At 41.4% G+C, this 72,089-nt stretch overlaps 3 protein-coding genes across 3 annotated transcripts; 1 reads left to right on the top strand and 2 right to left on the bottom strand.

Moving 5' to 3' along the window:
- Positions 1-5,191: 5,191 nt before the first annotated feature.
- On the bottom strand, positions 5,192-8,031 carry LOC106590089 (protein phosphatase 1 regulatory subunit 3G-like). Its single transcript, XM_014180638.2, has one exon. The coding sequence runs from the start codon at positions 7,934-7,936 to the stop codon at positions 7,094-7,096; it is 843 nt and encodes a 280-aa protein (XP_014036113.1). The 5' UTR covers positions 7,937-8,031; the 3' UTR covers positions 5,192-7,093.
- Positions 8,032-16,460: 8,429 nt separating this feature from the next.
- On the bottom strand, positions 16,461-28,154 carry cyb5a (cytochrome b5 type A (microsomal)). The gene is made up of 5 exons (XM_014180637.2): positions 27,829-28,154; positions 22,860-22,988; positions 19,060-19,089; positions 18,753-18,787; positions 16,461-17,477 (listed from the first exon to the last, which is right to left on the bottom strand). The coding sequence occupies exons 1-5, from the start codon at positions 27,961-27,963 to the stop codon at positions 17,393-17,395; spliced, it is 414 nt and encodes a 137-aa protein (XP_014036112.1). The 5' UTR covers positions 27,964-28,154; the 3' UTR covers positions 16,461-17,392.
- Positions 28,155-28,724: 570 nt separating this feature from the next.
- On the top strand, positions 28,725-68,277 carry cssa29h18orf63 (chromosome ssa29 C18orf63 homolog). The gene is made up of 14 exons (XM_014180635.2): positions 28,725-29,009; positions 37,595-37,726; positions 38,032-38,110; positions 40,216-40,272; positions 40,663-40,774; positions 42,513-42,554; positions 44,712-44,788; positions 45,169-45,275; positions 50,648-50,744; positions 52,693-52,778; positions 56,657-56,843; positions 64,983-65,684; positions 66,361-66,444; positions 67,596-68,277. Exons 2-14 carry the CDS (start codon positions 37,599-37,601, stop codon positions 67,716-67,718), a joined length of 1,881 nt encoding a protein of 626 aa, XP_014036110.1. The 5' UTR covers positions 28,725-29,009; positions 37,595-37,598; the 3' UTR covers positions 67,719-68,277.
- Positions 68,278-72,089: the final 3,812 nt, after the last annotated feature.

Below are 72,089 nucleotides of genomic sequence, written 5' to 3'. Positions count from 1 at the left end.
TGCTGCCACCGTGGAGGGGCTGAAGGACGAGGGCATGCCCGCCCGACTGCCTGTCTGCCTGGCTGCAGTTTATCTGTGGGAACACAGGTGCCCCCCTGGGGTGCCTGCCATCCCTATGCCCTGCTGATGTCAGGGAAAAAGACATCTGCATTGCCACTCCACATTGGCCCCAGGGCAATTAGCACTGCAGGACTGGCACACTGTTAAAGGGCATGAGGTTGAAACACTGTAGGGATGGCACAGGGCAAGGGTAAGAGCATAGAGGGTAGACTTGGCAAGTCTGAGTCTGAAATCTCACACTATTCCCTATAAAAGGTCCTGGTCAAAAGTATATAAGGAATAGGTTGGTGATTGCCCCTCCTCTAGTATGAGAATTCGCTATGCCATGAACCAATTGTACTCTGTCCATATGATTAGCATAACAGTGGTCCGCTTTCGGGTGTGTTCTCACTATTCAATGCCCACATTGGAGAGAAGCACAGCAAACGACAGTGAGGAGAACCAGGCATGTGTAGACTTGTGCGGAATAATGCAAGTGTGACAGAGTGCAAGAGAGAGAGATGCAGAGTGCTGGGTGAATGGAGAAAAAGACACGTTTTTTTTTCTTGTCATCTGCCCGAGCAGTCAGTCATAAATAATACACTGAGCAACACAGCACATACCAGATGAACGTAGAGTTTTATCACACACAGCAAAGCCTGTCCTGTTTTGGTTAAAACATAATATTGAACTGGCGTTCAATATGCAATCAAGAATGGGTTCTTATACCGGTCCCATACTACAAAATGGCAAAAATGGAGCACAGAATACAATCCTAACCAGGACCCAGGCCTTTATACAGTTGAACAAGTAGTGTTGAAGTCTTTCCTCAATATTTTCATGTCCAGGGAAAGACCTCCAAAATAACACCAAGGTCCTTGGTGAATTGTGAATAAGCCACTCTGGTGGGGGAGGGGAACACTGCAGTATTCCCTGCTCTTTTTTTTTTCAGATGCCAGCTATATTAACCGACGCAAACTGTAGCACACAGCAACGGGGGGGGGGCAGGTTCCTCTTGCAAAGGCTTGGTAGGTTTATGAACAGGCACAGTACTGAAGCTCTACTCTTTTTAAAACCGTCCATTTAAGCAGGTGCAAACTGTAATATACAGTTACAAGGCTGGTTGGTTTATATGTCAACATACTGTAGATGGCTGTGCTCCCTGTTCTGGCTGTGGCTCTTTTTAAAGGCAGCCGTAGGGGGTTCTGACGGATGGCCCATGTTAACAGGACACGGGACATATTTACACAGGGGCGGGGGCTCGGCGAAATGGATCTTAATGCTCCTCTTTGCTGAGCCATCTCTTTGAGAAATGATTGGGCGCAGCCTTAGCTGACCTTGCATCTTTTGACCGTCGCTCTCCCTCTCTCTCTCGCTTCTGCTTTTTCCCTTTTCCCGTGGGGGCAACAATTTGCCGCACTTTACAAGCCAGGCTTTTAACCAATGGCTTCCTTGACTCACTTTGAGGTGTCTTTAATGCCAAAGCCATATGTTAGGTTTAGCCCCGGTGTCAGTCAAGAAACTGTTTGCAATGGGGGAGAGATGGATGGGCTGCTTTGGTTCTGTCGATACAGCAGTTTTTTTGCGTGTGTGTGTGTGTGTGTGTGTGTGTGTGTGTGTGTGTGTGTGTGTGTGTGTGTGTGTGTGTGTGTACCGTATGTGTACTGAGTGCTGATAAGAGTTAAAAGCTGTGAACAACTTAACACCAGTGAAATGTGATTCAAAGGCTATGTGTGTGTAGGATAGACAATGATAGTTGAATCTTGATATTTGCAATAGCTGGTGACTGTCATGAATCTGTGCATTATATGCAAGTGCAAAAAATGCATTTGAATCTGAACTGTTGAACTGGCAGCACATTTAAACAGATTGAACATTTATCTAATGTGCACTCATGAGGAGTCTGGACTGTCTATTTCAATTTCACAGCGGACTGTCAGAACAGGTCACCAGATATTGATACTGTAGGTCACTGTTGTAACTTGTAGTATGGGTGAACTGAACTTTGCACCAAGGGTTACAGTTCAATATTGATTTGTTACACATAGTCTCCCCACAGTATTCATCTGAATGACTGAAATGTTGTGGGAAAATTAAGTCTTAGTTGTCTGACAACCTCACCAGCCAAGCATTTACAGTATTTTGGGCACACAAATGCTCCCTATAAAGTGACGTGAATTTACAAAATCAACCATAACAAATCTCAATGTGAAGAACGACATATCAAATTGCGGACTTTTTGTTTCTCTCCATATAGGTAAGATGTACCTGACCCAGAAGACTATCGTTGAGGGGTAGGGGTCAAAGAGGAACCTCTGATGGGCATTGGGGCAGTGATGGACTGCCTTCAGGGGCGAAAATCTGATATCAACTTTGGAGGGGACAATTACATTAAATTTTCTCAAGAGCAATTCCTGAGGGGGACACCAAAAGTAGTGCTGTAACACATAGCCTACATTGTAATATGGTAAATGTATATTGAGGAACCCAAAAAATAAGGTGTTTGCTGTACTCCTAACTACCGGTACCCAAAACTACACAACTAATCACAACAGCAATACCATTGCCTTTAACAAATCTTAGTTCAGTCACCAGTTTAAGTTGAAAGTGGGGGTATCCATGGCATTTTCCAATTATGTTCCTATTTTACAAGTCAAAAAAATTGAGAACCTTTCATAATGTTGCCAAACAAAGACTCAACAAACTTACCTGAGACTCCCTGTCTCTGCCAGTCTGTCCCTGCATATCTGTCCCCAACTCTGCTGTCTGTGTGCCATCTGTTGCCTGCTCTGCCTAATGACATCATTGTGAAACATTTCCATTAGAATTTAATTTCTTTCTTATGAACATTTTATCAACTAGTCTTTGAGATATTAGCCTACTAGGGTTCTTACTTTGCGTTTTGGTGTACTGAAAAATACTCTGATGTCCGTCTTTTATTTTTCTGACATTTTTCTACCTGGCTGGCTGGCTACACACACACACACACAGTGTGTAGGTTATTTACAGCAGGAGATGGGCTTCTATCATCTTATCTTTTATCATTCAATTTGGGCTTCGATCTAAAAGGTAGCTAGCAAATGTGAAACGGATTAAAATGACAAGAGTTGACAGCTGTATGAGTTCACCATTTACACAACATATGCTGCAACCTTTTGTAATTTTAATAGTTTGTTTCATATTGGCTGGCTTCCAACAATAGCTGAATTTGCAAAGCTAGCGAGCACCAATTCCGTTTCAGTGGTGTTTGCTATAATCTTTTCTACCCGGGTTTAATAAAGGTGAAATAAAATAAATAAATAAAAGTTCCCTTGCGACAATTTAGCTTTTGCAACGAGACCATTAAATATATTTAAGACAATGGTAGAAGAGAGTGTAGTTCTGTTCAGTTTGGACTTCAGTTTATCGCTAACCTTATCACAGGGACTTTGAAGCACTAACTTACATCATCTGCATGCTGATCTTGGAATAAATTGACGATAGCAAAGATTCCATCTTTGACGAGGCCACATAAATGGAATAGGTACTAGCTAGCTTAATAGTTAATATTTGCCCGCTAGCTCTGCATATTCAGCTAGTGTGTGTGCGCGATTGACTGGATTAACCTCACGTCAGTTACGTTCATTGAGTGCCTTTCAGACAGTGGATACGACCCCTCTGTTACCTTGCCAAATAAGGAACTGGCAGTGGATCAAACCATTGTGAGGCAAAGGGTGGGGGGGTCGCAATCTTTTGAAACTTAAAAACGCGCTATTAAGTGTCTATAATCAGCACAATTGCTTTCATTGCATATTATTAATATTATTTAAATGACATAGGGGGGGACAAATCATATTTTTCCCAGGATAGGGGGGTCGTGTCCCCCCCCGTCCCCCCCCGGGATTTCCGCCCCTGAGTTTGCCTTAAAACGACAGGAAACGGTGTCTAAGAAACCATGGCAGACGGAGCACTGAACCTCAACCTAACTTCACTTTCCACACAGAAGCTTAATTTCCCACAACCTTTGGATGGATATGGGGGAAAGCATTGTGGGAGGCACCTAGATTCAAAGTATAATACAGATCTACGAGGTGGGAATATGGAAGATGTGAGGGGTTGGTTGATTTCCGACTGGGCAACTGTCCTGCGTCGATTACTATTGTTCTTGGTCACTATATACCCTCTCTTCACCATAGTATATTCCGCTTTTCACGTTTCTTTTGTGAGCCGTAATGGTGCAACAGACAGTGTACAGACAGCCTTGATTCCTTTGTTATATTTTTGCCAGTCTTTTAATTGTGTATTGTGTATATGATTTGTTGTCATGTAAGATGGTGTATAAATGGATTAAAGATATGCATATCTGAATTGAATTACTGTCTTGCTATTCTTTAGTCGTGACTCAGTCAGTAGAGCATGGCACTTGCAACGCCAGGGGTCGCTGGTTCGATTCCTGCTGGGGCCACCCATACGTAACATGTATGCAGGCATAAAAGCAACTGTTAAATGGCATATATTATTATTCTACCATAAGTGTTATAATGCATTAAATCTGCATCACAATGCATTATACCGGCAGAATAATAATATGCAATGGCCAATAATAATGGAAATGGATGTTATTGTCGATATTTGAAATTCACGTTGGGTAAGAGGGTGAATGTATCCCACAAGGCCACCTGTTCTAAAAACAAAATAGACCCTTTTTGTTTGTTTTGGATGAGCAGTGACCTAGTAGTAGATTGAGACGGGTGTAAAGATCATATTACTCAACAAATAAGAGTCAAAGTTTAAAGCTCCCCCAGACGTCCTCTCTAAATATATTTTCTGCTTCTGATCAGCGTTTTAGGGTGATCAACAAAGGCCGATTTGAAGTACATGAACATCAAGGGGAGGAGATCTGAGTTCAAATACTGTTTGAAATACTTTATACTTTATCCAATAGAACAGTTCCAAATGGCAAACCTCGACCATCTAGTACTCCAGGCAGGCTAGCGCGAACACTCAAAACTATTTGAAAGATTTTAAATAGTATTTGAACCCAGGAGGTATCACTGTAAGACAACTTGGACTGATGGCATTTGAAAAATATGAAAGGATACTTGATAAGGACAGTTTATAATCATTTTCAATATGTCATGTACTGTTGGAAAAAAAAGAAGAGGATTCTGCGTTTGAAAATGTGGTCTATTTTATTGGTTGATATTCAATAGCCCAGTTGATGTCATGTACAGTGCATGAATCCTAAGGTTAAAATGTCACCATATCATGTTACTGTTACATCAACGTACATGCATGTACCATTTAAGATTGAGATTAACTTTGCATTTTCACATTGTCTATAGTCTATTTTTACATTCAGTTCAGTAACCCAAGATTCTGAGACCGACTGAACAGTTACATGAACGAGTACACGTTCCATCAGCATGGATGTTGTCCGGACGCCAGACCTGGGTTCTAGAACTATTCTAAATGATTTCAAATAGTATTTGAACCCAGGTCCGTGTGGATCTTGCCTGGTGAGATCACTGCAGAGCTGAAGCCTAGAAACTAGCCACTCTCTGTTGACAGAATAAACAGCTCCACGTGATTTGCTGATTTGCCTCTTGAACTTTGGTCAGGGGACAGGTATGGGACAACAACCTGACAGCCACCATGTAGTATTTTATTAAAGGGTACATGACAGGCCAAACAAGGGAAGTAACATCACTGGCATCAGTCATGTGCTGCTCACATACCCATCAACAGATTTACAAACGCCCTCTGAATGTTCTGATTGTAGAGAAAGCAGTGGAGGAGTTTTGGTAAGGTGATATACAGATCCTATATAATTGTATGGATGTCATAATGCCAACAGATATGTTTTACATTAAACAACTGTATTACAGAATATTGTAATGGGCCTATTGTATGACTTTATAGCTCCCTAGATGTGTAATGTATGCTTTTAAATATACAGTTGTTGACAACTATTAGGACCCCCAAACATAACATGTAGAATAGATATAATGCAGTCATAGCTGTAATTGGGACAGAAATGCTGTTAACAACACTGGGAAACCAATGCTCTACAGAGCAGTAAATACGTTTTGTGCATCATGTTCCACGAACCTGCTGCATCAGACCATTTGATCAAGCTGTTCACTGAGTAGCCATGCACACTAATATGACAGACAGATTGCTCGTTAATCATTCCTCTGTGCCCAGGGGAGTATAAACAGGAAATCATATATTTCATGGCAGAGAACTCTTTGACAGATTTTGCTTCCCATGATGGCATTATAACTTGGATAAATCACACATGTTCATACTCTGCACTATTCTGGGCCCTGAATCAAAGGCAATGTTTGAAATGGTACACTATTCCCTTTAAAGTATACTACTTTTGACCAGCCATTCCCTTTAGTCAAAAGTAGTGCTATCTATAGGAAATAGTGTGCCACAAGTTTAGCAAAATCATGAAACTGAATAACACAACACAATTCCTATAAATGACTGAACTGAATCCACAACTCAGCACAGTAGGATAGCTCTCCTGAGTCGATGACATGATAGGCAAATGTGATGTAGAACAGGTGAAGTCCTCTTCGATATGAGATGTACTGTGTATCATGTATCCTAAAATGCCTAATTTAAAGTATTTTAGTATAGTCCCGTGTCTGTGTAGATCCCATTGGCAGTGTAGCTGAGAAATGTTCATCAGTCCATCCATGGGTCCTGATTTGTTAACTTCCTCAATTCAGAAAATTAGATCTAACTGCAAATCAGTCCAACGACTATTATTGTAAATTCTTGTGTTATTAAATGTCATTGCAGAACAGAAGACACAATTGGACAGAGGCAAACTTGTCAACTCCATGTTTTACTTTAAAGAAGGATGATACAGTCAGCCTAACATCATAACAATCATGATGAACTCATGAACACCTTGATAACAAAACGGTGGGCTCAGAGAGCAAGAAGAAAATACATTCACTTCACTGAAAAGTATATATCAATCCACGTGATGGAGAACAACTTCATAAGAGACCTGGTTGAGCGACATCATCTTTACGCACGTGCGTAACGTCGGATTTCAGGTGGCATGGAATGCTGCGCTCTCGTAAGTCGGCATACCTGCACAGTGATACTTCAAGGTATAGTTTTGTCCATGGTTGTTATCCCAAAACTCGCCCTGGTCATTCCTGATGTACACGGCGAAGTGCACAGAGGAAGATGGGTCTAGGAACGGAGGTGTGTACATGGTAAATGTGTAGCGCTCACCGACAGTATTCTCATCAAAAGGCATGGGTGTCGCCTGCGCGTTCACGAAAGACAGCCACTCGTTGAATGTGTACCTCACACCAACTTCCCTCTTGCAACAGTTTTGAGTATTCGATCGAATCTGCCCACGGATGTCAAACTGAGTGATGGTCACCTTCTCCAGGTGGACGTGCCGCTCTAATACCTTGGTTTCAAAATCATCAGACTCAACTGGCATCTTGAAAGTTGGGATGAGACGGTCCATGGTCAAGGTAGATTTAAAGTTTACGCACAGGTCCGCAATTGTATACTCTCGGTCCTGTGGTTGAGGGAGAAAGCTCTGCAATCTCGACAATACCTTGGAAGGGATTTTCGGGTCTTCTGCTGTGCTGAAGTGCTTCACGCTTGCTAAATCAAGCCCCATGGAGTCTGCGAACTTCACCCGTTTTCGGCCGTTACTGGCTATTTCTTCAAAAAGCATAGCCTGCTCCGGATATGCGGGCAGAGATTTCGCCCTTCGCCTGTCTTTCTTATACATTTCTGGTGGTTCGATTAAGCCATCTTCCAAGTCCTCATCACTATTCTCCGTTGGCTCATCTTCACTCCCTGATAGCATGGTTCCCCCTGAATTTGGAGAACACTGCTTGGAATCACGCAGGAGGGCTGAATCGGACATATCGGTAATGTGTGCGTTATGGATATGCACCAGAACAGTTCCGGGAGTTTAGATTCTCGATGGAACTTTTCACTTAGTGTGATACGCCCACTTAAAAGCTCATCATACAACTAACTGCCTGTTGCTGTATTCAGCGTCATTGTAATACGTCATTGCAACGTAGGCCTAATTCAAATGTACAAACAACAACTCACCTGCCCAGCGCGCAGGAGCGAGTGCCAAAGACGCACGTTATTAGGCTACAAAATCATCGAATTATTCATAATAAACAAATGACTGTTTTATGCCAACATCTAGGATACATATAGTTTGGTGAATAAATCATTTAGCAGACGCTCTTATCCAGAGCAACTTACAGTAGTGAATACATACATTTCATACCATTTCATGCATTTTTTTTTTGTACTGGCCCCCCGTGGGAATCGAACCCACAACCCTGGCGTTGCACACACCATGCTGGCGTTGCAAACACCATGCTCTACCAACTGAGCCACAGGGAAGACTAACTTTTTGTTAACACTACATTTTAGAGGGTCCTTATTACAGTGTAAAAACATAATTAATTACAGTAATTAACTATAATAATGCATAGTTACTGTATTAACAACATGTAACTGGTAGTAATTGTAGTCTGTAATAACAATGATTGCTTATTACCGTGCTTGTTACAAATGTAAACATTTTATTCGATAGAATCCAGATGCACCATATTTCAGCCTGCACAAACCACGTGATAAGTGTAAATCAGTTGAAAACCGACCACCTCATTGACACAACTATGCAATAGGCCCAATGTCCCAATGGCAAAAACGGGTTCACAACGAATCCCGGTTTCATCTGTACCAGGCAGATGGCAGACAGCTGTATGGCATCGTGTGGTTGTGCGGTTTGCTGATGTCAATGTTTTGAACAGAGTGCCTTATAGTGGCAGCGGGGTTATGGTATGGTCAGTCTTAAGCTACGGACAATGAACACAATTGCTTTTTATCGATGGCAATTTGAATGCTCAGAGATACCATGACGAGATCCTGAGGCCCATTGTCATGCCATTAATCCGCCGCCATCACCTCATGTTTCAGCATGATAATGCACGGCCCCATGTCGCAAGGATCTATACACAATTCCTGGAAGCTGAAAATGCCAGAGTTCTTCCATGGCCTGTATACTCACCAGACATGTCAACTATTGAGCATGTTTGTGATGCTCTGGATTGACGTGTACGACAGCGTTTTCCAGTTCCTGCCTATATCCAACAACTTTGCACAGCCATTGAAGAGGAGTGGGACCACATTCCACAGCCTGATCAACTCTATGCGAAGAAGGTGTGTCACGCTACATGAGGCAAAAGTGTGGTCGCACCATATACTGACTCGTTTTCTGATCCACGCCCCTTCCTTTTTTTTAAGGTATCCGTGACCAACAGGCATATTTGTATTCCCAGTCATGTGAAATCCATAGATTAGGGCATAATGAATTTATTTCAATTGACTGATTTCGTTATTTGAACTGTAGCTTAGTAAAAATCTTTGAAATTGTTGCATGTTGCGTTTATATTTTTGTGGCAAATAGGCTATGGTCTCTACTCGCTAGCTAACGTTAGCTGGGCTATATGGTCTTATCTTCCCTGAACCTAGTTCTCAGGCTATCCATACCCAAAGGGTATTACGTGAGACACTCAGCATGTTAACTAGCTAGCTGGCTACTTGTGTCAACACAAGCACTATTATTGCTAGATGGATAACACAACAACTAGTTAGGCCTAGCTAGCTATATGCCTAAACTATAGAAATCACAATGATGATAACTAAGGGTAATGTATAGTGTCTATGCTAAGTTGTCATACATTCTTCTTCTCTACCACAGATTCCCACAAGGTCTCAGAGTCCAGGAAGGGAAAATGCTTACAAGAAACATTTGAAGACAGAGACAGAGTTGTCGATTTCCATTGTTACTTGTAATGTTAAAAAGGGAAGAAAAAGACAATCCCATTTAGCCAGCTATCTAGGCTACTCACCATGCTATAGGCTACAGATTTGAGTCATCACTAGAATAGTTATTCTTATGTTATTGAGTAGGCCTATATACAGTGCATTCGGAAAGCCTCCTTCACTCATGCTGCCAAACATACCCTCGTAAAACTGACTATCCTGCCGATCATTGACTTCGGCGATCTCATTTACAAAATAGCCCCCAACACTCTAGTCAGCAAATTGGCTGCAGTCTGTCACAGTGCCATCCGTTTTGTCACCAAAGCCCCATATACTACCCACCATTGCGACCTGTATGCTCTTGTTGGCTGGTCCTCGCTACATATTCGTCGCCAAACCCACTGGCTCTAGGTCATCTGTAAGTCTTTGCTAGGTAAAGCCCCGCCTTACTCAGCTCAATGGTCATCATAGCAACACCCACCCGTAGCACGCGCTCCAGCAGGTATATTTCACTGGTCATCCCCAAAGCCAACACCTGCTTTGGCCACCTTTCCTTCCAGTTCTCTGCTGCCAATGACTGGAACGAATTGCAAAAATCACTGAAGTTGGAGACATATCTCCCTCACTAACTTCAAGCATCGGCTGTCAGAGAAGCTTACCGATCGCTGCAGCTGTACACAGCCCATCTGTAAATAGCCCATCCAACCAACTACCTACCTCATCCCCATATTACATTTTTTTTCTGCTCTTTTGCACACCAGTATTTATACCAGTATTTATACGTACACATCCTCATCTGCACATCTATCACTCCAGTGTTAATTGCTAAATTGTAATTACTTTGCCACTATGGCCTATTTATTGTCTTACCTCCTTACTTAATTTGCACACACTGTATACAGATTTTCTATTGTGTTATTGACTGTATGTTTGTTTATCCCATGTGTAACTCTGTGTTGTTTTTGTCGCACTGCTTTGCTTTATCTTGGCCAGGTCGCAGTTGTAAATGAGAACTTGTTCTCAACTGGCCTACCTGGTTAAATAAAGGTGTGTCACAAAAAGAGCCGTGTTGAATAGACCAAACTGCAGCGGGAATATGGATGCTCATGTTTTAATTCAAAAAAAGGAGTAAAGCATCCACTGGAAAAACAATACACACGACAGGACCAGTCTTACAGGCATACAAAAACGCAGTGCAAGAACAACTACCCACAACCCCAAAGAAAAACACACACACCTATATAGGACTTCCAATCAAAGGCAACTCAACACACCTGCCTTCAATTGGAAGTCCCAATCACCAACACAAACATTCACACACACAAAACTGCCACGTCCTGACCCCAAAACTAATACAATAGCTCCATCTGCTGGTCAGGACGTGACAAGGTGAAATATACACTGCTCAAAAAATAAAGGGAACACTAAAATAACACATCCTAGATCTGAATGAATGAAATAATCTTATTAAATACTTTTATCTTTACATAGTTGAATGTGCTGACAACAAAATCACACAAAAATAATCAATGGAAATCCAATTTATCAACCCATGGAGGTCTGGATTTGGAGTCACACTCAAAATTAAAGTGGAAAACCACACTACAGGCTGATCCAACTTTGATGTAATGTCCTTAAAACAAGTCAAAATGAGGCTCAGTAGTGTGTGTGGCCTCCACGTGCCTGTATGACCTCCCTACAACGCCTGGGCATGCTCCTGATGAGGTGGCGGATGGTCTCCTGAGGGATCTCCTCCCAGACCTGGACTAAAGCATCCGCCAACTCCTGGACAGTCTGTGGTGCAACGTGGCGTTGGTGGATGGAGCGAGACATGATGTCCCAGATGTGCTCAATTGGATTCAGGTCTGGGGAACGGGCGGGCCAGTCCATAGCATCAATGCCTTCCTCTTGCAGGAACTGCTGACACACTCCAGCCACATGAGGTCTAGCATTGTCTTGCATTAGGAGGAACCCAGGGCCATCTGCACCAGCATATGGTCTCACAAGGGGTCTGAGGATCTCATCTCGGTACCTAATGGCAGTCAGGCTACCTCTGGCGAGCACATGGAGGGCTGTGCGGCCCCCCAAAGAAATGCCACCCCACACCATGACTGACCCACCGCCAAACCGGTCATGCTGGAGGATGTTGCAGGCAGCAGAACGTTCTCCACGGCGTCTCCAGACTGTCACGTCTGTCACATGTGCTCAGTGTGAACCTGCTTTCATCTGTGAAGAGCACAGGGCGCCAGTGGCGAATTTGCAAATCTTGGTGTTCTCTGGCAAATGCCAAACGTCCTGCACGGTGTTGGGCTGTAAGCACAACCCCCACCTGTGGACGTCGGGCCCTCATACCATCCTCATGGAGTCTGTTTCTGACCGTTTGAGCAGACACATGCACATTTGTGGCCTGCCGGAGGTCATTTTGCAGGGCTCTGGCAGTGCTCCTCCTTGCACAAAGGCGGAGGTAGCGGTCCTGCTGCTGGGTTGTTGCCCTCCTACGGCCTCCTCCACGTCTCCTGATGTACTGGCCTGTCTCCTGGTAGCGCCTCCATGCTCTGGACACTACGCTGACAGACACAGCAAACCTTCTTGCCATAGCTCGCATTGATGTGCCATCCTGGATGAGCTGCACTACCTGAGCCACTTGTGTGGGTTGTAGACTCCGTCTCATGCTACCACTAGAGTGAAAGCACCGCCAGCATTCAAAAGTGACCAAAACATCAGCCAGGAAGCATAGGAACTGAGAAGTGGTCTGTGGTTACCACCTGCAGAACCACTCCTTTATTGGGGGTGTCTTGCTAATTGCGTATAATTTCCACCTGTTGTCTATTCCATTTGCACCACAGCATGTGACATTTTTTGTCAATCAGTGTCGCTTCCTAAGTGGACAGTTTGATTTCACAGAAGTGTGATTGACTTGGAGTTACATTGTGTTGTTTAAGTGTTCCCTTTATTTTTTTGAGCAGTATATATATATTTTTATGTATTCGGACCCCTTGACTTTTTCCACTTTGTTACGTTACAGCCTTATTCTTGATTAAATAGATTTGTCTACACATCAATCTACACACAATACCCCATAATGACAAAGCAAAAACAGTTTTTTAAACATTTTTGCAAATGTATAAAAATATTCAACTGAAATATGACATTTACATAAATATTCAGACCCTTTACTCAGTACTTTGTTGAAGTGCCTTTGGCAGCGATTACAGCCTCGAGTCTTCTTGGGTATGACACTACAAGCTTGGCACACCTGTATTTGGGGAGTTTCTTCCATTCTCTCTGCAGATCCTCTCAAGCTCTGTCAAGTTAGATGGGGAGCGTCGCTGCACAGCTATTTTCAGGTCTCTCCAGAGATCGGGTTCAAGTCCGGACATTCAGAGACTTGTCCCGAAGCCACTCCTGCGTAGCCTTGGCTTTGTGATTAGGATCGTTGTCCGGTTGAAAGGTGAACCTTCGCCCCAGTCTGAGGTTCTGAGCATTTTGGAGCAGGTTTTCATCAAGGATCTCTCGGTACTTTGCTACGTACATTTTCCCTCTATCCTGACTAGTCTCCCAGTCCATGCCGCTGAAAAATATCTCCACAGCCTGATACTGCCTCCACCATGCTTCTTGGTCACCTCCCTGACCAAGACCCTTCTCCCCCAATTGCTCAGTTTGGCTGGGCGCCAGCTCTAGGAATAGTCTTGGTTGTTCCAAACTTCTTCCATTTAAGAATGATGGAAACCACTGTGTTCTTGGGGACATTCAATACTGCAGAAATGTTTTGGTACCCTTCCCCAGATCTGTGCCTCGACACAATCCTGTCTCGGAGCTCTACGGACAATTCCTTTCACCTCATGACTTGGTTTTTGCTCTGACATGCACTGTCAAATGTGGGACCTTATATAGACAGGTGTGTGCCTTTCCAAATCATGTACAATCAATAGAATTTACCACAGGTGGACTCCAATCAAGTTGTAGAAACATCTCAAGGATGATCAATGCAAACAGGATGCACCTGAGCTCAATTTTAAGTCTCATAGCAAAGGGTCTGAATGTTTATGTGAATAAGGTATTTCTGTTTTTATTTTGAATAAATTAGCAAAAAAAAATTGCTTCGTCATTATGGGGTATAGTTTGTAGATTGATGAGGAAAAACAATTATTTAACCCATTTTTGAACGCTGTAATGTAACAAAGTGTGGAAAAATTCAATTGGTCTGAATAGTTTCCGAATGCACTGTATCTTTGTTTAATCTAATTAATCAAATTATGAATTTAACAATAAAAATCCTTATTATTTCATAAGAAATGTAAGGTCTGTTTACATGTTGCAATAAAGTTGACTTTATCATCTTTTGTTTGTAGGTCTTTTCACTTAGTAATGAGTAATAAGTAATTATATAGAAATTGGTCATAGGTAACTATAAAGTTACACTTCACTTTAAATAGCTAAATCCTGTGTAAGAACTAGCGACAACTTTGTACTTATGCAGATATTACAGATATGTACTCTGTGGTGTATTAGTGCGTTTTTTTCTCACTTGGATCGCGCTTTCAGAAGCTGACGATGAGATTGTCAGAATGGGTAAAGTACTTTGTAGGTACACAATAATCACAAGTAAGTACACCTCAAGCAGTGGAGGCTCCTCAGAAAAGGACCATCCTCCTCAGTGAATTTAATAAAAATAAAAATTGTGAAACACTTAAAAGGTTATCCTTTTGAGGTAAAAATAGATTAAATATTGGCGACACTCATGTCACCAAATAATTGATTAAAACACACTGTTTTGCAATGAAGGTCTACAGCAGCCCTCTGTAGGGTAGCACCATGGTGTAGCCGAAGGAAAGCTACTTTCTGTCCTCCTCCGAGTACATTGACTTCAATACAAACCTAGGAGGCTCATGGTTCTCACCCCCTTCCATAGACTTACACAGTAATTATGACAACTTCCGGAGGAAGTCCTCCAACCTATCAGAGTTCTTGCAGCATGAACTGACATGTTGTCCAACCAATCAAAAGATCAGAGAATAAAGCTACAGCTAGCTAGCACTGCAATGCATAAAATGTGGTGAGTAGTTGACTCAGAGAGAGAAAGACAATATTTGAACAGTTTTGAACCAATACATTTCTTCCAAAATTAAGAAGTAGCAAAAGAGAGAGAGTTAGCTATATTTGGTTGTATTTTTTTTTAAACTTTCACTTAGCTAGTGAATGCAGCTATTGTTAGCTAGTTTAGCCTAAACAGCTGATGTGACAGCTGATGTGTTGTGCACTGAAATCCACAAGCGAAGGGAAAAGATGAGGAGGAGAGCACATAGATATTTGCGAGGAATTATATATATACAACGAGCAAAGTGATCACACTGTTTTTATGTGGCTGCTATGAAAGTGACCTGTTTGCGTGTGATCAGGGGTGTATTAATTCCACCTATTCTGTTGAAAAATGTTTCTTAAACGGAAGCACATGGAACGAAACAGGGATAATCTTACATGAATCTGTCTGGGGATCCAATTAGAGCCTATTGAGCATCCAATCTTTGCAATCTCGGATACCCAGCCCATCAGTCCACAAGAGTGAATCAGATGCAGCTTAGTATAAACAAAAATTTATGAATTTAGTGGAAATGTGCCCATTTGTAACAAGAACATCTCTGTAATTACAGACTGCAATTACAACCAGTTACCTGTTGTTATTACAGTGTGAATATGAGTTACAGTTAACTACAATACTTGTTAGTGTAATTACATATGTAATTACACTGTAATAAGTACCCCTTAAAATTAAGTGTTACCAATTTTTTTAATTCTGATAAAATGATCATGGCTGTTATTTAAGCCAACAAAACAATTGCATAAGTGATAGCCTACTGTAGTTCCAGTTGCGTCACAGTAGACAAAACCGCTAACAAAATCAATAGAGGTCAGCTGCACGCACATCATACCTACGACATTTGGTTAACTTTTTGTTAGAATTTTCACCATATTTGTTCAAGCTAGTGAGGATATCTGTTAACATCAACAGCATCTAGTACGTACTGTTATTTTCATATCTGCTGACTCGCATGTCATCAAATGGCCTATTTTGTGTCTCTGTGTAGATTATATCAAGTGTATCAATGTTTGTCAGTACTTCTTAGGTTAATGTTTCATCCAGACTATGAAAGTGAAAAGTTGTCTGTCCCTCTCTCTCGGTCTCCCCCTTATTCAAATCTAGGCCTATCACTATCTCCATAAAGCAAAAAATATATATAAAAAACATTTTAAAAAGCTGTATTAGCTAATCGGTTAGAACTACTGACACAAGTGAGATTGCGTGAACAACCAACGATTTCCTGATGACAAGCAAAATCCTAGGTGTTGGCTCTATAATAAAACCTTTCTTAGCACAGCAACTTTTTGTCCAGTAGATGGTGCTCTATCACTATCTACAAGTACAAACTTAACAGTATAAAGAGCCTGCACAGAGGTAGGTTTTACAAAAAGAATACCTAATCAAAGTGTGATAATAAAGTAAGGCATGTGACAAATTAGCATACTTTTGATGGTTTAATACCCACCGTGTACCACTGCATAATTGTTTATATTTATGGTAAAATTAGACAACTGTAACACTTCTATGAATTATTTTATTGAAAAAACTAAAATGGCCGCTGTACAATTACATTTGATTGACTGTCGATTAGAACATTCAGTGGTGAACTTCTTACACACATTAGCAGCAAGTAGGGAAAAACACATTGTACGGTTCAAGGGAAGTCACATGGAGTCAACTTAATCCCCACTTAGTTGTTGCACAATGCAAGCTTTTGGCCTACTTGGTCTATGGAATGTTGATACCAATGGCACCAGAAATGTGGGACCATTGGGTCTACAGTTTTGCATATTGATGTTAAATGAACTCATTCACTCTTTATAGCATATATTATGCACACAGTACTCTACTGACATACATTGTGCAATTTAAAGCATGTCTCTTGCTATATGCATATTGATTTAAAAAAAGACAGCTAATGCAAAACATTATGTAACCTGAGCCTTTATGATTTGAAATGGCAGTGGGTTGAGCTGCAGACTCATTAGTTCCGTTCCAAAATGAAGGTAAATTCAGTCTAGCTATGCACAGGTAAGATGTCATAGCCTGCTCTTTTAAGCTAAACTGCAATTTTCAGTTTCAATCGAAGGGTTACAGTATGTTCGAGTAATAGTGAATCGTAACATATTACAATAACATAATAACAATTTTACATTCTCAATTCATTCTTGTTAATAATCTGTCTGAAATATCAATATGTAAATCAGGAGAGGAAAAATAAGATTAACAAAATAACAAAAGTATATGCCTTCATTAACATGATGCCGAGTAATTGGGTGAAAAACATTAAATGAATCATGGATATTGCAGTACTGCATATGAGCTGTGCAAATCCCCAAAACTAGCAGTGGTTTCTCAGGGGTCAAATGTAGGCTCTGTAGCGGTCATTTTGTAGCCAGTGATTGTGATTTACATTTGATTGGCAAAGGTGACAGACCAATGGCACGGTCACTGCTCCACGGACGTGTACATGCGGTACATAACCGTGATAACTGCCGCAGCCAAACCGGGGATCAACCAGTTTGTCCACCAACTGTTGAGGGCAGAGGAAGAACAAGATACAGTAAGTACATCAGTAAAACGGACAGCTGAAACAGCACAAAAATGATAAACACTAACGTCATAGAATAGCAAACAATAGTTCTGCCAGATTGCAGGACTAACCTGCACTTGAAAAATCATCCCATAGAATTTTTGAATCAGTCAAAAGTTTGGCCACACCTACTCATTCAATGTATTCTACATTGTAGAATAATAGTGAAGACATCAAAACTATGAAATTACACATATGCAATCATGTAGTGACCCAAAAATAAGTGTTCAACAAATCAAAATATGTTTTGAATTTTAGATTCTTCAAAGTAGCATTCTCTCAACCAGCTTCATAAGAAATGCTTTTCCAACAGTCTTGAAGTTCTCACATTTGGACTCATCAGACCAAAGGACAGATTTCCACGGTCTAATGTCCATTGCTCGTGTTTCTTGGCCTAAGCAAGTCTATTCTTCTTATTGGTGTCCTTTTGTAGTGGTTTCTTTGCAGCAATTTGACCATGAAGGCCTGATTCACACAGTCTCCTCTGAACAGTTGATGTTGACATGTGTCTGTTACTTGAACTCAGTGAAGCATTTATTTGGGCTGCAATTTCTGAGGCTGGAAACTCTAATGAACTTATCCTCTGCAGCAAAGGTAACTATGGGTCTTCCTTTCCTGTGGCGGTCCTCATGAGAGCCAGTTTCATCATAGCGCTTGATGGTTCATGTGACTGCACTTAAAGAAACTTTCAATGTTCTTTTCATTTTCCGGATTGACTGACCTTCATGTATTAAAGTATTGATGGACTGTCGTTTCTCTTGCTTATTTGAGCTGTTCTTGCCATAATATGGACTTGGTATTTTACCAAATAGGGTTATATTTTGTATACCACCCCAACACAACTGATTGGCTCAAACGCATAAAACCCACAAATTAACTTTTAACAAGGCACACCTGTTAATTGAAATGCATTCCAGGTGACTACCTCATGAAGCTTGGTTGAGAGAATGACAAGAGTGTGCAAAGCTGTCGTCAAGGCAAAGGGTGGCTACTTTGAAGAATCTAAAATCTTGTTTAACACTTTTTTGGTTACTACATTATTCCATATGTGTTATTTCATAGTTTTGATGTCTTCACTATTATTCTACAATGTAGAAAATATCCATAGCTCATGCAAATGCAAACTTGCCATAATAAATTCTAATTTTAATCAGTTTTGTTTCAACCTGGTTCAAAACCAAGAATATGAAAATGGCATCAGGGGTGCCTACATACCTTGAGGTTTCCTCGATTGTGGTGGCAAGTGACTCCTGTTAGAAAAGGAAAGTCTGTAAGACCTCACAAATCTTTACATGGATATCTCTATCTTTGAGTAGACCTATCTTTATGATTAATTGTATTGTTTTATATGTACTGTACATGTGAACTACAGTTTTCAAAATAAACCTTGATGAAGGCAGCTTACCATCGAAATGTCAGTGACTTATTATCGTCGGAGCAAAAACATATGGTTACACCTTACTATGTGTGCTGAAATTTGAGTAGCGTAACTTTTCACATTTGAGATCGTTGTTTTACTTACTGAAGGTTTGGCCATCTTTGGCCGATCATCCTACACAAGAGAGAGGAAGGAAGAGAGGGAGAGGTTGTTTATTATGCTAGGAGTTGGCAGGCATAAAAAAAAAATAAGACCAGGCCTTCCTTCCCCTTTAGATTACACTAGATGTGGATGAAGGCTAGGGTTGCACATTTTGGGGAATATTCAGAGGTGGAAATTTTATGTGGGAATATATGGGAATTAATGGGAATATATGCAAATTAATATTAACACCATTTAAATGTTGATTTTTTTTGCATTGGATATATTTACCATATCATATGGAGACAGAAACATAAACCTTTTACCTTATCATAAGTAGACATAATTGCAAATAATTAAATCCTTCCAATAGAAATAAAAAACAAAACAATTTAGTTAGGAATTTAACTTTAATTAAATGAGTTGACTCTTCACATGGAATGACTTCACTGAAGAACAAAAGAAAGGGAATATTGAATGATCCCCAATCATCCATCGCATCTCCCAAAAACATTTTCAACATACATCTGTAAAATGATAGTCTAGAAACTAAAGCTTTGGTTGTCTTCCTCTCAGGTTTCCATGTCTTCTCCCTGGACCTCCTCAATGTCCACCTCTTGAACATCAGACTCTGAGGCCTCATCTTCACTGTCACTTTCCAACCTTGTTGAGGATGGCTCGTTGTCAGGCTCAATAAGCCTCAAGTTTGCCCAGATGGCCACCAATTTTTCAACCCTTGTATTGGTCAGCCTGTTGGGTGCTTTGGTGTGTGTGTGTTCCAAAACAAGGACCAGTTGCATTCTGAGGCGGCTGATGTTGGTGGGATTTGGAGGATGATGGAGGCAACAGGGGAAAGAGCCTGAGATCCACAAAGTCCCTTCCACCAGGTGGCTGATGAGATATGTTGGCACGACTGCCATATTGCATCTCCATCCCAAAGACTGCCAAGAACCTCGCCCTCATCCAGGCCAAGGTGGCAAGACACGGTAGTGATGACACCATAGGCCTTGTTGATCTCCGCACCAGACAGGATGCTCTTGCCAGCATACTTGGGGTCCAACATGTACGCTGCGGTGTGTTTGGGCTTCAGACAGAGGTCTTCATGCTTTTTGATGTATTTCAGAAATGCAGTTTCCTCTGCTTGGAGCAACAGTGAAGTGGGTAGGGCAGTATGGATTTCTTCTCTTACATCTGCAAGCAGAGTCTGAACATCAGACAGGATGGCATTGTCTCCCTCAATCCGTGCAATGGCTACTGTTATAGGTTTCAGGAGTTTCAGGCTGCTTACCACTCTCTCCCAAAATACATCATCCGGGAGGGTCCTCTTGATGGGGCTGTCCATATCGGGAGACTGTGATATGGCCATTTCTTGGAGAGACTCCTTCCCCTCCAGGAGACTGTCAAACATGATGACAACACCACCCCAACGGGTGTTGTTGGGCAGCTTCAATGTGGTGCTCTTATTCTTCTCACTTTGCTTGGTGAGGTAGATTGCTGCCCAACTTGATGACTCTTCACATACCTAACCATTTCCTTGGCTCTCTGGAGCAGAGTGTATCCATTGTTTTCAGTGCCATGATGTCTTTCTGGAGCAGATTCAATGCATGAGCAGCACAGCCAATCGGTGTGATGTGAGGGTAGGACTCCTCCACTTTAGACCAAGCAGCCTTCATGTTCGCAGCAGTCTGTCACCAGTGCAAATCCTTCTGTGGTCCAAGGTCATTGACTGCCTTCAGCTCATCTGCAATGTAGAGACCGGTGTGTCTGTTGTCCCTTGTGTTTGTGCTCTTGTAAAATACTGGTTGATAGGTGGAGATGATGTAGTTAATTATTCCTTGCCCACGAACATTCGGCCACCCATCAGAGATGATTGCAATACAGTCTGCTTTCTCTATGATTTGCTTAACCTTCACTTGAACTCTGTTGAACTCTGCATCCAGCAAATGAGTAGATAAAGCATGTCTGGTTAGAGGGGTGTATGCTGGGTGAAGAACATTCAGAAATCTCTTCCAATGCACATTGACTGTGAGCATCAGAGGTGAACCAGACATTCATTAGCATTTCTCTGACTACATTCCTCCATTGAGACAAAAAAACTTCTGATTCCAGGAGGACCATGAGCTGTTGCTATCGATAAGGTGTCTGATTCATCATTTTCACCTCGAATAGAAGTTGAGGTTGCTTGTTGTGAGCGCTGAGGGAACTTTATGCACTTGGCCAGATGATTCTGCATCTTTGTTGAATTCTTCACATATGATTTGGCACAGTATTTGCAAATGTACACAGCTTTTCCTTCTACATTAGCTGCAGTGAAATGTCTCCACACATCAGATAGGAAACTGCCACAGGCACTGTAAAGATTATAAGAAAAAAATATATAGTCAAGAGTAAAAAGATATATAGTATAGAGTCAAAAAGAAATATATACAATTCCATGTACAGATAGTTAAGCAGTTAGATTAAACAAATCCTTTGTAAGATAAATGTTTTTTTTTAAATGAAACATGTATGGAAACAGGTGAATTAACACTCATCAGTTAGCAGGCTCAAGCAAGCTAAAAACCACATGGTAGCGAAAACTAGCTAACAGAAATTGTTAACAAGTTAGAAATTATTTAAACACACTTTGCTGTAGGCCACTATTTACTAGTTAACAAAAAATCATGCATGTCATATAGATAATATCCACCCCACCCAGTATTGTAATCAAAACTTACCAGAAAACATGTAGTCTTTGGCTCACACAGTGTAGTAATGTGGGCTCAATAGCATCTCATTAGTGTGCAAGATCTTGAGAATCAGCTGTACATGTGATGGAAGAATGCACTGTGCATGCAGAGGTTTGCAATTCCATTGAATTGGGGATTGTTTAACCAAAATATGCCACAAGACCTAGAATTGCCTTATGTGTATCCCACAAAAAAGGTTCACGGTTATAAGCTAACTTTTTTTCATGAATTTAAGCAAAATTCCCGGTCTTAACTTGCCAAGGGAAATTTGCAGAAAAATTCAGGAAATGTACAGAAAAGTTCAGACCCTTTGCAACCATAATGAAGGTTGAGAACTAAATTATTTCTATACTCTGCAGCAAAGCAGTTCACTAAAACAGACAAAATGTAGAGCTATTGAGTGTCACATCAGCCAACTGAAACCAGAATGATTCATTACTCAACAAATATACCCAATGAAAATTAAGAGGTCTCTTCCATATCATTGCCATAGCAGGACTATGGGACCACTGAAACGTCCTACACAACATCTTGGTCATATGCCTTCAATCAAGATGACAAAAAGAGAATGGAAGGGTAGCCAATGTCAGTATGCTTACATTCAATGAACACAACAGGGCGGACAACACAACCACAATACCATATTGTATTCTAACAATCCAGTCTCATGCCTCAAAAGAGAGAAGAATTTGCCTGCTAACTCTGAAACCTATACAACTTAATTTTATGGTAAAGAAGATGACGGGTACTTACTTAGAAACAATAACAACCTATGAATTACTTTTGGAATTCATTAAGACAAACACTACCAGTTGAATAATAGTGCAACCAGTACCGCAAGTGCTACAAAGAGTTTTGTATACAGGTTGTTAGTATACTGTAGTAATGTAAAATTAGAGCATTTACACTGTAGTACCCTAAACATACCTCTCTTCCCCATGACCAAATAACACCATATTATTGGGTTTTGGGATACTGCAATAACACTCGGTAGAACCCCTGTTTCTTATTGCCAGAGACAAAAGTTAGGTAAAGCTTTTTAAAAGGCATATTTGAAACATGAAGAGTGCTTACTGGATGCAGTTCTCCAATGATCATGTTGGCAGCCATCTCCTTGGCATCTGATGAGTGCCCGACATCTTCAAAGCTCTCTGTGGCATCACCGCCTGCCTGTTCCCTCAAGACCTCCTCTCCACCTGGGTGCTGTAATATACTGTACATGTCAGAGTAGTTCTTTTCAAGCAATTTAGGCTTGTTGATGGCATACTAACAAGTGTCCATTACCACTCTTTAATTCTCAACCATGCTAATGTTAAACTGTAACTAAATGGCCAATTGGGCAAGGAGAGAACTGGAAGAAATAATGTAACATAGTATTTTTTGCATAATATTACAGAAACATAAAAAGTCTAGAACACACACCTACATTTGGAGACTGTACAACAGGTTCAAATATTTAATAATGGAACAGTAAGATTTGTCATGCTTGACCTATTGACTGCGTGTTATTGGCCTAAATAAGGATTCCCCAAATTCCACTATAAACTTGTTTTTAAGATACCTTTTTAAAACCCTACTGAAAAAATGAACAACTTTACAGAGTAGAATAGAACTTTATGGAATAGTACTTTATTGCCCATCTTGTGAAGGGAATTTGTCTTTTGCTCCTAAGCCCAACCCCCTAGACACACCCACACACACACACACACACACACACACACACACACACACACACACACACACACACACACACACGGTCTACCACAGTGCAGCTCCCCTGGAGAAGTTAAGGGTTAAAAAGGTACAATATGCAGAAATCACTCAGCCATTTCCTGGTTGCTAAAATTCAAATAGTTCGCCTAACTTCAGTTTATGTGAGAATCATCGTACCATCTAAAAAGCTGTGAAATATATTTGCAATAATCAAACATTTTCGTATTTTCAGATGTTTTAAGCTGACATACAAAACCAGAAGTAAAAGATGCAAAAACAACCTAAGAACGGGAAGCCTAGAAATAGCATACATACTGTAGAAGAGATCTACTGCTTCTTCTTTCAATAAGAATGACAGATCTATAACTCACATTTCTATGTGAATTTGGTCAGGTCGCCCAAAAAGTTATATATTGCAGCTTTGAGTGTCTTGCTCAAGGATGGATATGGACATCTTCGCTGACCATCAATGTACGACTCCCATTGAGAAAGCATTGGAAATCACGGATATGGATAAAATCAATGGGCCAGTCTGGCATTGCCTTAAATGCCAATTTTTTTAACTATTTTATCTGGCATTATTTCATCTTGTCATTCATTTCTCTAGGGTAGGGGGCAGTATTTTGCCGTCCGGATGAAAGGAGTGCCCAAATTAAACTGCCTGCTACTCAGGCTCAGAAGGTAGGATATGCATATTATTAGTAGATTTGGATAGAAAACACTGAAGTTTCTAAAACTGTTTGAATGATGTCTGTGAGTATAACAGAACTCATATGGCAGGCAAAAACCTAAGAAAAATCCAACCAGGAAGTGTGGAAATCTGAGGTTTGTAGTTTCAAGTGATTCCCTATCCAGTATACAGTGACTTAGGGTTAATTTTGCACTTCCTAAGGCTTCCACTAGATGTCAACCGTCTTTAGAACGTTGTTTCATGCTTCTACTGTGAATATGGAGTGAACAAGAGGGCCTGGAAGTTGATGAGTGAGAAAATGACATGAGCTCAGAGGCGCGCACTCACGTGAGAGTTAGCTGTGTTCCTTTTCTTTTCTGAAGATATTGGAATTGTCCGGTTGGAATATTACTGAAGATTTATGTTAAAAACGTCCTAAAGATTGATGCTATACATCATTTGACATTTCTACGAATGTAAATATAACTTTTTTTGACTTTTCGTCATGAGATTTGTGCGGGCTTCCTGCATTTGGAGTAGTGGACTGAACGCGCAAACAAAAGGAGGTATTTGGACATAAATGATGGACTTTATCAAACAAAACAAACATTTATTGTGGACCTGGGATTCCTGGGAGTGCATTCTGATAAAGATCATCAAAGGTAAGTCAATATTTATAATATTATTTCTGAGTTTTGTTGACTCCACAAAATGGCGGGTTTGGTTTCGTGTCTGAACGCTGTACTCAGATTATTGCAAAATTTGCTTTCGCCGTAAAGCTTTTTTGAAATCTGACACAGCGGTTGCATTAACCTCTTACATCTAGACGTTCCGCTAGCGGAACACCTGCTCCAATATCCAATGATAGGCGTGGCGCGAATTACAAATTCCTCAAAAAAACCAAAACTTCAAATTTTCAAACATATGACTATTTTACACCATTTTAAAGACAAGACTCTCCTTTATCTAACCACACTGTCCGATTTCAAAAAGGCTTTACAGCGAAAGCAAAACATTACATTATGTCAGCAGAGTACCCAGCCAGAAATAATCAGACACCCATTTTTCAAGCTAGCATATAATGTCACATAAACCAAAACCACAGCTAAATGCAGCACTAACCTTTGATGATCTTCATCAGATGACAACCCTAGGACATTATGTTATACAATACATGCATGTTTTGTTCAATCAAGTTCATATTTATATCCAAAAACCAGCTTTTTACATTAGCATGTGACGTTCAGAACTAGCATACCCCCCGCAAACTTCCTGTGAATTTACTAAATTACTCATGATAAACGTTGACAAAATACATAAATTATTTTAAGAATTCTAGATACAGAACTCCTTTGTGCAATCGAGGTGTCCGATTTTAAAATAGCTTTTCGGTGAAAGCACATTTTGCAATATTCTGAGTAGATAGCCCAGCCATCACGGCTAGCTATTTTGACACCCACCAAGTTTAGCCCTGACCAAACTCCGATTTACTATTAGAAAAGTTTGATTACCTTTGGTGTTCTTCGTCAGAATGCACTCCCAGGACTGCAACTTCAATAACAAATGTTGGTTTGGTTCAAAATAATCCATAGTTATATCCAAATAGCGGCGTTTTGTTCGTGCGTTCAAGACACTATCCAAGGGTGACGAAGGGTTACGCGCCCAACGCGTTTCGTGACAAAAAAAATCTAAATATTCCATTTCCGTACTTCGAAGCATGTCAACCGCTGTTTAAAATCAATTTTTTATGCCATTTTTCTCGTAAAAAAGCGATAATATTCCGACCGGGAAAGCGTGTTTACGTACAAAGAGAGAGAAAATAAAAACATGGGATCCCCTCGTGCACGAGCCTGAGTCTCATAGTACTCTGACCGGCCACTATCCAAACACGCTAATGTTTTTCAGCCAGGGCCTGCAAAGCCACGATTCAGCTTTTTGCCGCCTTCTGAGAGCCCATGGGAGCCGTAGAAAGTGTCACGTAACAGCAGAGATCCCCTGTATTGGATACAGATAATCAAGAAGGCCAAGAAGTGGTCAGACAGGGTACTTCCTGTACAGAATCTTCTCAGGTTTTGGCCTGCCAAATGAGTTCTGTTATACTCACAGACACCATTCAAACAGTTTTAGAAACTTTGGAGTGTTTTCTATCCAAAGCTAATAATTATATGCATATTCTAGTTTCTGGGCAGGAGTAATAATCAGATTAAATCGGGTACGTTTTTTTATCCGGCTGTGAAAATACTGCCCCCTAGTCATAACAGGTTAAGGAGAAGTGTATCTACAATTCTTTAAATAACTGTTGAATATTTTATCAACGTTTATGATGAGTATTTCTGTAAATTTATGTGCTCATTCACCGGAAGTTTTGGGAGGCAAAACATTTGTGAACATTACATGCCAATGTAAAATGGGGTTTTTGGATATAAATATGAACGTTATCGAGCAAAACATACACGTATTGTGTAACATGAAGTCCTATGAGTGCCATCTGATGAAGATCATCAAAGGTTAGTGATTCATTTGAGCTGTATTTCTGGTTTTTGTGACGCCTCTCCTTGCTTGGAAAATGGCTGTGTATTTTTTCTTGTTTAGGTGCTGTCCTAACATAATCTAATGTTATGCTTTCGCCGTAAAGCCTTTTTGAAATCGGACAATGTGGTTGGATTAACGAGAAGTGTATCTTTAAAATGGGATATAATAGTTGTATGTTTGAGAAATTAGAATTATGAGATTTTTGTTGTTTTGAATTTGCCGCCCTGCTATTTCACTGGCTGTTGAATAGTGTGTCCCGCAGCGTCCCACATACCCCAGAGAGGTTAAGCTACATTGTAATAACAATAGGATAGGCCCATGAAAAGTGCAAAGAAACCCAAGAGAGAAAATTATATTGATGAATGTTATGAACACTTAATAGTTTGGGTAACAAATCCAGTTTGAGACATGAGCTGACTGAGACCAATCATATTTGTGTAAATTTAGTTAATTAGGGCTATGTACTATGAACCAATTTAGAACAGTCCATTTGGAAACCCTATAACCCTAGACATTTCATCTGTGAAATACTCAAAATGTTATACACAGAGAATATTGAAATACTGCTAGTTAGCATGAGGACAAAAAGGGCAGTTTTCTGGGACAAATAGCAGTATTTAAATCTTCTCAATGTATCAGTGTGGATAATGGTACAATTTGGAGTACAGTGGCATATCCCATCCCTGCACTGAGGTACGTTTTCCGACCTACATCTAGCGCTGGCTCCACAGTGTCTTAATGTAACCATGATTGCGTTCCGACCCCAGCGCAGCTCGGTGTAAACAAGCATAATGGTAGGGGTCTTAATCTGCTGGCTACCAGGAACCAAAATGCTACAAACCCTCAGCAGGTTTGATTGCTAGAGAATGGTCTGATAGTTATTCATGCTATAATGTGACGTTACTATCCTCACATAAACATTATTTATGGGATGTTCACACAATTGTAGGCCTATATGAAATGAAGCCTTGGATGATTGCTGAGAAAAACTGGCCAGTGTTTCTCAATCCTGGTCCTAGGCTAGAGAAACACTGGTTTAGTTGACCGTTGCCATATGGACGTTAGCCTAAATCAAGTAACATTTGATGGGCTATAATATGAACCATTCGTGTAACCTAACTTTCTCACCTCTTCCAGAAATTTGGTGACATCGTAGACGTTAAAATTGATTATAATCCATGTACTCTTGAACGTATTCTGTTCCTCGATTTCTGACAGTCGGTAGTATTTTACAGCTTGTCCGTTCTCCTCTTTATCCTCCATTTATATTTTAAATAAATACACCTAATGTGAATCCAGGAAAGAATTATGTTCCAATCTTACAAATATTTCGATGCAGTGACTATGTACAAGTACACACGTAACGACATTTAGCCTAGATGACAAAGTGAGTTCAGAGATTTGTATTGTAATTCCTGGCACGCACCGGGAAGCTCCACCAGACTTGCCCATAAATGCGGTGATTGGTTATTTTAATATTCCTTTTCATTCTGAGGCTCTCTTATTGGTGTACTCCATGTCAGTCTGTCCCAGATAAAATAGCATTCAGGGTGACTCGGCTAAGGTTCACAAAAGTTCATCCGGATGGCCTATCTCTCACGCAATAACATGGACATGCATTTCTACCTGGTGCATTGTATAGGAATGTTGAAAAAAAATGCAACAAAATAACAATGTGAAGTGCAAAAAGGCGTTGTCCTTTCCTACTGTGTGCAAGTCTAACTAAATGCTGTTTGGGCGACTCTTTAGCTTAGTCTAATGTAAATCAATAAATACAGAAACAACTAAAAAAACGTATATGCGTTATGCATGGGCTACAGTGAATGCTATTGATTATACATCGGCTAGATAACCGATGGAACTATGCACTGATAAAAATGTTGACATTAAACATTGCAACCACACACATTGATGAAATGTGCAGCAGATTACTCTTTTGTGATGTCTAATGATAGCATGATGCAGGCAGAGCATGGTTCCGGATGCACGCGATGGTTTTCCCGCCCGAATGAGCATCATGAATGTGCCACGAAGAGTTATCTATTTCGAATTTCTGATGCTCTCTGATATTTTCGTTGGTAGTTTAGCTAGTTAGCGGTCACAGCATTGTCCCAATTAAAACGTTGTTACCCAGTCAAGTCAGATAGTGTTCTTGCTTATAGACTTGTGTAGCCTAACCAGGTTAGTTATTTAGCTAGCCAGTCAAAGAGGACAATGTGACTAAATAAAGGTGGCTAGCTAACGGTAGCTAGCTAGGTACAGAATCCAGTTCCATCCAGGAACATATCTGTGATACAACTGTTCTGCAGGTGAGTTATCATTGTTGGGAGATAGCTAGCTATATTGTTAAACGCCAGGCCAATGATGGTGAAAGGCTGCCAAAGCTCATGATTGTGTTCTCTACAACAGGACTTCTCAAAGTGGGGTCTGCGGAGGTACTGAAGTGCAGTGGGTTCATGCCCAGACCTCAAAGTATAACGTTATACATGGATTTTTTTTAATGAAATGAAAATACTTTTTTGTCACATGCACCGAATACAGCTGGTGTAGACTTTACTGTGAAATGCTTGCATTGAACCTTTCCCAAGGATGCAGAGTAAAAAATAAAAAAATAGTAACACAAGAGGAATTGGAATTAATTACACAAGAATTGAGCTATATATTATACAGGGAGTACCAGTACCAGATACATGTGCAGAGGTACGAGGTAGTTTAGGTAAATACTGTGCCTTCAGAAAGTAAGTTATTTACACACCTTTACTTTTTTTCACATTTTGTTGTGTTACAGCCTGAATTTAAAATCGATTACATTACGATTGGTTTTGGCACTGGCCTACACACAATACCTCATAATGTCAAAGTGGAATTCAGTTTTTCATTCTTTTTTAAAACAAATTAATTCAAAATGAGAATGTTATATGTCTTGTGTCAATAAGTATTCAACCCCTTTGTTATGTCAAGCCTAAATAAAGTTCAGGAGTAAAAATGTGCTTAATGAGTTACATAATACGTTGCATGGACTCACTGTATGGAATAATAGTGTTTAACCTAATTTTCTGTACCCCCACATGTACAATACCTGTAATGTCCCTCAGTTTAAAAAAAAGCTTAGCCCTTTGAGCATGGTGAAGTTATTAATTACACTTTGGATGGTGTATTAATACACCCAGTCACTACAAAAATACAGGTGTCCTTCCTAACTCAGTTGCCAGAGAGGACGGAAGCCGCTCAGGGATTTCACCATGAGGCCAATGGTGACTTTAAAACAGATACAGAGTTGAATGGTGTGATAGGATCAAAATGAGGATGAATCAACAACATTGTAGTTACTCCACAATACTAACCTAATTGACAGAGTGAAAAGAAAGAAACCTGTACAAAATACAAATATTCCAAAACATGCATCCTATTTGGAATAAGACACTAAAGTAATACTGTAAAAAATGTGGCAAAGCAATTAACTTTTTGTCTTGAATACAAAGTGTTATGTTTGGGGCAAATACAATACAACACTGAGGACAGTACCACTCTTCATATTTTCAAGCATGGTGGCGGCTGCATCATGTTATGGGTATGCTTTTAATCGTTTAGGACTGGGGAGTTTTTTAGGATAAAAAATAAATGCAATAGAGCTCAGCACAATCAAAATCCTAGAGGAAAACCTGGTTCAGACTGCTTTCCACCAGACCCTGGGAGATTAATTCACCCTTTAGCAGGACAATAACCTAAAACACAAGGCCAAATCTACTCAGAAGTTTCTTACCAAGAAAAAAGTGAATGTTCCTGAGTGGCCGAGTTACAGTTTTGACTTAAATCTACTTGAAAATCAATGGCAAGACCTGAAAATGGTTGTCTAGCAATGATCAACAACCAATTTGACAGAGCTTGATGAATTTTGAAAAACATAATGGGCAAATGTTGCACAATCCAGGTATGGAAAACTCTTAGAGACTTACCCAGAATAGTCACAGTTGTAATTGCTGGCAAAGGTGATTCTAAAATGTATTGACTCAGGGTTAAATACATATCTAATCAAGATATATTAGTGTTTTAATTTTCATAATTTTTTTTACAAATCTTATAATTTTTTCCCCACTTTGATATTACAGAGTATTTTGTGTAGATCGTTCACAAAAAAATGACAATTAAATCCAAAATGTGGAAAAAGTCAAGGGGTGTGAATACTTTCTGAAGGCACTCTACAAAAAATTATAATTCTAAAAACCTGTTTTCGCTTAGTCATTATGGGGTATTGTGTGTAGATTGATGAGGATAATTATTATTTAATCCATTTTAGAATAAGGCTGTAACTTAACAAAATGTGGAAAAGTCAAGGGGTCTGAATACTTACCGAATGCACTGTATGTACATTAAGGCAGGGTAAAGTGACTAGGCATCAGGATAGATAATAATAAGAGTAAAATAAAGAACAGAGTAGCAGCCGCAAATGATTAGTATAAAAGTGTGTGTATGTATGTGTGTTTGTGTTGTGACGGGTTTTGTGTGGCACTGTCAATGTATAGTGTGTGTGAGTGTGTATATAGTGTTTATACATTGTCTAGTGAGTGTGCGTAGGGTCAGCGCAAGATAGGGTCAGTAGAGATAGTTCTGGTAACCATTATTTGACCATTTAGCAGTCTTACGGCTATTTAGTGGTCTTATGGCTTGGCGGTAGAAGCTGTCTCAGATCCAGTTGCAGAGAGAGGTGTTCAGTCCCAGGGTCCCTAGCTTGGTGGTGAGCTTGGCAGGGACTATGGTGTTGAACGTTGTGCTGTAGTAGATCAACACCGTTCTCACATAGTTATTTCCCCTTTTGTCCAGGTGAGACAGGGCAGTGTGAAGTGCAATTGAGATTGTGGATCTGTTGGGGCGGTATTGCGAATTGGAATGGGTCCAGGGTGTCTGGGATGATGGTGTTGATGTGTGTCATGTGCAGCCTTTCAAAACATTTCATTATTACAGATGTGAGATAGTCATTTAGGCAGGTTAAATTTGGAGCTCTTGGGAACAGGGACAATGGTGGTCAGCTTGAAACATGTTGGGATTACAGACTGGGGCAAGGAGAGATCAGTGAAGACACTTGCAGCTAGTCTGTGCATGCTTTGAGAACGCGCCCTGTTATTTCTTGTGATTGTTAACCTGTTTAAACATTTTGCTCATATCGGCCACGGCGCGCGAGATCACCCATCATCCAGAAAAACAGGGGCTTTCACGCAAGACACAGTGTTGTATTCCTCGAAGCGAGCATAAAAGGCTTTTAGCTTGTATGGGAGTTCTGCATCACTGGGCAACTCACGGCTGGGTTTCCCTTTGTAATTTGTTATCGTCTGCAAGCCCTGCCACATATGATGAGGGTCAGAGCCAGTGTAATTAGATTCCACCTTCCTCCTATATTGTCCTTTTGCATGTTTCAGGTCTCGTCAGAGGTTGTAGCATGCTTTCTTGTATGCGTCCATGTCTATGCCTCGTTTCTTATAAGTAGTAGCTCTAGCCTTTAGCCAAGCATGGATATTGCCTTTAATGCATGGTTTTTGGTTTGGATATGTTGATATAGTCACTGTGGGGACAACATCGTCTATGCATTTAGAGTTGCCTGAAGCCGCCGCCCGATCATGCTGCTGCATGAAGAATCCACTAAGTACTATGTGTCATCATCCAGCCACGTCTCTGTAAGACATAATATTGCCAGCCAGGTCAACCGTGATACAAGTCAGTATTCGATGTCCATCCATGTCTGAGGACGTCAGGAGATGACGTGTAAACCGGCCACTAGTTACCTTCAAGTAGGTTTATGGTGTTGGGGATGGGGATGGCAGATGGGCGTAAGCATCTGCCTCTGATTCCAAAGGTTGCAAGTTCAAATCAAGCGATAGAAAGTTTTGTGTGTTTTAAGCCTATCCCAAACCTTATAACCCTGACCTTAACCATTCGGAGTTCATGCCTAACCTTAAGAATTTAGAGTTAATGCCTGAACTTAACGCTAAACTTAACCTCAAACACTTTGAAATTTGACGTTTGGAAGAACTTCAAAATTTGACGTTTGAGAAGCATGGATGAACGTCTGATTCTGACGTGAGACTGTGAGAGCTGGTATAATATTGCAGCTTTTCAAGTCTCTTCGTTCAAGGAGACTTGAACGAAGTTCATCCAGCTTATTCTCGAGTGACTGGACATTTGCCAATAGAACGGAGGGGAGCGCCGTTCGATTTTCACCAGGACTCCAGCTCTTCTACTGCATCTATACTTGTGGTGCTTTGGTAGCCCATGGAACAAAGGAATAGATAGGGTCCGGTATGAACAGGGAAACAGCTCAGTCAGAGTTGAAGTGAAAATCGAGCTTAGTAATTGACAATCTCATGTCCAGAAGTGCTTGGCGGTCATATGTGATAATAGTATGACCTTTCTATACAAAAAGTTAAGGTAAACACTAAATAGCAAAGTTGGGTTGGAACTCTTAAGATGTCGCCCTTCTCCGTCAGCGCGTCTTTTGAATCAATATTACTAAGGACAGATTAAACTCATTTTGGCCAAGGGATCAGCAAAATAAGTTGAGAGGGTGTAATTCAATACAATATAATGTAATATTATTAATCTACAATTTATGTTCTTAACCCTGGCCAACATGGGCCTGGGAGGCTCACAGGGATATTGGTATCAACAGTACTCGACCAGTTATCTATTTTTCAACTCAATACTTCTTGTATTCCCCCAAAATTGTGTTTTTCTTTAACATAAATGCACTGCAATTTAAGATTTTAAACTGCAAAGTTTTCTCTCTGCCTCATGGCAAAATTTGTAGAATTTCAGGATATTAGCTTGAAAGTACAACAACAGCGGAAAATTGACTTTTTTTCAAATGAAAGACGATGCCCAGAGCTTACCCATGATGTTGCACAACGATTTAAGTCAACAAGTAATTTTAGTATGATATATTTGGCTTGAAGTGGGAAATCCGAAGTGGGAGATTTGTGGAAATACTTGGCAATGCTGTGTTTCCTTATTAGATGACTTTCAAATACTTTTCAGACAACATTTCTTCATCTTTGCTACTGAGCTGAGCCAAACAGCCTTTCGTCCATTTGGCCACCTGAGCCATGGAGCAAATTAAAATAGGGGGAGCAAACTTCTTTTTGCAGCTCCACTTTTTTTTTAACCAGAAATTATCATAATCCATTGGATAATTTGTCAATTTTCACTTATTTTTGAGCTAGTCTGTATTTGAAAAAAATATAAATGGTATAATTGTGTGATATGATTGAGTTCGTCAAACCCTCTCTCCCCCGTCACCCCAAGATGAATGATTTTGACCACTAAAGTTTTGCTTCACTACATGCTCCACTGCTTTGGTTGGTGCATCTAAAAACCACAAGTGTCTGTCCTATAATGAAACGGCCCCACAAAAGAAAATTCAAGGAACCTCTTTACCTATTTTGGTGTGCTGTTGTTACATTTGTATTAGTGTTTCGAATCCGATGCGCTCAGGGTGTTGTTAGGTGTCATTTGCGACGTGCATCATGAGCAAAGTCATTGTAACCTATCATTTCACATCCCCTGTGAGAACCATGAGCAGGGGATGATTTGGTTTTGCTGTACCACAGCCGATGCCTGCCAGCAGCCTACCTACTGTTCCAAAGGTGGCACCTTGTCAATTCCAATGTAGAAAAACGCATGTCTCTAAACCTTTCAATAGTTAACCATATTACCAGAGCTTCTTCATCTTATTACTATTTCTATGGCGGATTCTCGGCCGCAATTTATGGAAAATGCCCAAACTTTGGAGATAATACAACTAGATAAGGTTAGCTAGATAAGGTTAGCATGCTAGTTAGCTACACTGACAGCTGTCAGTGCCCTATTTGTTGATGTTTCTCCACTCCAATTGGAAATCACCTCTGCGTTCCTTCCCACCCCCAATTCGTGAATATTTTTATAAGTATCATGTATAAGTCATTCTTCAGAGGTGGAACCTAAACGAACCTAAACGAGCAAATAAACTAATAGGGTTAAACTCTCGTCCATACCAGCTGCTATCAGCTTGCTCAATAAGCTAGTATTTCTGGTAGTTGTGTACATATTTCTGTATATATTGTTTTTGTGTATATTCATTGTTATGTGTTCATGTATTTTTACTATGCGCTGCAAAATTAATTGCCCCCTGGCGATAATGACTACTACTCTACATTTCCGCTCTAGAACAGGAATTACGTCGAAATAGGGCTGGCATTGCCCTCTGGTGGCGTCCTTTAAAGCTGCAATGTGTAGAATTGCAGGAAATCACAATAGCTTGAAATGTGCAAAATGTTCTCTCCGATGCCAAGCCTTTAAAGTGTTCCTTCCCAGGGCCTAAGACTTGGTTTGTCCGGCCATGCATTGTCGATGTCAGAGTAAAACTCCTTGTATGCAATTTTTTCTCACTCGAGGGGTGTTCTGATTGTGAGGGGGTCCCTGATGAATTTACGATCACAAAAGGGGTCCCCAGCCCCAAAATGTTTGAGAACAACTGCTCTAGAATTTGCTTTAACACCTTATGATTCATAACAACAACAAAAAAAGGACCTAGCTAGCTTCAACTCCATGTTTATGTTTTGGTTGTTCATAGGTAGGTTCATTTTTAAACAACAATTATGTCTTTCTTCAGATAGGTTTGAGGGTAACCTCAAACCTATCTGCTTGGTAATGTTAGGCTATAACTAGCTAGAATGTTAAACCAAATTGATCTAGCTACACATGATTGTCACCAATCATTTGTAGCTGTTACACCCTACATTGCAATATCACTTGCAAGTTAATGTTAGAGAGCGTTACACTAAAGATGGTTGCAAAGGCATCAATTCCACAGTTATTGGAAGCCTTGAGCACAATGACAGGAACATACAGTGCCTTGCAAAAGTATTTACCCCCCTTGGCATTTTTCCTATTTTGTTGCATTACAACCTGTAATTTAAATTGATTTTTATTTGGTTTCATGTAATTGACATACACAAAATAGTCCAAATTGGTGAAGTGAAATGAAAAAAATGACTTGTTTAAAAAAATTCAAAAGAATTTAAAACGGGAAAGTGGTGCGTGCATATGTATTCACCCCCTTTGCTATGAAGCCCCAAAATAAGATCTGGTGCAACCAATTACCTTCAGAAGTCACATAATTAAGTAAATAAAGTTCATCTGTGTGCAAACTCAGTGTCACATGATCTGTCACATGCCCCAGAGTCTGCAACACCACTAAGCAAGGGGCACCACCAAGCAATCATCACCATGAAGACCAAGGAACTCTCCAAACAGGTCAGGGACAAAGTTGTGGAGAAGTACAGATCAGGGTTGGTGTCACGCTCGTAGAAAAGGTCAGACCAAGGCACAGCGTGATTTGAGTTCCACATATTTTATTAAAGTGAAACTATGAAAACAACAAACATACAATGAACGTGAAGTCGTAGTGATCAGCACACTAACACAAAACAATATCCCACAACCCAGGTGGGAACAATGGAGAACTTAAGTATGATCCCCAATTAGAGACAAGGAACATCAGCTGCCTCTAATTGGGAACCATACCAAGAGCACCAACATAGAAATGCAAAGACTAGAACACCCCCTAGTCACGCCCTGACCTACAACACCATAGAGAACCAAGGGCTCTCTATGGTCAGGGCGTGACAGTTGGGTTATAAAAAAATATCCGAAACTTTGAACATCCCATGGAGCACCATTAAATCCATTGTAATTTTTTTTGAAAGAATATGGCACCACCGCAAATCTGCCAAGAGTGGGCTGCCCACCAGAACTCACGCACCAGGCAAGGAGGGCATTAGTCAGAGAGGCAACATAGAGACCAAAGATAACCCTGAAGGTGCTGCAAAGCTCCACAACGGAGATTGGAATATCTGTCCATAGGACCACTTTAAGCCAAACACTCCACAGAGCTGGGCTTTACGGAGAGTGGCCAGAAAAAAAGCCATTGCTTAAAGAAAAACATAAGCATACACGTTTGGTGTTCGCCAAAAGACATGTGGGAGACTCCCCAAACATATGGAAGAAGGTACTCTGATCAGATGAGACTAAAATTTTGTTTTTTGGCCATCAAGGAAAACACTATGTCTGGCACAAACCCAACACCTCTCATTACCCCGAGAACACCATCCCCACAGTGAAGCATGGTGGTGGCAGCATCATGCTGTGGAGATGTTTTTCATCGGTAGGAACTGGGAAACTGGTCAGAATTGAAGGAATGATGGATGGCGCTAAATACAGGGAAATTCTTGAGGAAACCTGTTTCAGTCTCCAGAGATTTGAGACTGGGACGGAGCTTCACCTTTCAGCAGGACAATGACCCTAAGCATACTGCTAAAGCAACACTCGAGTGGTTTAAGGGGAAACATTTAAATGTCTTGGAATGGCCTAGTCAAAGCCCAGATAATCTGTGGTATGACTTAAAGATTGCTGTACTCCAGCAGGAACCCATCCAACTTGAAGGAGCTAGAGCAGTTTTGCCTTGACGAATGGGCAAAAAGCCCAGTGGCTGGATGTGCCAAGCTTATAGAGACATATCCCAAGAGACTTGCAGCTGTAATTGCTGCTAAAGGTGGCTCTACAAAGTATTGACTTTGGGGGGTGAATAGTTATGCACACTCAAGTTTAAATTTTTTTTGTCTTGTTTCTTGTTTGTTTCACAATACAAATATTTAGCATCTTCAAAGTGATAGGCATGTTGTGTAAATCAAAAGATACAAACCCCCCAAAAATCTATTTTAATTCCAGGTTGTAAGGCAACAAAATAGGAAAAATGCCAAGGGGGGTGAATACTTTTGCAAGGCACTGTAGGACACTGTACCAACAGAGCAATTGTTCATTGCTTGACACAGCCTAACACCCTTTCAATTCTATTTCTGTCTTTCAGCAGGATGAGTGGAGGTGGAGAGCAGTCCCTGTTCTTTCTAATTCTCCCTGACCTGAGGAAGCTGTGCTGTGTCACCCTGTCCTTGCAGTCTGATGACGGAGAAGTGAGAAACAAGCAGGTGAAAACATGCAGGTGAGACAGCTGCTCAGAGTTTGATTGGAGGTTGCTTGAATAAATACAGGTTCTTATGCTTAAAGGAAAGCAAACCTCAAAATGCCCAATCTCTTCTTAACCCAATGGTAATCTTTCTGTAAGAAACTCAGGTTGTTTTTGAATGAATTATAAAACCCTTTGAGGTGCAGAAAGGATGCACAGAAAGATTGCACAGTTATTCTCTAGTTTAAAATCAACTATTTACATTGTATTAAAGTGCATTGTTGCTGTTCTCAGGTTAATAAGCGGACCAATTGAATTAACTTTCCTATATTCACTTTCAGGGAGCTGTTGTTATTGTATGCAGACATCATTGCCTCTCCGGTATTGGGGTGTTTCTCAGAGATCACAATGGTGATGGCGGTAAGTGTGCACTCAAGTCCGTATTTAATAGTCCATGAAACAGACAGACTAATCTCCCGTGGGAAGATTCTGAGTGTAGACCGAGGGAATCTGCCAGGACTGAATGGGATGTGTGATATCCGAGCAGCATTAGCTCCAGTTTTTGGGTTTTCATGTTTGGTAATTTGGACATATCAGGATTGGGCGAAGGCGGTGCTTAAACCGCTTGCCCATGAGTGCTTCGGGGGGGTGCTTTGGCTGTGAGTTTCCATTTGCGAGGGTGAAGACTTAATTTTTGCTGGGAAACACTCAATTTCTAACACGTTTAAACACAGAAATGAATCAGGCAGCTGACCAAGTTACACAATAATTTACTTCTGGTTTTAATGTTTGGCAAAATGTACTTGTGGCAACCAGCCAACACAATTCGTTTTCTCCTGCAAATATTTGAGTAAGATGATGATACACTTTTTGAACCAATCAGTTGAAAATCATGCATTTATGAATTCTGTGAAATGTATTTTACTCAGTATTGTAAGTAGTTCCCCTTATACTCTGTCTCATACACTTTCATTAGTATGATTACCAATGACTGCACTAAAGCAGGTCATTGGAGCCTTTGATCTGGCTTGTTTACCAATTGTTGGAGGTTATGTAAGTGCACAGTAAGTAAAACACCACCTTCACATGCCATGTAACATGACACCAACCAGGTGTGCACGCAAGGGAGGCTTTGTCACAACTCTCCAGTCATAGGAAATGGTTTGATTTCCTTAGAGGGAGATATATGGGTTGTCTTCATTAGGCACCAAATGGAAGACAATGGACTGAAATGGGAAAGGACTTCCTGGACTTATAAGAAACGCTCATTGTCGATTTCAGTTGCAAAAAGTTTGAAAGCAGTTTCTGTTGCATGCCCTAATGAATCCGACCCTGGATTTTCTAGGGATTTTGAGGAGGGATTTACCCCGTTTCACATTGCACGATTACAAAATAGGGTTCTCGATCTAATCTATCATTGTAACTCATTTAATAGTAGTGTTTAATAATCGTATATGGAATGGGTAGCATAATGCAACATAAGGGTACTCTTTCATTCATTCATCCACTGAAATACGTTCTCTGGTTTAAATGGATGATGTAAACAGGTTAATAGTGCGTGAGAAAATGAGAAATGTGTGAGTGAGTGTAAGGTATGTGTGTACGTGCCTACACATATCGTGCAGAGGCATGTTGCATGCAACCCAAAATAGTTGGTCTGCATTCCAAACACTGTCATTTTTTTCACCCCTTCTGGATTGTAGCCAAAATAATAGAAAAACAAAAACAATATTAGAATTGTCCAAATGTAGTATCATTTTAAGCTGCGTATAACGGTTTGAGCTGCTTTACAAAAACAACAGGTTCTTCATATTTTAATCTTAATTTCAAACAAAAACAATCAATCAATTGTTTTCTATTTGTGAAACACCAATAACTTCCTAACTGGAAAATCCACATTATTAACCCCTGCATGTAAACATGTAATCTACATTGTGCATCTGCTCTAGCACTCCATTTGCTTTCACTAGTGTTCCACACACAGTTCTGGTGAATCATTGTGTCAGGTTGGTGGGTGTAGCTGGTGTATAAAGTCAGGCGCAGGAGAGCAGAGATGAGTGAAACAACGTACTTTACTCGACAGCACAAAGTAAACAATTTACAAAGTGCAAAAAGAACAGTTGCCACAAAGCATGGGTGATAAACAGCACCCGGTACAAACCAGCCGGAACATTCCGACCTGAACAAATAACAATCACACTCAAAGACATGGGGGGAAACAGAGGGTTAAATACATGACCAGTAATTGGGAAATGAAAACCAGGTGTGTGGGACAACGAGACAAAACAAATGGAAAATGAAAAATGGATCGGTGATGGCTAGAAGACCGGTGACGTCGACCGCCGAACTCCCCCGAACAAGGAGCGGCATCAACTTCGGCCGAAGTCGTGACACGTTGACTGTGTTGCAGTTGTTTAACAATCTTCCCTTTAACCGAGTGTGTCATCAGAAGAGTCAATGATCCCTTATTTGACCAAATAATTGTGAGGTTTCATATTGTTGAATTCTAACTTTTCTCCCAACAGATTCCCTTTTTTAAAAGAGGAATAGTACAAGCTTATGTACAACGGCACAGTCTGCAGGTAAGCTTGGGCTGGCCTACTTGTCATTCACTTTCACTCATTACTTTTGCAATTTTGACCAAGTTTAGAAACCAATTCAGATACATTTTTACAAGTATGTTAGTTTTACATTCATTATCCACATCCACATTTTAAATATCATTGCATGTCAAACAGTTGTTTTCCATGAAATGTGAGATATTTTGTTCTTATTGCTGTTATTTACTACTTGAGAGGTCTTGCCCTGCTTTTCTTGTGACCCCTTGAAAGCTCACTGAGGCCCCACAGGGCTCAGTACTAGGTCTCCTGGTTGAGAATCACTGATATAGAATGCTGTATCAGAGACGGGTGGATGCTGTCCCGTCTAGTCAGTTAAGTTACATGTAGTCTCTCTGTGTTGTGTTTGGGCAGATGGGCTCTCCTCAGAGGGTTCTCCCTGGTATTCTGCAGACCTGTCTGTCCTACTCCTTGACCAGCAGGCTGGCTCCGAACTGGAACAAAGTCGGACAGTTCCTTATTGCTGGTTTGTACTAGTACTGTATATAGGAATATGGAATTAATATAATGGAACTGTTTTAAGTTAGTAATATTGTTATGGGCTAGTTATTATGATGTACAGTAGTTAGCCTATCACCAGTCTGTTTTATCTAGGAGAGGAGATCGAGGAGGCCTTCTTTCTAAATTGTGTTGTTTTAAACTCATCCGTCATGGGTGACGGAATTTCACATTTACACAGTAACAAACCCCAGAAACGGCCATGTTGTAGAAAGTTGACAGTGGTATCAATGGATGAATAGTAATCTGACAATGGTGCAAACATAGTCCTTCCCATATCTCCAGCCTTTTTCACAACCATAACCCTAGTCTCACTTTTTTTTAAACATTACCCTTACCCTAGCGCAGCCCTAACTGCAGCCCCTTTTGAAAGCCCCTCCCTAATCCCTGGTATTTTCCCTTGCCCTTTTTTATGGCTCATCATGAAATTAAAGCGTTTGTCATTTACAAAGTAAGAAAAGGGGATAATTAATAAACTGTTACAGGTCCCATTCTCTTTGGCCTGATAACATTGAATTGTTTGCCTGTCTTTTGTGGAATTTTGCTTCTAGTTGGAAGTGATTTCGCTAGGCGGTTGCAAAGGTCACTGTTTAATCGCAGACCTGTTGAGAAGGCATGTCTATAATCGCAGTGACTCTGCAAATATGTTACACCACCCTCCATTACCTTCACCTTGGGCCTATTTGATATGATAGTGAGTATTTGATTCTGAGTTCACACAGGGCGCTACACACACATACACCCACAACACACACACACACACACACACACACACACACACACACACACACACACACACACACACACACACACACACACACACACACACACACACACACACAGAGAGAGAGACACTCACACACGTCTCACACACGCACACACACAGAGAGAAACGCACACACTCATCAATAGATGACTAGTGGAATTTTCATTTTTTTATTGAACCTTTATTTAACTAGGCAAGTCAGTTAAGAACAAATGCTTATTTACAATGACGGCCTACACACAGGCCGCTGTCTATTTCCAAATGTTTTCTTGCCCTTGACTGAAACGAGAAAAGGTGAAAATGTATTTGCACTTAACCTGGATTGCCTTTTGTTGCCTTCCAACATATTCCGCTATTTGAATGGATGGGATCCATGAACAGCCCGTCTGGCACTTATTTAGATTATGACTATGAGAACAGCGCTGCTTAGACAACTACAGTAATGTTATCATTAATGCTGCGTCATTACTGCCGTTTCCTCTCTTGCAGACCACCCAGCCCCCATAATCTATAAATAAATTAAGATGATTATTTTATGACTCCATCTCAAGAGCCTGGCCAAGAAGAGAGAACATTTATCTGAGGTCCTCCAAAACCTTAATGTTTTACATAAGCGTCCATGTCTTATGATAACAGACCGGGGGAAGGCCAGACTGTCCTTCAACTTGGAAGTTTGTTCCGTGCTAAACGCGACCTTCCTTGCCAACTTTATTACTTTATATCTAGTCTTTCATGGCTGCCAGAATGACACACACATAGACACGCACACACACAGACAGAGAGACACACACACGCGTATACACACACACATAGACACACACAGAGAGAAACACACACTCATCAATAGATGACTACTACTAATCCAACTACATTGTACTGCAACAACACTACTGTAGGTTTGATTACTTAACCATATCTATTGATCTTGTTCACTTTCTAGGGAGGGAGTTTCTGGCTGATTCGGGGAAGCTCAACGCCATTGGTAGGTGTTTGAGTGTGAAGGATCAGCTGTTACACTTTCAGTATCCTTTACAACTTTGGTTTAGAGGTTATTTGAGCTATTTAAGCTATTTCTCAAAGCCTTTAACCTTTAGCTCTCGAACCACAGTGGTATACGCAGAGCCATAAATAGAGATATAGAGGTCACTATACTATATATGGCTCTGGGTTGAAGGTTTCCTATAGTGGAAAGGCTATAATGACAATTCTAGTTGCTATAGCCAAGTGCATTAGGCTTAACTCTGAGTTATTGTTAATTGCTCAGTAAATTACAAATCTTAGTCAATTCAAATAGTTCTCACGATGTATTTGAATAGCGAAGCTAAATAAAAAAATGTGTATCTGTACTCCAGCATTTTATATTTGAGATCAAATTAGTTCATATGAGGCGACAGTACAGAATGTCACCTTTTAATTGAGATTTGTGAAAATAGAAGATGGCTATAAACACTCTTATATTCATTGGATACTGCCATGATTATAAAAAAAATCATGAGTGAGATAATGATGATGAGTGAGAATGTAAGAGGCACAAAGATGATACCCCCGAAAAAATGCTAACTTTTCAGTTTTTCGTCATGGTGATTGGTTAGCATCTGTTGTTGTAGCCTCTGTAACTTTTATACTCATCATTATTCATGATCCATTCATGAATTATCTGAATTATGGCAACATCAAGATGAATTTAGAAGTGTTCAGAAACATCTCTGCTCATTTACGAAGAAAATGACTCCAGATACCATTCCCCATTCAGTTGCTATTGGAAAGAATACACCCAAAACAAACTGCAAATGCACCCAACAAGTTTGTAGTCAAAATGTTGATGTAGTCATTGGGTTCACGCGATATGGGACCAAATACTGCTAGACTACTTACTACACTGAACAAAAATATAAACACATGTTAAGTGTTGATCACAAGTTTCATGAGCTGAAATAAAAGATCCCAGACATTTTCCATTCGCACAAAAAGGGTATTTATCTCAAATTTTGTGCACAGATTTGTTTACATCTCTGTTAGTGAGCATTTCTTCTTTGCAAGATAATCCATCGACCTGACAGGTATGGCATATCAAGAAGCTGATTTAAAGCATGATCAATACACAGGTGCACCTTGTGCTGGGGACAATAAAAGCACACTCTAAAATGTGTAGTTTAGTCACACAACACAATGCCACAGATGTCTCAAGTTTTGAGGGCGCGTGCAATTAGCATGCTGACTGCAGGAATGTCAACCAGAGCTATTGCTAGAGAATGTTCTGAAACAAAGTTCTTCCATGGCCTGCATACTCACCAGACATGTCACATATTGAGCATATAAGGGATGCTCTGGATTGACGTGTACGACAGCTTGATCCAGTTACCGGCAATATCCAGCAACTTTGCAGAGCCATTGAAGACAAGTGGGACAACGTGTCGCGCTGCATGAGGCAAATGGTGGTCACACCAGATACTGACAGCTTCTACCCCCAAGCCATAAGACTGCTGAACAATCAATCAAATAGCCACCCGGACTATTTACATTGACACCCCGCCCCCCTTTGTCTTTACACTGCTGCTGCTCGCTGTTTATTATCTGCATAGTCACTTTACCCCTACCTACATATACAAATTACCTTCACTAACCTGTACTCCTGCACATTGACTCGGTACCGGTACCCCCTATATATAGCCTTGTTATTGTTATTTTATTGTGTTACTTTTTATTACATTTTTTACTTTAGTTTATTTAGTAAATATTTTCATAACTCTATTTCTTGAACTGCATTGTTGGTTAAGGGCTTGTAGGTAAGCTTTTCACAGTAAGGGCTACACCTGTTGTATTCGGCGCATGTGACAAATTAAATTTGATTTGATTTCCAATTCAAATTGCTGGAGTATAGCTTTACTGTCGAAATACATATGGTGTACAGGACTGTACTGTACATATAAACTTCCACCTGACATTGATATGGCATGACGAAGTGAAAAATCTACTTGAGTAGAAAGATGTTAGGATTCGCCCCTGTACTGTACAGTCCTCATATGTATTTGATGGAATTATACTGAATTATATTTTGGGATATATAGGCCACTTTAAAATGAAGTGTTACCGACCTCTAATCCAGCAGAATGACAAGGTTCTATGTTTCCATTGCCAGTGATGGAGCTGAGTGCCAATGAGAGCCAGCTGTGTGTCAGTGTGGAGGCCAACACTGTCCGACTCCCTCCAATCAGGGTGAGCCCAGCAGCCAGTCAAAACACCCCTACGTACTCACACGCGTGCGCGTGCGCACACACACACACAGCCATCTGTTAAATATTGCAGTAAAAAAAAGCTATTGTCTCACTGTCTGATATTCCATAGAACACTGCTAAAACAGAAGTACGTTCACTGGCAATTGTTTCCGCCCCAACACAATATCTTGTACCATGCATCACACTGCCAGACAGACATTAACAAACTACACACCTTCATCAAGTATTTCTACCTTAACCATTCATCAGGTTGTCATTATAATAATTTGTTCTCAGAGCCTTCTTTTTAAATTCTCATTAGTTATCTCTAGTTGTACTCCGTAACATTTACTTGCTAAGGATTGTATGGTTGACTTTTAGTTGGCGGACTTTGACATCCCTCCCATGGTCCTGAGGAACTTCCATAGCCAGCCAGATGCTGTTATCCAGACCTCCATGTCCAGCAACTGGTGTTACATTCTGCCAAGGTCAGTACTTTGACACGTTTTATTTTCCTTTTAAAGGTAGACTCAGCAATTTCACATCGGTCACGTAATCACATTTTAGTAGACACTTTTATACACAGCGACTTACAGTAGAGAGTGCTTATAGAGAGAAACGTATAATATCTGAAAATATACTGTAGCTAGACAGTGCCTTTGGAAAGTATTCAGACCCCTTGACTTTTTCACATTTTTGTTAGGTTACAGCCTTATTCTAAAATTGATTAAAACAAATTCCCTCATCAATCTACACACAATACCCCATAATGACAAAGCAAAAACAGTTTTTTATACATTTTTGCAAATGTATAAAACATTTAAAACTGAAATATCACATTTACATAAATATTCAGACCCTTTGCTCAGCACTTTGTTGAAGCGCCTTTGGTAACGATTGCAACCTCGAGTCTTCTTGGGTATGATGCTACAAGCTTGGCACGCCTGTATTTGGGGAGTTTCTCCAATTCTTCTCTGCAGATCCTCTAAAGCTCTGTCAGGTTAGATGGGGAGTGTTGCTGCACAGCTATTTTCAGGTCTCTCCAGAGATGTTTGATCGGGTTCAAGTCCGGGCTCTGGCTGGGCCACTCAAGGACATTCAGAGACTTGTCCCAAAGCCACTCCTGCGTTGTCTTGCCTGTGTGCTTAGTGTCGTTGTCTTGTTGGAAGGTGAACCTTTGCCCCAGTCTGAGGTCCTGAGCGCTCTGAAGCAGGTTTTCATCAAGGATCTCTCTGTACTTTGCTCCGTTCATCTTTGCCTCGATCCTGACTAGCCTCCCAGTCCCTGCCGATGAAAAACATCCCCACAGCATGATGCTATCACCACCATGCTTCACCGTAGGGATGGTGCCAGGTTTCCTCCAGATGTGACTCTTGGCCTTCAGACCAAAGAGTTCAATCTTGGTTTCATCAGACTAGGGAATCTTGTTTCTCATGGTCTGAGAGTCTTTAGATGCCTTTTGGCAAACTCAAAGCGGGCTGTTTTGTGCCTTTGACTGAGGACTGGCTTCCGTCTGGCCACTCTACCATAAAGGTGTCACGCCCTGACCATAGAGAGCCATTGTTTCTCTATGGTGTAGTAGGTCAGGGCGTGACTAAGGCATGATGATCTAGTATATCTATGTCTATGTTGTGTTCTAGTTTCTTTTTCTATGTTGGGGTTTTTGTATGATTCCCAATTAGAGGCAGCTGGTATCGTCTCTAATTGGGGAACATATTTAAGTAGTTATTTTTTCCACCTGTGTTTGTGGGATCTTGTTTCTGTGTAGTTGCCTATGAGCACTGCTTGAGCTTCACATATCGTCTATTCTTTGTTGTTTTGTGCGTTTCACTTGAAATAAAATATGTGGAACCCAGATCACACTGCGCTTTGGTCCGTCTCTCCGCACGGTCGTGACAAAAGGCCTGATTGGTGGAGTGCTGCAGAGATGGTTGTCCTTCTGGAATGTTCTCCCATCTGCACAGAGGAACTCCAGAGCTCTGTCAGAGTGACCATCAGGTTCTTGGTCACCTCCCTGACCAAGGCCCTTCTCCCCCTATTGCTCAGTTTGGCCGGGCGGCAACTCTAGGAAGAGTCTTGGTGGTTCCAGACTTCTTCCATTTAAGAATGATGAAGGCCACTGTGTTCTTGGGGACGTTCAACCACTGTGTTCTTGGGGACCTTCAATGCTGCAGAAATGTTTTGGTACCCTTCCCAAAATGTGTGACTTGACACAATCCTGTCGCGGAGCTCTACGGACAATTCTTTCGACCTTATGGCTTGGTTGTTGCTCTGACATGCACTGTCAACTGACATGCACTGTCAGGGTTGAAAACTAATCACCTTTCGGTGAAATTCACTGTTTTGAATCCAAAATAGGTGACCTACGTGATTCGTGTAGATCCGATGACAAAAGTTTGTGCGGGGGAAGGGGGGGGCTTTGGAACAATACTGGCTGTAAGCGAACGAGTGATGCGCGTTTGGAGCAATACTGGCTGTATCCAAGGCTTAGCAGAATGCAGCATGCGACTGAAGAGACAACCAATTTGCAGCATCAGTACGCGCTCTGGAAAGACAGCAGAGAATTGGAAGGCAGTTTGCAAGTTACAGAAGCGCATCCCCTGAACGATAACAAAGAGGTAGGTGAGAAGCCTGACCACGGAGACGGGGGTGAGAAGGTGATGAAGCGTACTTCATGAGCTGTAACTGAAAAACAACTGGCATTTGGAAAGTTTGAGGTGTGGGAGAAAGTGTGGTGGAACAAGTATTGTTAGCATTGTTAAGTATCTTGCTAGCTGGATCGAATTCTGCGTTAGCTAGCCAGAGAAATGTTGAGCAACATTAGCCAACTTAACTGATCAAATAGTTGAGGTTTTGGTGTGAAAATTTGCTGGCTAATAAAGACTGACAGCTAGCTAACGTTACAACATCAGATGAGCTAACGTTAGTAACCTAACCAATTGGCTATAGTATTAACCGGTATACGACTCCTTGCCGTTCCTCAAGTTATAACGCATTAGTTGCTTACTGGACTCTTGGCAATCTGTGTGAAATGTTAACTAACAAATGAACTAACTACTATCTGTGAACTAATGTTTTCCCTTGACAGTATGTGGTTAATTTTCAGAATGAGTGAATTAGGTGAAAATGAGGCGTTGCTTGTGAAACAAGTGGATTCAGGGATCAAGTGTAGCTGGAGTTGGGCTTGGCTTATGCTGGATGCCACTATAGAGGTGTCGTGTCTTTGGCATCATTAAAGTGAAGACGGTTATTTTATCAAATCAATTCTCTGTAATTATTATTACGTGATTAAACTAATCATGTAAATGTAATTAACTAGGAAGTCGGGGCACCAAGGAAAATCTTCAGATTACAAAGTTATAATTTTCCTAATTTAACTCTTCAGATATTTTAATATCTGATCAATTAGTCTTCTAATTAATTAATTATTCTTTACCTCACATTAGTCTCATTCCAAACGTCATAAATTGTTGGTTATCTGCACGAACCCAGCTTTTAATATGAATAATCCATACACCAATTGTCTTAATCATTTATTTACTAACTAACTAAATAATCACAGAAATGCATAAACAAACAAACAGTAGGAAATGATAGGGGAGGTTCCCTAGTGGGCTAAGCCGATATGACGGCTTGGTGGACAAAGGGAAGTGGGTGTGGACTGAGAAGGGCGGGAAAGACAAAAGGAGTCACTACACAGTTGATAATTCTATTAATTGAAATGCTAATCCTTTGCACATGAACGCTCACTCATTCGGGAATAATTGCAATCAATATATATTTACTCCCAGTGTGTCGTCGTGATCTCTGTTGGAATTGTCAGTCCTTCTGTTGGAGAGTCAGTTCATCATCGTCTCTCTCTGCTTCCCTGAAGATCAAAGTCTTCAGAGTACCATTCAGAAATGTTCTCATAGAATAGATATTTCGGCAGTTGTCGGTCTTTGCATCCCAGGTTGACATAATTTCTAGCTGCAGACTAGTAATTAGTATCTAAGATTTGCTCTTATTCTGTCGGGATCGATAGTCTCAGAGAGTTTAACCATTTCCCGCCGTGAAGCCAATGCTCCACGTGGTATGGTTAGGAATTCAACAACCATTGCAACGAGGTACGCGTGGTCTGAAGAGGATTTCCTCAGGAGGGGGTTTTATTCGTAACAATAGAAAAGGTGGGTCTATGAAGCCAGATCATGTCTGTGCTCATGGGGGCGGGCCAGTGACTTAGTTAAACTTTAAAGGGAATACAATTCTCTGTCATTAAAGGTTTAACATCACCTTACATTATTTCACAAATAGTTGCATCTTTACTCATTCATTTTATACAAGAGTTATATACAAACCCCATAATTGAGAAATGTACATATTCAGAGATATACTGTTGTTATGTGTTTCCTGTCCTCTCTGAGGTCACCAAATGAAACACACTCGTCATACTTGTCCTTTTAGTGTCCACAGACCATTCCCACCTTCTCAAAATGTGGACATTTTGTATCAAATTCCCATTTTGGGGATTTAGGAGTTCGCCATGTGAAATCGCCATGCAACAAATAAGATTGGATTGCTTTCTTTAAATGTTTTATTTTACACATAGAGACTGATCATGTAGCTCATATATTCTTTGCTATTTAATTAGTTAAAACCTGCATTTCCCACTAGCAGAGTTTTGTGCATGTTTCAGGGCGGGGGGAAAAGTGTCACCTTTTTGGGCCTTTACCAGTTTAAATCCCTGCAACTGTTGGGACTGTATATAGACAGGTGTGTGCCTTTCCAAATCATGTCCAATCAATTGAATTTACCACAGGTAGACTCCAGTCAAGTTGTAGAAACATCTCAAGGATGATCAATGGAAACAGGATGCACCTGAGCTCAATTTTGAGTCTCATAGCAAAGGGTCTGAATACACATTTAAATAAGGTGTTTCTGTTTTGTATTTTTAATACATTTGCAAAAATGTCTAAAAACCTGTTTTCACTTTGTCATTATGGGCTATTGTGTGTAGATTGCTGAGGATTCTTTCATAAGGCTGTAACATAACAAAATGTGGAAAAAGTCAAGGGGTCTGAATACTTTCCGAAGGCACTGTACATTTTCGTACTTTTTTCATACTGGTCCCCTGTCGGAATCGAACCCACAACCCTAGCGTTGCAAGCACCATGCAGATTCTTTCTGTATTCATAATAACAAGTGTTACAAGCACACGGGCAGGGGTTTGTACACAGCTACGTGCACACAGGCAGGAGTTTGAAAACAAAGACACTGTGTAAACCAATGGAGGATGGTGGGAGGAGCTATAGGAGTACAGGCTCATTGTAATGGCTGGAATGGCATAAATGGAGAAAAAAAACATTGCGATGACAGGTTGGATTGAACTGTTGATATGTCATGGAACTTGAATAGTTATGTATGAGCAGAGAATAACAAAACGTAAGAACATCAAAATCAGGGTTGGGCTCAATTCCATTTCAATTCAGGAAGTGAACATACATTTTGTAATTTCAGTTTACCTCCTGAATTTACTGAATTGAAATGGAATTGAGCCCAAAACTGATCAAAATAGAATATAGGTTTAGGTTCTTAATTTGAGGTTTAAAAAGGCTTCTGAAGTTTGTAATTTTCAGACTTGATTTTCCCTTAAGATAAATATATCAAACCCTACAAACATGTCCATTAATTATAATCAAATAATAATTCACGTTTCCTGTTGCTGCGGGATTATTTTCCTGCTGTAGCAAAACTGGCTCAGATTTGACAAATTAAGATCCAAATGAAGGTCCGACATCTGTACAACCTGTCAATCTTGTATGTCTTTACTGATATGTTATAGGTACACTTGATATATAGCTTCCGTCTGTGTTGTGTGTAGCATGAAAAGGGGTCAGATCGTCAGCATCAGTCACCGGATGCCCACTGAGAGCCCCTTCCAGTGCTACGCTGACATCCAGAATCACTGGAGCAGTTTGGTAGGTTACAGCCTGGTCCCACATCTGTTTGTGCTGTCTTGCCAACTCCTATAATCACTGTCATGACAATGGCCATAGGAGTTGGCAAGACAGCACAAACCGATCTGACACCAGGCTAGGTAAGTTACACTTCACATGAACTACTCTTCATAAGGGCTGCCATGAAAGAGACATCTCATATGTCATAACTACGAGTTTTTCCTAACCACGTTACCTGACTAGGAAAAGCTCTGGGCCCTAGTTAAAGGTTATGATTCCAGGTTGGGTCAAGCTCACTTTAGTGAACCATGTGTCACTGTAAAATCAGACTTATTCACTAATAGGTTACCTACCGTAATTTCCGGACTATTAAGCGCACCTGAATATAAGCCGCACCCACTGAATTATTTGTTTTATTTTATTTTGAACATAAATAAGCCGCACATGTCTATAAGCCGCAGGTGCCTACCGGTACATTGAAACAAATTAACTTTACACAGGCTTTAACGAAACACGGCTTGTAACAAAAATAAATAGGCTTTAACGAAACACGGCTTGTAACAAAAATAAATAGGCTTTAACGAAACACGGCTTGTAACAATTATTTATTTTTATTAGTAAGCTTTATTTTGCACTGAGTCAATTCCTCACGCTGCTGTTTCCAACGTCTTATCATCGACTCATTAAGACCAAGCTCCCGTGCAGCAGCTCTATTTCCTTTTCCAACAGCCAGATCAATCGCCTTCAACTTGAAAGCTGCATCATATGCATTTCTCCGTGTCTTTGCCATGATGAGGGTGACAAAATGACTACCGTAATCAGAATGATGGGAAGTTTGAGAGCACTCGATTTAATTTAAACAGTAAACAAAAAAGTTGTTTGACCTTAACCCGTTCGGCAATTCCATTGGTCTAATGAAAGCTTCATGCCGCAAAAAACTGAGCACGTCACAGAATGTTTTTTTTTAGAAAAAAAAATTGAAAATCCATATATTAGCCGCGTCATTGTTTAAGCCGCGGGGTTCAAAGTGTGGGAAAAAAGTTGCGGCTTATAGTCCGGAATTTACGGTACTGTAATTCGCTAGGCATAACGCCTGCTTGCTAGCTTATCTAAATGATATGTAGTGTCACAACCATGTCAAGTTATTTGGCATTAACTGATTTCTGTTTTGTCATCAGTAATGCAAACTCACATTGGCGTCACACAACACACACACACACACACACACACACACACACACATGGACTACTCCAGGGAACTGTTGTTCTAACTACAACCACAGGACCAAACTCGACGGTGGTGAATGACATCCCATTGCTCACATCCTGTCTGTCAACATCTGTCAGCAACTGAACATGGACTTGGCCCGGCGCAGTGTGTATGCTTGAGTGTGCCTGTATGCGTGTGAGTGTGTGTGTGACAGTGTGTGTGCGTGTTTGTGTGTGGACTTGGCCCTTCAGAATGACGGTATGACCCACTTACGTTGGCTGGAAACAAGCCATCAGATTTCACACCCACGCTGCCTAACAGTTTACTCTACCATCATGTTGTTAATTAAGGTCCTGTTGCTCCTAAAATGCCCAATGATAAACATGCATTGCCAAAGCCCTCTCCCCAACATGTGTTATTAATTAAGTATATTATAGTGCTGTATGACTATTGTATCTCAGCCTTGAACAAGAGCTCTCACTGGCCTGTGGTGTTGGGCCAGTGGATAGAACAAGTGGACGGGACAGCTGGCTGATAGTAATGCTCGACACGTTAGTGTTGGTGTTGGTCTGTCGTCACATCTGGGTGAGTGCTTAACATCCAGAGACGGGTCACAGACAAATAATCTCCCTTGCTGTCTCTTCTACTCACACCCTTTGTTTGACACTGCTAGCTTATACACACACACACAATACACACTCACACACAGTTAACGTATTTGTCCTTACTACTTCTTCCTGTTTTTTTTCTTATTTTTCAGTATGGCTACCAACTCCCCCAAATTGATGAGGAAGAAGTGATTTATTGCAACGTATACTTCAAACTGGTTGGAGAAAGGCTGTTCTCGTATCCTTTTAAGCCTGTGGTATGGATTGGGGCCCATCTGAGGCATCTGCCTTTGGCCCACCTGTTGACTGTTATGTTGTTACACTGACTCAAAACTGTCGCGTTTATGTCTACTCATGCAACTATTATTGTGATAAGGCACAGTTAGTGTTTTCTTGTAACTTGTAACCAGCATTTGTCCCTTGATAGTCTGTAAAATGAAACAATAATCGAAATCTGGAGAGAGAAAATATCAAAACAAACAGTGTAAAATGGTTCACATATGGTGTTCTTCAAGCCAGTGTTCACTCTTTAAATTCATTCAAATTTGGCAGACATTTCAATTCATCTTAAAGGGGCAATTACATTGTTTACAAATAATGGAGTAAAACAAGCTTATATTTTGGCTTCTGATGGGGTACAACAGTTGAACTAAACTCGTGAGGAAGTTATATTTTTCAAACATCAATGGCTATACATCATTAATTTAAAAGTCCAAAAATGGATGTACCAATTCCAGATGGGTCCTTTAAAGTGAGTTCCATCCAGACAGTGAACACGTTTCTTTAAAGGCCCAGTTCAGGCAAACTAGATTTTCCTGTGTTTTAGAAACTTAGCAAAAAAAGAAACGTCCCTTTTTCAGAACCCTGTCTTTCAAAGATAATTTGTCAAAATCCAAAAAACTTCACAGATCTTCATTGTAACGGGTTTAAACACTGTTTCCCATGCTTGTTCAATGAACCATAAACAATTAATGAACATGCACCTGTACCTAGTCAACAGCCAGTGGAATCGCGTGGCGCGAAATACAAATACCTCAAAAATGCTATAACTTCAATTTCTCAAACATATGACTATTTTACACCATTTTAAAGACAAGACTCTCGTTAATCTAACCACATTGTCCGATTTCAAAAAGGCTTTACAGCGAAAGCAAAACATTCGATTATGTCAGGAGAGTACCCTGCCAAAAATAATCACACAGTCATTTTCAAAGCAAGCATATATGTCACAAAAACCAAAACCACAGCTAAATGCAGCACTAACCTTTGATGATCTTCATCAGATGACACTCCTAGGACATTATGTTATACAATACATGCATGTTTTGTTCAATCAAGTTCATATTTATATAAAAAAAAACAGCTTTTTACATTAGCATGTGATGTTCAGAACTAGCATACCCACCGCAAACTTCCGGTGAATTTACTAAATTACTCACGATTAACGTTCACAAAATACATAACAATTATTTTAAGAATTATAGATACAGAACTCCTTTATGCAATCGCGGTGTCAGATTTTAAAATAGCTTTTCGGCGAAAGCACATTTTGCAATATTCTGAGTACATAGCCCGGCCATCACGGCTAGCTAATTTGACACCCACCAAGTTTGGCCCTCACCAAACTCAGATTTACTGTAAGAAAAATTGGATTACCTTTGCTGTTCTTGTCAGAATGCACTCCCAGGACTTCTACTTCAACAACAAATGTTGTTTTGGTTCCAAATAATCCATAGTTATATTCAAATAGCTCTGTTTTGTTCGTGCGTTCAGGTCAGTATCCAAAGGGTGACGCGCGAGCGCATTTCGTGACAAAAAAATTCAAAATATTCCATTACCGTACTTCGAAGCATGTCAAACGCTGTTTAAAATGTATTTTTATGCTATTTTTCTCGTAAAATAGCGATAATATTCCAACCGGGCGACGTTGTATTCATTCAAAGGCTGAAAGAAAAAAATGGAGAATTCTCCTGAACGCGCTTCTCAGTCTCACTGTTCCCAGCCTGACCACTCACAAACAGAGCTGCTGTTTTTCGCCCAGAGACTGCAGACACCCCATTACACTTTCTGGCGCCTTCTGAGAGCCAATGGAAGCCTTAGAAAATGTCACGTTACAGCAGAGATGGTTTATTTTCGATAGAGATACCACAGATGGAGAACAAATTGTCAGACAGGGCACTTCCTGTATGGAATCTTCTCAGGTTTTGGCCTGCCATATGAGTTCTGTTATACTCACAGACACCATTCAAACAGTTTTAAAACCTTTAGAGTGTTTTCTATCCAAATCTACTAATTATATGCATATTCTCATTTCTGGGCAAGAGTAGTAAGCAGTTTAAATCGGGTACGTTTTTTATCCGGCCGTGCAAATACTGCCCCCTAGCCCCAACAGGTTAAGACACTAATAGCTTACAGGCGGTAGGCAATTAAGGTCACAGTTATGAAAACTTAGGACACTAAAGAGGCCTTTCTACTGACTCTGAAAAACACCAAGAGAAAGATGCCCATGGTCCCTGCTCATCTGCGTGAACGTGCCTTAGCCATGCTGCAAAAGAGGCATGAGGACTGCAGATGTGGCCAGGGCAATAAATTGCAAAGTCCGTACTGTGAGATGCCTAAGACAGCGCTGCAGGGAGACAGGACGGACAGCTGATCATCCTTGCAGTGGCAGACCACGTGTAACAACACTTGCACAGGATCGGTACATCTGAACATCACACCTGCGGGACAGGTACAGGATGGCAACAACTACTGCCCGAGTTCCCCAGGAACGCACCTACCCTCCTTCGGTGCTCAGACTGTCCGCAATAGGCTGAGAGAGGCTGGACTGAGGGCTTGTAGGCCTGTTGTAAGACAGGTCCTCATCCGACATCACCAGCGACAACGTCGCTGGACCAGACAGGACTGTCAAAAAGTGCTCTTCCCTGACGAGTCGCGGTTTTGTCTCACCAGGGGTGATGGTCGGATTCGTTTTTATCGTCGAAGGAATTAGCGTTACACCGAGGCCTGTACTCTGGAGTGGGATCGATGTGGAGGTGGAGGGTCTGTCATGGTCTGGGGCGGGGTGTCACAGCATCATCGGACTGAGCTTGTTGTCATTGCAGGCAATCTCAACGCTGTGCGTTACAGGGAAGACCTCCACCTCCATCATGTGGTACCCTTTCTGCAGGCTCATCCTGGCATGACCCTCCAGCATGACAATGCCACCAGCCATACTGCTCTTTCTGTGCGTGATTTCCTGCAAGACAGGAATGTCAATGTTCTGCCATGGCCAGCGAAGAGCCCGGATCTCAATCCCATTGAGCACGTCTGGGACCTGTTGGATCGGAGGGTGAGGGCTAGGCCCATTACCCCCAGAAATCTCCGGGAACTTGCAGGTGCCTTGGTGGAAGAGTGGGGTAACATCTCACAGCAAGAACTGCCAAATCTGGTGCAGTCCATGAGGAGGAGATGCACTGCAGTACTTAATGCAGCTGGTGGCTACACCAGATACTGACTGTTACTTTTGATTTTAACCCCCCCTTTGTTCAGGGACACATTATTCCATTTCTGTTAGTCACGTGTCTGTGGAACTTGTTCAGTTTATGTCTCAGTTGTTGAATCTTGTTATGTTCATTGAAATATTTACACATGTTGAGTTTGCTGAAAATAAACGCAGTTGACAGTGAGAGGACGTTTATTTTTTTGCTGAGTTTATATACTTCCACACTATAAGGTTGAATAATACTGTGAAATTGTGAAAATGTTGATAATGCCCTTTTAGTGTAGGAGCTGTTTTGAAAAGACTGCATGACATTTCAGCCTGTTTAGATAGGAGGAAGTTTTGGCCTGCCTGGTGACATCACCAGTCAACGGTTAATAGACCAATAAGAAAGAGTTCCAAACCTCTGCCAGTAACAGCTCATTTTAAGTTTTCCCCTCCCTACTCAGACTACTCCCAGGCAGTCCTATCAAAAATCTTGCTTGAGAAATTGCTATTTCCTAAGAAGCTGTTTTTGTTTAATTTTTGACCATTTTAATTGAAAACATTCACAGTAGGGTACTTAATTGTTTTCCAGAAATGATTTGATACTGAGATAAAAACAGATGCATTGGACCTTTAACTAGTCTGCTAAGATACCCTCTGAGCTGTATCCGGACTGAGCCGGTGCAGCGCTGTCCCAGGGTGGACCTCCAGGGGGCGCTCAGCTCCTTCCTATCCCACCTGAGGGAGAGCCTGCAGACTGTCTGTGGCTTCCCAGCCCGCATGACCAGCAAGCCCTTCTACCACACCACCAGCCTGCTCAACATCGCCTCAGCACAGGTACAGGGTGCACACTAGTGGTGAGCGGGTCAGCTGTTTGTTCACCCGCACATGCCCATAATTGCTAATAATCCACAACCGCCCGACTATATGTGATGAAGTGAAAATCTGAGGCCCGCACCCGACCCTAACCCGCTAATATAGAAAATGCTCTATAGGCTACAGTCAAAGACTGCGGAAAGATATTTGGGCAGGGTGCAGGACATTTTTGGTAGGCTATTTGTTCGTCAACTAGATCCATGCAGCTTCTCTTCTGTCATTATATGTTGCCCTAGAAGACTAAATAAACTCTTGCTCACCAGAATAATGTCTTGAATCGATAGAATGAATGCTTAAATCTAGTTGACATCGGTAAAGTTTTCTCTGTCAAATTCTTTCATGGAGCAAAGACCTTTAGGGATCGGGAGAAAATGCAGTAACTCCCAAAAAATGACATCAGTTTGATCTGTTGTAAGGAAATGTAAAGCTGTGAAAACAATCCAACATGTTTCTGATAAGATTTCAGGTTGGCTTGGATGCATATTTTATGTGGTTGAAATACTATCAGCTTTTATGATGCTGATAAATATAGTACCTCTACAGATGGTATCTAACTGATTCTCTCAAGATGCTGAAAGAAATAAATCATATTTCTCCACTCCTGTTCCCAAGTCAAAATGTTGCCTACATTTGGTGTAGGTTATTATTTTACTGCAAGAAGTGGTTAATTTTGCAGGAGTTAATATTAAGGCTATGTGAGGTCCAGATTTCACTTTCCATTTAACCCGTTTGAACAGCAGGCTACAATTCCCTTGACATGCCATAGGCCTATTTGAAGTCTACAGTCTTGTGACTGTTGAATTTGTTTAGTGCCTCACAATCATCACACATAACATAGCCTGCATTGCTATCATCCTCTTTTAGCACTTCAACCAATCTTTCCCAACATTACTTTTCTGGCCTTCTCTTCACTTTCACTCTCCTTTCACAGCTTTTTTCTTATTGAATTAAACTCCGACATTGCCCTTTTTGCCACCGTGGATTGACCTGAACTTTTTCTGCCCGTTCCCAAAAGCATTTGGCGATTGATGTGTAGGCTATTTGGCACGCATACAGTTAGGCCCTACAGCTTAAGCTTGTGCACTAATGCCAGATAGCCTAAAATAATGAGAGAGAAAAAACTCTATTAGCCTATACATCAGGGATGGGTAACTTTGATGGGTGTGGGGCCACAAAAAAACTGAACAGTGGCTCATGGGTCTACAAATATAAATTGAACAAGAATGATACATTTATGGATTTTGTAAGGTATTGTTTTCTCTCTATTCAACCCACCCGCCCTTTATCCACACTATATTGAATTACCCTAAACCCGTCCGGCCCGCGGTATCCGCGTGGACTGTAGGTTATGAGTCAACCCGCGCATCACTAGTGCACACTGCACACACACTCGTACGCACAGACACACTCACAGGTACAGGACTACAGACTGTCATTGATACAACGTATGTCATTTTGCACACATAGACGCACATACTGGTACTATATTGTGCCTTGGTGCAGCTCATATTTCTCTTGTATTTCAAATTACACATGCAAGATTTCTATGTTTTAGAAGTTTTACAAAAGAGACACTATCCATGATAAAGATTTTATTTTAATAGTAGATTTTTTATATTTCCCACTTTAGTTTTATCTGTAGAATTTATCTTCACAAAATAAGATTTACGCCTTACATTTTTCTAGATCCAAATTTAAGTTTGACAGTTTTTTTTATCCCAAACTGTCAGAAAGGAGGTGTGATGATAAATGTCTGGATCCTCCCAATAGGATGTGAGAAACGAGCAGAAAGAGAGAGAAGGCTCCAGTTCCCTCCTCCGTCCACCGACCCTTTCTGGTGATTGATTAGTACAATCTGGGTGAATAATACAAGGCAGAGAAAATCCTTGAATTTTCAAGTTGAAACAATGGCAAAGCGTTCTGCTAGCAGCTAGGTCATATCCTCCTCCCTGGGTCATATTCATTAGTACTCACCGTAGCAAAAGGTTTTGCAATGGAAAACAGCCATGAAAACAACTTCAGGTTAGTCCCTCCCTGTTTCAGTCCGTTTTGTGTCTGTTTGGTGCCTAGTGAATACGACCCTGGTTTGTTATTGCCCACAGATGTTGGTGGTGGAAGCTCTCGCTGTCAAAGTGAATAGAGTTTTATTTGTGCTGGACCTGGAACGGGACGCTGTTATTAAAGTTTGACAAATTATGTGTGAGCTTGTTGAAACACCCTACCCACTGGCCACAGACGTCAATTCAATGTCGTTTACCCGTTGGTTCAATGTAATTTCATTGAAATAATGTGGAAACAATGTTGATTCAACCAGTGTGTGCCAAGTGGGTATTTACAGTGTTTAATTAAGAAGTTAATGAAGTAGGACTTGAACTCACAGTAATACTCCGTTTTACAGGAGTAATAACTGTATATGTACTAGAGGTCGACCGATTAATCGGAATGGCTGATTAATTAGGGCCGGTTTCAAGATTTCATAGCAATCGGTAATCGGTATTTTTGGCCACCGATTTGCCTATTTTTATTTTTGTATTATTATTTAAAAATGTTTACACCTTTATTTAACTAGGCAAGTCAGATTAAGAACACATTCTTATTTTCAATGACGACCTAGGAACGGGGGTTAACTACCTTGTTCAGGGGCAGAACAACAGTCCAATGCTCTAACCACCTACCTTACATTACACTCCACGAGGAGCCTGCATGGCAGGCTGACTACCTGTTATGCGAGGGCAGCAAGAAGCCAAGGTAAGTTGCTTAGCATTAAACTTATTAAACTTGCTAGCTAGCCAACTTGACCAACTAGCAGTACTGTATAAACTAAATACATTACAATAGAACAATTTGATTAGTGTAATGTTAGCTAGCTACACAGTTGTCTCTGTATCAAATATAAAAGATAAAGGTAAACGCAGCCACGGCTAGCCAACTCTACCAGCTAGCAGTACTGTATCATTTTTAGTCAATAAGATTTTTGCAACGTAAGCTTAACTTTCTGAACTTTCGAGTTGTGTAGTCCACTTGTGTAGCTAGCAGGACTGACTTTGTGTTAGCTAGCCAACGTTTAATTACTTCTGCGTTGTGAAAGGAACTAGACACGGACACGAATGATCCATTGGTAGTTTGTTGTAACCGAGTATTGGTGCTAACCGTGTGTTATTGGATGCTAGCATGCTAGTTAGCTACGGCTTCATAGGATACAGTGCACTGGGTGGGTTTCACGGAAGAATACTGTACCAAGTTATCTAGCTGAATAAACCATGTTTGAGCCTATTCCTGGAAACATTGAACCACTGTAGTTTACATCAATTATAATTTCTAAAGTGGAAGTTGGAAAAGTTATATTTGAGTGTTTCAGTGAATCTTAGTGAGGGAGGCCCTGCTCTCTCGCTTCCCCAGTTGTTTAGTTAATTTTCATTCCAATCTCCTTTGCATTAGCGTAGCCTCTCCTGTAGCCTGTCAACTATGTGTCTGTCTATCCCTGTTCGCTCCTCTCTGCACAGGCCACACAAACGCTTCACACCGCATGGCCGCTGCCACTCTAACCTGGTGGTCCCAGCGCGCGCGACACACGTGGAGTTCCAGGTCTCCGGCAGCCTCTGGAACTGCCGGTCTGCGGCCAACAAGGCAGAGTACATCTCAGCCTATGCTACCCTCCAGTCCCTCGACTTCTTGGCGCTGACGGAAACATGGATTACCACAGAAACACTGCTACTCCTACTGCTCTCTCCTCGTCTGACCACGTGTTCTCGCATACCCCGAGAGCATCTGGTCAGCGGGATGGTGGCACTGGAATCCTCATCTCTCCCAAGTGGACATTCTCTCTTTCTCCCCTGACACATCTGTCTATCTCCTCCTTTGAATTCCATGCTGTCACAGTCACTAGCCCATTCAAGCTTAACATCCTTATCATTTATCGCCCTCCAGGTTCCCTTGGAGAGTTCATCAATGTGCTTGACGCCTTGATAAGTTCCTTTCCTGAGGATGGCTCACCCCTCACAATTCTGGGTGACTTTAACCTCCCTACGTCTACCTTTGACTCATTTCTCTCTGCCTCCTTCTTTCCACTCCTCTCCTCTTTTGACCTCACCCTCTCACCGTCCCCCCCTACTCACAAGGCAGGCAATACGCTTGACCTCATCTTTACTAGATGTTGTTCTTCTACTAATCTCACTGCAACTGCCCTCCAAGTCTCCGACCACTACCTTGTATCCTTTTCCCTCTCGCTCTCCTCCAACACTACTCACTCTGCCCCTACTCAGATGGTATTGCGCCATCGCAACCTTCGCTCTCTCTCTCCTGCTACTCTCTCCTCTTCCATCCTATCATCTCTTCCCTCTGCTCAATCCTTCTCCAACCAATCTCCTGATTCTGCCTCCTCAACCCTCCTCTCCTCCCTTTCTGCATCCTTTGTCTCTCTATGTCCCCTATCCTCCCGGGCGGCTCGGTCCTCCCCTCCTGCTCCGTGGCTTGACGACTCATTGCGAGCTCACAGAACAGGGCTCCGGGCAGCCGAGCGGAAATAGAGGAAAACTAGCCTCCCTGCGGGCCTGGCATCTTTTCACTCCCTCCTCTCCACATTTTCTTCCTCTGTTTCTGCTGCTAAAGCCACTTTCTACCACTCTAAATTCCAAGCATCTGCCTCTAACCCTAGGAAGCTCTTTGCCACCTTCTCCTCCCTCCTGAATCCCCCCCCCCTCCCTCTCTGCGGATGACTTTGTCAACCATTTTGAAAAGAAGGTTGACGACATCCGATCCTCGTTTGTTAAGTCAAACGACACCGCTGGTCCTGCTCACATTGCCCTACCCTATGCTTTGACCTCTTTCTCCCCTCTCTCTCCAGATGAAATCTTGCGACTTGTGACGGCCGGCCGCCCAACAACCTGCCCGCTTGACCCTATCCCCTCCTCTCTTCTCCAGACCATTTCCGGAGACCTTCTCCCTTACCTCACCTCGCTCATCCTTGACCGCTGGCTACGTCCCTTCCGTCTTCAAGAGAGCGAGAGTTGCACCCCTTCTCAAAAAACCTACACTCAATCCCTCCGATGTCAACAACTACAGACCAGTATCCCTTCTTTCTTTTCTCTCCAAACCTCTTGAGCGTGCCGTCCTTGGCCAGCTCTCTTCTATCTCTCTCAGAATGACCTTCTTGATCCAAATCAGTCAGGTTTCAAGACTGGTCATTCAACTGAGACTGCTCTTCTTTGTGTCACGGAGGCTCTCCTCACTGCTAAAGCTAACTTTCTCTCCTCTGCTCTCATCCTTTTAGACCTATCTGCTGCCTTTGATACTGTGAACCATCAGATCCTCCTCTCCACCATCTCCGAGTTGGGCATCTCCGCCGCGGCTCACTCTTGGATTGCGTCCTACCTGACAGGTCGTTCCTACCAGGTGGCGTGGCGAGAATCCGTCTTCTCACCACTGGTGTCCCCCAGGGCTTAGTTCTAGGCCCTCTCCTATTCTCGCTATACACCAAGTCACTTGGCTCTGTCATATCCTCACATGGTCTCTCCTATCATTGCTACGCAGACGACACACAATTAATCTTCTCCTTTCCCCCTTCTGATAACCAGGTGGCGAATCGCATCTCTGCATGTCTGGCAGACATATCAGTGTGGATGACGGATCACCACCTCAAGCTGAACCTCGGCAAGACGGAGCTGCTCTTCCTCCCGGGGAAAGACTGCCCGTTCCATGATCTCGCCATCACAGTTGACAACTCCATTGTGTCCTCCCAGAGTGCTAAGAGCCTTGGCGTGACCCTGGACAACACCCTGTCGTTCTCCGCTAACATCAAGGCGGTGACCCGATCCTGTAGGTTCATGCTCTACAACATTTGCAGAGTACGACCCCTAGGAAGCGGCGCTGGTCCTAATCCAGGCACTTGTCATCTCCCGTCTGGATTCTGCAACTTGCTGTTGGCGGGGCTCCCTGCCTGTGCCATTAAACCCCTACAACTCATCCAGAACGCCGCAGCCCGTCTGGTGTTCAACCTTCCCAAGTTCTCTCATGTCACCCCGCTCCTCCGCACACTCCACTGGCTTCCAGTTGAAGCTCGCATCTGCTACAAGACCATGGTGCTTGCCTACGGAGCTGTGAGGGGAACGGCACCTCCATACCTTCAGGCTCTGATCAGTCCCTACATCCAAAGAAGGGCACTGCGTTCATCCACCTCTGGCCTGCTCGCCTCCCTACCTCTGCGGAAGCACAGTTCCCGCTCAGCCCAGTCAAAACTGTTTGCTGCTCTGGCACCCCAATGGTGGAACAAGCTCCCTCACGACGCCAGGACAGCGGAGTCAATCACCACCTTCCGGAGACACCTGAAACCCCACCTCTTTAAGGAATACCTGGGATAGGATTAAGTAATCCTTCTCACCCCCCCACCCCCCAAAAAGGATATAGATGTACTATTGTAAAGTGGTTGTTCCACTGGATATCATAAGGTGAATGCACCAATTTGTAAGTCGCTCTGGATAAGAGCGTCTGCTAAATGACGTAAATGTAAATGTTATAAAAAACTATCAATCTTAACATAATCACTATTTAACTACACCTGGTTGATGATATTACTAGTTTATCTAACGTATCCTGCGTTGCATATAATCGATGCGGTGGCTGTTAATTTCTCATCGAATCACAGCCTACTTCGACAAACGGGTGATGATTTAACAAGCGCATTTGCGAAAAAAGCACTGTCGTTGCACCAATGTACCTAACCATAAACATCAATGCCTTTCTTTAAAATCAATACACAAGTATATATTTTTAAACCTGCATATTTAGTTAATATTGCCTGCTAACATGAATTTCTGTCACTTCTCTTGCATTCCGTGCAAGCAGTCAGGGTATATACAGCAGTTTGGGCTGCCTGGCTCATTGCGAACTGTGTGATTTGATATTTGATAGAGCAGTCTGACTGAGCGATGGTAGGCAGCAGCACGCTCGTAAGCATACATTCAAACAGCACCTTCGTGCGTTTTTCCAGCAGCTCTTCGCAATTCTTCAAGCATTGCGCTGTTTATGACTTCAAGCCTATCAACCCCCGAGATTAGGCTGATGTAACCCATGTGAAATGGCTAGCTAGTTAGCGGGTGCGCGCTAATAGCGTTTCAAACGTCACTCGCTCTGAGACTTGGGAGTGGTTGTTCCCCTTGCTCTACATGGGTAACGCTGCTTCGAGGGTGGCTGTTGTCGATGTGTTCCTGGTTCGAGCCCAGGTAGGAGCGAGGAGAGGGACGGAAGCTATACTGTTACACTGGCAATACTAAAGTGCCTATAAGAACATCCAATAGTCAAAGGTATATGAAATACAAATGGTATAGAGAGAAATAGTCCTAAAATTCCTATAATAACTACAACCTAAAACTTCTTACCTGGGAATATTGAAGACTCATGTTCAAAGGAACCACCAGCTTTCATATGTTCTCATGTTCTGAGCAAGGAACTTAAACGTTAGCTTTTTTACATGGCACATATTGCACTTTTACTTTTTTCTCCAACATTTTGTTTTTGCATTATTTAAACCAAATTGAACATGTTTCATTATTTATTTGAGGCTAAATTGATTTTATTGATGTATTATATTAAGTTAAAATAAGTGTTCATTCAGTATTGTTGTAATTGTCATTATTACAAATAAATAAATAAAAATTAAAAATCGTCCGATTAATCGGTATCGGCTTTTTTTTGGGTCCTCCAACAATCGGTATCGGTATCGGCGTTGAAAAAGCATAATCGGTCGACCTCTAATATGTACCTATATTTGGGGTAACGTGATATATGGTTCTTAGGTATTATTGAGTCATTATGGATTAATTTCATACATTTATAGTATACAAAGCTGGTGCAACTCTGGCCATTATATCATATTTTTTTAAATGCCCTGCTTCAGCAAGAAGGTACATTGTTAATGTGACGAACATGGTGCCAAATGCTAGTTAATTAGCAATACAACATGTAACGACGGTGCAGTTACAGTACATCCACTTTGAAGCAAATGTTTTTTACTGAGCTGCAGTACAGTTTCACTTTTTGAATTCCCAGAACTGTATGTTCCCATGTTCCAACATCACTGCACTGTGCATTCCTTTGTGGTCGCAGGTGGCTAGTGGCAAACCGGTGAACTTGACGACCAAGTCAGCTAGCAGGCCCGTGCTGAGTCAACTCCATGCTCCCTGCCCCATCAAGCCCTCATTTGGGGGGGCACCATGCGCCCAGACTCTCAGCCAGCCAGTGGGACAGAGTAGCAGCAGCAGCTATCTCAGCACTGGAAGAACCCCGGGGGTCCATCCCACTCAGAGTTATACCCCAGAGAGAGGCTTGCCCTCCTCCTCTCTCTATCCCAGTGCTGCCCCTCCCCAACCCACCACACACCCCCAACACAGCCAGGCCCCACCAACTGGACCCAAGATGGTACCCATCTTCAAGAACAAGGCCCTCCCACGCCATGTCAATGTCACCCAGCTTCTGGCTGATAAGCAGCAGAGGAGAGCCGAGGAGCAACGGCAGACACTTGTTTCGGGACAGAAGAGGGCCTGCCCAGCCTTCTGCTCCTCCTCTTCCTTTTCCTCCTCGTCTGTTCCCCTCTCTTTGCTTTCCTCGTCTACCTCTTCCAAGTGGACAGAGGAAGCCCGCCGGCCCACTCCAGCGTCCATGCCTCACTTGACCCCCTGTCCGAGGCCTGAAGGGGTTTACCCACATTCCTCCCAGGTGCACGCCAGTGAGAGCGCTTTCAGAGTGAGGGACGAGATCGCCTCGGGTCCCCCTCATCTTCTTCCATCTGGCCTGCTAGGCAACAGAGGGGTGAGTCACCACCAAACACACTCTAGATGTAATTGTAATTTGAGATTTAGTCCAATCACATTTCAGTTGAACCTTTTACTGCAGTGGGCTAAATCAGGGTCACACAGAGTGATTCTTGGTAGTCTTAAACAAATCTCCTTTGAAACAAAAGTATACACCTCACGTACATGGTTATGGGCTTTAAAAAAGAAGACACATGTACCATGTCAGATATAGAGTTTTTTGTTTGCATCCCAACATTACACTATATATACTGAACATCACAGAGGACTGAAAACAAAACTTTTTGACACAAACACTGTATTTTCAGCGTTAAAAAATGAATATTGTTTATTAATTTAGAAAATATGAATAACATTCCACCCATGAGGCCACTAGGTCATTTTACTGCAGGAAAGGGCTACGATGGGATTTCAATCTTAGGAATTAAGATTAGCTCGCCTAATTTAAATTTAAGGGCATATCTCCCATTGCATTCAGTGCTTGATTGTTTGTGTGAAGTCAATGCTTTTCCCAGGTGAGGATTTGTCCCTGTACTGTATGTTTGAGACTGTGCAGTAGTCAAATATGTTTTATGTGTGTGTATTTGCTGAGAATTTGAATTGTTCTTTTTTTTTTTATATATATATAAAGATATATTGTATTGTAATTAAAGTAATGGGTTCTCACCTCTCAGAGGGACTGGTTTGAGTCAAAACCAAAGAAGCCAAAGTCTGCAGTGCAGGATGTGGACGTGGAGAAGCACGCGAGAAGTAACCAGGTATGTCCTTTACTGTACTTTTACCTTGACCTTTACCATAGCTTTGATTTACAGTGAAAAGTATGTATTTTGCAAATGTTCTGCATGTTGAGAGAGGTGATAAATTCAACAAATGGTTTGAGGGAGGCAAAACATCCCACCAAAGCAGGTTGATTAGGGGACGATACATCAGGGTAAGTGTTTAGCAAGATCCATAAACCGAATAGATTTTCCCACTACACCCCTAATTAAATTCCATTACAAGCTTTTACTAAATGAGATCCGTCTTGTGTCTTGTTCCCGAGCTAGATACCATTATTTACAGATACTATTTCACAAAAGTTACGACTCGGTTGATCATTTTTACGAGGGAGCCGGGGGAAAGTTTATTAGAATGATTGCTGCCATTTTGACTGATTCGTTTTCGGACTGGAACACACATGGGCACTGAATGGACATAGTGACCTTACCTAATATACTTCAGGGAGGGCCAGATGTAATCTATAGGGATGTTACTCTTCAAAATGACTTTACAGCGTCTGCATAGTTCATTATTACAACTGCAGTCATTTATCTTTTGTAGTTGCTTTGGTTTTGGTTTTATTTGAATAAACACAGGTAAGGTAAACTATGGGAGTCCGAGTTGATTTGAGCTTTTAGGTCATTTATACTTTTCTCTGTAAGCAAACAGCCAATGGAGCCAGGAAATTTGCCAACATCTACACCCAATCAACAGAAAGTACATTTTCCTGTACAATGAAGAGTGAACAAAATAAAGGATCTCAACACATAATGTATGGAGGATTCACATAAGAAATGTCTTAATGTTTGATATGCTCCCCCTTCAGAAGGTGAAGGTGTCTCCACTGTGTCTGATGACATCACTCTCAAACCGCTAATTGTAAACTAAGCTGAAGGATTTTCAAAAAATAAATATTTCCTTATCGGTCCAATTTGAGAGCTATAATTCAGAAACGAATGTAAGCAAAGTAAGCATCCGAAAGATGACATTATACAAAGATTACAGTATACCTGTGAGGAAATTCTCTACCACCTCAGATTGTTTCTTGACCTACAGTAGGATAAGTAGGATATAAGAAGGGTTTTATGAAATACATTTTATTGATTGATTGGCTTTTTGATTGAACATGTCTTGTTTGCTATTTATTCAGCTGTCGAAGATCAATGTAACGACCCTGCAGGCCTGGCTGAAGAGCCGCGGAGTGGTGGTACGGTCCAAGGAAAGGAAAGAGGAGCTGGTGTCAAAGGTCATGCGTTGCCTGAGTGAATCTTGAGTAGTGAGGGTCACCTTCCAGACAGACACAGAGAGGGTCATTTTACACTATGCAACATCACAGAGAATGAGCTGGTTTTAAGGGTCATTGATAGTGAGCTTTGTATTGCTATTAGGTCTCTGTGTTATCATTCTTGAATGATATGTACTGTACCTGTATGGTGTTCTTGTTATGAAGTTAATACCCACTGGCCACAGAAGTCAATTCAACTGAGTTAGTAAGATGTTTCTGGCCTTGAGTTTGAGGTAAGAACAGATAGTTTTATGTAATATATTTATTGAATTTATTTGTTTAACATAAAAAGAGTAATATCTCCTATTTATATAGTTTTGTTTTATATATTAGTAATTTTTAATAATCCCCATTTCTTGCTTTTCTTGTTCAAGATGTCATTTTCTGTAGTATGTCTGAGCTTTATTTCAGAAAAGATAAAAGCAAATGTCTGTTAGTGGAGTTTTCATTTTCATATTAGTACTTATTCAATATTCAGATCCTTTGAAATTGTGCATACACATTGATTGCCATAATAAAACAGATGTTTTTAATATTAAATAGAAAGGATTCCCCATGTAAAATGAATATGCCCCCCTTACACTTTCTGCTCTCTGCAGAGTGAATGTTCTGTGACCAGACCTGGATTCCAATACTATTCGAAAATCTATTTTTTTTGTGGGAGTGTTTGCTTTAACCTACAGGAGTGCCAGGTGGCCGGCGTTTGATTTCAAATAGAATTTGAACCCAGGTCTACCTCTGACCTCATTGATTGAAGTGTGCTATGTTTACTGAGCCAGCCAGTCAACTCACAAATTCTCTTCAATGCCTCTCTCACTAGCCAGGTTTCCATCCAACCTTTTTATGCAAGTAAAGTACATGTCGGATAAAAAATGTAATGACAAGCCTGATGAAAACAGCAAATTTGTCGGTAAACTTTCCAAATGTCGACAAAACAAAATACGCTAGACAAGGTGGGATATTTAAATTATGTGAGAAATGGTGGTGGAAATGCCTTTATGCACAAATATTGATATAATAATTATATCAAAGTAAACTTGGAGTCACGCAATGATATGTTGTGTGGTCCTCCAACTATGACTCGGGAAAGCATGCAGTTTATTAGGCTACAGATGAAATAAGTTATGATGAACTTCACAGGGTGGTGAAAGTGCACGGTAATGAGCTTGATACTCCTTTTCAATAAATATCGAGGGTTTTATTCTGGTGACTGATGCTTGGCTGCCATTGACAAATAAAAATAATCTTGCTCTTTCGTCCATAATAATTTCATCATGTAGGCTATACCTGCACTGTATCTGCGAGCTGTTGTCTAGAGCGCACGTGCCAAGACCAGAGTGGGCACATTAGCTATATAATTTCTTGTGACAAAACCATCAGTAGAGTTTAAAATGTGATGGAAACCCATTTAACATGTATTTTTTATTCGGCACATAGGAATTTAACCCCAAAAGGTTATTTTCATGTGAACTATGTCATCACGCACCGCCTATTATCCGCAACAAGTCAATTTGATGGAAACACATCTCTGGTGGGAAAATAGGCATTTTGTTTTCATGCAGATTTTGGAATATTCGCATGAAAATCTGTCGGTAGTTGGATGGTACCCTAGCTAGAGACAGAATTCTAGAGTGTGATGGCTATTGCGACAGCACAAAGTCTTGTATAACTAACTATGATGGAAAGCGCTGCGATGGTTGTTGGAGCCAGCTATAATGATGATACCCTCAGTCTGGATCAACTGCAAAAGAGTAAAAATCATTTGTGTGGAATGTAAATGGGTGGCGACTTTGATCGCAAGCATCAGAAGCCAAACTGCGTGTCTTTCAAAGAGGAGACTTAAAGCTCTTTCTTTATGGTTTATTCAGGCAAAAGCTTAATGATCCGTACAAATCTGACATCGAGAGCTTTGCATTTAGTTTCAATGTTTCTTTCAAGGTTTTTTAAAGCCATTATTTTGGAGGGGTGGTATTTCATACATCACAGTTTGTAATGTGAAACAGACCGTGTGAATTTTTCCTCTTCCCTTTCTTGGCTTTAAGGGCAACTGTTAGTCATTAGATTTAATGGCTCCAAGCATCATGGTTCTTTTATGGATGCATGTGCTCTTTGTGACAGTAATGTGATATTACTTTGATATTTAGTCATTACCTAATTTCACTCCCTACTCTACCTTCTCTTCCTCTGTATCCGCTGCTAAAGCCACTTTCTATCACTCTTAATTTCAAGCTTCTGCCTCTAACCCTGGGAAACTATTTTCCACCTTCTCCTTAATCCTCCTCCCCCTTCTCTTCTCCCTCTCTGAGGACGACTTTGTCAACCACTTTGAAAATAAGGAAGACGACATCCGCTCCTCATTCACTCAGCCTATTGAGTCCACTGGTCCCACTCACACAGAACTACCCTATGCCTTGACCTCTTTCTCCCCTCTCTCTCTAGATGAAATCCTGTGACTAGTGAGGAGGTCTGGCTGTCCGACAACCTGCCCGCTCGATCCCATCCCCTCCTCCCTTCTCCAGACCACCTATGGAGACCTCCCATTCCTCACTTTCCTCACTTCCCTCATCAACTCATCCCTGACCACAAGCTGAGTCTCCTCTGACTTCAAAATGGCCCTAGTTGCTCCCCTCCTCAACAAACCAACTCTCGACTTCTTTCTTTTCTTTCAAAAACACTTTAGCGTACTGTCTCTGCCCAACCCTCTCGCTGTCTCTCTCAGAACGATCTTCTTGACCCTAACCAGTCAGGCGTCAAGATGTGTCACTCAACCGAGACTGCTCTTCTCTGTGTCACGGAGGCTCCCCGCACTGCCAAAGATGACTCACTCTTCTCTATTCTCATTTTCCTAGATCTATCAACTTCCTTTGACACCGTGAACCATCAGATCCTCCTTTCAGGGCTGGGCATCTCAGGCACTGCACACTCTTGGTTTGCATCCTACCTAGCAGGCCGCTCCTACTATGTGACATGGAGAGGATCTGTGTCTAGCCCCCAGGGCTCAGTTCTAGGCCCTCTCCTCTTTTCTCTATACACCAAGTCACTCGGCTCCATCATATCTTCACATGGTCTCTCCTATCATTGCTATGCAGATGACACTCGACTACTTTTTTCCCTTCCCCCTTCTGACACACAGGTGACGACACGCATCTCTGCGTGCCTGGCAGATATCTGATCTTGGATGTTGGCCCACCACCTCAATAAGATGGAGCTGCTCTTCCTCCCGGGGAAGGCCTGCCCATTCCAAGACCTCTCCATCACGGTTGACAACTCCACAGTGTCCCCCTCCCAGAGTGCAAAAGAACCTTGGCGTGGCCCTGGACAACACCCTGTCGTTCTCTGCAAACATCCTAAATCCTCCCATGTCACCCCGCTCCTCCGCACACTCCACTCCGCACACTCCAGACTGGGACGAAGGTTCACCTTCCAACAGGACAACGACCCTAAGCACACAGCCAAGACAACTCAGGAGTGGCTTTGGGACAAGTCTGTGAATGTCCTTGAGTGGCCCAGCCAGAGCCCGAACTTGAATCAATGGAGAGACCTGAAAATAGCTGTGCAGTGACGCTCCCCATCCAACATGACAGAGCTAGAGAGGATCTGCAGAGAAGAATGGGAGAAAATACAGGTGTGCCAAGCTTGTAGCGTCATACCCAAGAAGACTTGAGGCTGTAATCGCTGCCAAAGGTGCTTCAACAAAGTACTGAGTAAAGGGTCTGAATACTTATGTAAATGTAATATTTCCGTTTTTTATTCATTTGCAAAAGTTTCTAAAAACCTGTTTTTGCTTTGTCGTTATAGGGTATTGTGTGTAGATTGATGAGGGGGGGCTATTTAATCAATTTTAAAATTAGGCTGTAACAAAATGTGGAAAAAGTCAATGGGTCTGAGTACTTTTGAAATGTATGTTTGTCCCACCTAGCTATCTTAAGATAAATGCACTAACTGTAAGTCACTCTGGATAAGAGCGTCTGATAATGACAAAAATGTAACAATTCATTACCCATAGTACTGTAGTTGTGTTTTTCACTCGTCTTGCAGAGAGACATCATCTATGCCATAGTCCAACATTCCTTTTGTGGAATATGGGTTTCATATTTCATTTACAATGCCTACGGGTACTATCAATTACTATGGGGTGTGATTGCTTGGCAATAATGTGTTTGTGTGGCTTGCTACGGAGAGAAATGGAGGCCAAAATCACATCAAAGCTATTGGCCTTAATCTCTTGTCAGTGTGGAGACAGACTGACAGACAAACAGTCAGAGAGGTGTAGAGACAGACAGGTGCAGACGGTCAGTCGGCGAGGTGTAGAGACAGACAGGTGCAGACAGACAGACAGACAGTTGGAGAGTTAGAGAC

The sequence above is a fragment of the Salmo salar genome, chromosome ssa29 (assembly GCF_905237065.1).
Source record: "Salmo salar chromosome ssa29, Ssal_v3.1, whole genome shotgun sequence".
Lineage (NCBI taxonomy): Eukaryota > Metazoa > Chordata > Actinopteri > Salmoniformes > Salmonidae > Salmo > Salmo salar.
The sequence above is the reverse complement of the archived record's forward strand: the minus strand, read 5'-3'. Positions and strand labels throughout refer to the sequence as shown.

Coding starts and splice junctions, on each gene's coding strand:
- LOC106590089 (XM_014180638.2), bottom strand. CDS start 7,936: ATGTCCGATTCAGCCCTCCTGCGTGATTCCAAGCAGTGTTCTCCAAAT.
- cyb5a (XM_014180637.2), bottom strand. CDS start 27,963: ATGGAGGATAAAGAGGAGAACGGACAAGCTGTAAAATACTACCGACTG. Junction 22,989..27,828: donor TCACCAAATTTCTGGAAGAG/GTGAGAAAGTTA, acceptor AGTATATTACAG/CACCCAGGTGGAGAGGAGGT. Junction 19,090..22,859: donor TCATTGGAGAACTGCATCCA/GTAAGCACTCTT, acceptor TCTCTTGTGTAG/GATGATCGGCCAAAGATGGC.
- cssa29h18orf63 (XM_014180635.2), top strand. CDS start 37,599: ATGAGTGGAGGTGGAGAGCAGTCCCTGTTCTTTCTAATTCTCCCTGAC. Junction 44,789..45,168: donor TCCGACTCCCTCCAATCAGG/GTGAGCCCAGCA, acceptor GTTGACTTTTAG/TTGGCGGACTTTGACATCCC. Junction 56,844..64,982: donor TCAACATCGCCTCAGCACAG/GTACAGGGTGCA, acceptor TTGTGGTCGCAG/GTGGCTAGTGGCAAACCGGT.